The 71380-nt window shown below is 45.1% G+C and overlaps 4 protein-coding genes across 6 annotated transcripts in view; 3 read left to right on the top strand and 1 right to left on the bottom strand.

Annotated features, from left to right (window-relative positions):
* The first annotated feature begins 1693 nt into the window (after positions 1–1693).
* KCNE1 (potassium voltage-gated channel subfamily E regulatory subunit 1) lies at positions 1694–2246 on the top strand. The gene has a single exon (XM_023548178.2). It carries the CDS (start codon positions 1782–1784, stop codon positions 2169–2171), a length of 390 nt encoding a protein of 129 aa, XP_023403946.1. The 5' UTR covers positions 1694–1781; the 3' UTR covers positions 2172–2246.
* A 38030-nt stretch (positions 2247–40276) lies between these two features.
* Positions 40277–46197, top strand: SMIM34 (small integral membrane protein 34). The gene is made up of 2 exons (XM_064272982.1): positions 40277–40343; positions 44860–46197. The coding sequence occupies exons 1-2, from the start codon at positions 40277–40279 to the stop codon at positions 45333–45335; spliced, it is 543 nt and encodes a 180-aa protein (XP_064129052.1). The 3' UTR covers positions 45336–46197.
* Positions 46198–52374: 6177 nt separating this feature from the next.
* On the top strand, positions 52375–53130 carry C20H21orf140 (chromosome 20 C21orf140 homolog). The gene has a single exon (XM_010590295.3). The coding sequence runs from the start codon at positions 52375–52377 to the stop codon at positions 53128–53130; it is 756 nt and encodes a 251-aa protein (XP_010588597.1).
* A 10630-nt stretch (positions 53131–63760) lies between these two features.
* Positions 63761–71380, bottom strand: part of SMIM11 (small integral membrane protein 11) — a 15424-nt gene continuing 7804 nt past the window's right edge. For all 3 annotated transcript variants that reach the window (XM_003410291.3, XM_064273226.1, XM_064273225.1), the window contains exons 3-4: positions 65748–65926; positions 63761–64800 (exon numbers count right to left, since the gene is read on the bottom strand). In XM_003410291.3, the coding sequence (XP_003410339.1) occupies positions 65762–65926 (165 nt within the window). In that variant the 3' untranslated portion in view covers positions 63761–64800; positions 65748–65761. The remainder of the gene's footprint in view (positions 64801–65747; positions 65927–71380) is intronic.

Below are 71380 nucleotides of genomic sequence, written 5' to 3'. Positions count from 1 at the left end.
AGGAACCCAGGGTAGAAGCCAGCATTCGCCAAAAGAGAGAGAGAGAGCTTATCAGTGATCTCAAGGCAGTCTAGATGTAGTTTTTAGAGCTCATGGAAACCACTGACGGAATTCTGGAACAAAGCTTACAATTCCCAGGCCTACTCCAGGTGTCCAGGACCAGTGACAGTAAAGTAATGGGGAAATGGTCACTTTCTACAAGGTTTGTGTGAGCCATTCCAGAGAGGGCAGCAGGCAGAGCGAGGCAAAGCTGTTCCTTGGCCCCTTAGAGGGGCTCTGGGTGAAATGATGCCAGAATAGTCAGCCAAACGCTGCCATGTAACAGGATAGGTTTCCCATTCAAACATGCGCACATGCCCCCAGAGGGATGCCCAGGGTAAAATAGACCACCCGTCACATATTACCTCCTATGTATGGACAGCCATGTAGGCCACAGCATTAGTTGTGTGAAATGTGTGATTTTGGGGAGGCTTGTAAAAGGACACAGGTAGGGTGTCTGTCACTCCTTTGTTTATGGATTTAGTGGCCACAGCAGTGTCCATCTCTGAGAGAGCGGGCAGAGAACGGACGTGGGTGCCTGCCATGGGTGCCTGCCATGGTTGCCCACCGTGGGTGCTCGCTGTGGGTGCTTGCCATGGGTGCTCACCGTGGGAGCTTGCCACGGGTGCTACTCAGCAGTTAGAAGTAAGGGAATGCGAGCACCCAGTGCAAGAAGAGTGGACCCCACACCAAATCATTGCCGTCAAGTCGATTCTGACTCGTAGGGACCCTGTAAGTCAGGGTAGAACTGCCCCATAGGGTTTCCGAGGCTGTAAATCTTTACAGAAGCAGACTGGCACATCCTTCTCCCGTGGAGCAGCTGGTGGGTTCCAACCACAGACCTTTCGGTTAGCAGTCCAGCACTTAACCACTGCACCACCAGGGCTCCCGCATGAAAATCACAGTGGTGAGCAAAAAAGGAAAAAGACAGAGTGAGCTACATAACCTGATACCATTTACCTAAACTAAGACACTCGCAGACAACACAGTGCCCACACTAAAGGAGATCCTGTGGTCCCCTTATGGAGGTGGCCGTGAAAGTCGCGAATGGAAATCAAAGGAATCAATGTATCAATCGACCAATCAAGAGAGGGCGGTGTGCAGACCAAAGATGACACGGTGTGTAAGCTCGTGCCTCTCACCTGAGATTTTAAAAAATGGTTGCATGTGTGTCTAGGCCTGTGAGTGGCACAAACAGTTTGCTCTTGGCTCCTGACCAAAAGGTTGGAGGTTTGACCCACCCAATAGTACTGCAGAAGAAAGGCCTGGTGATCTGCTCCAATGAAGATTGTTGTTGGGTGCCATCCGGTTGATTTTTGACTCTTAGTGACCACATGTGACAGAGTAGAACTGCCCCAATAAGGTTTCCTAGGATGTAGTCTTTAGGGGAGAAGATCTCCAGGTCTTTCCCCCAAGGAGCCACTGGGTGAGTTTGAGCTGTCAGCCTTATCCATTAACAGCTGAGTGCTTAATCGTTGGGCACCAGGGCTCCTTTCTGTAAAGATTACAGCCAGGAAAACTGTGTGAAGCTCGGTTCTGTGTTGTAACACACGAGGTCACCGTGAGTAGGAATCAACTCAATGGCAATGGGTTTGCTTTGTTTTTTTTTTTTTTTTTGGTGTGTGTGTGCACAGAAATGTGCATATTGGCCAATGTGTGCTCTTTGATTTCAGGTTGCATTTTTCTTGTGGAAAGTTTGGCTGGAAAGTTCACTGTCCCTTAGTGAACCCTTGACGCCCAGGATGACCCTGTCTAACACCACGGCCGTAATGCCCTTTCTGACCAGGCTGTGGCAGGAGGTGGTTCCACAGGGCAGCAACGCGTCTAGCCTAGCCCGTCGGTCTACCAGTGGTCACAACAGGGAGCTGGAGGCGCTGTACATTCTCATTGTGCTCGGCTTCTTCGGCTTCTTCACCCTGGGCATCATGCTGAGCTACATCCGCTCCAAGAAGCTGGAGCACTCCCATGACCCTTTCAATGTGTACATCGAGTCAGACACCTGGCAGGAGAAGGACAAGGCGTACTTCCAGGCCCGGATTCTGGAGAGCTACAAAGCGTGTTATGTCATTGAGAACCAGCTGACCGTAGAAGAACCCAATACCTACCTTCCTGAGACGAAGCCTTCCTCCTGAGCCCCACAGCTGCTCACACTGGACAAATCCTACTTGACAATCTGATTTTTCTAATCACATGCCTCTCAGCCTTTATCATACGGGTCCATTTTTTTTGTTTGTTTTGGTTTTTGGGGTTTTTTTGGCTATTATAAGAGGTGAAGGGTGGACTAATGACACTAATTTTCTAAAATCATTTTCCTTCTATTGTAGACTGAAGTTGCTCTCCAATATCTATCCTTGCTTGGTGAATTTTTGCAGAATTCCAAGATCATGGCCTCTGAGAAGAGGAGCTACGTTTCCTAGACTCCCTTGCAGCTAGGAAAGTCATGTGACCAGTTCTGGCCAGTAGAAAAGTGATGAGTTCAACTTCCAAGTAACCCTTGAAAAGGAAAGGACATGCCCTCCACTTCCCTTTGTCCCCTTCCCAGTGGCTGGGACGTGAATAAGGTGGTGGTCCAGCTTTGACCCTGGGAAAGGACAGCACCCTCACAGATGACAAAGCGATAAGAGTCTGTGTCACTGGGTGATGTACCAAAGCAGGGTCTCTCCCACCTTCCTGTACCACCCACTAGCTCAGACTTTATTGTTGTTGTTAGGTGCCATCTAGTTGGTTCCAACTCATAGAGACCCTATGTACAACAGAAGTAAACACTGCCCAGTCGTGTACCATCCTCACAATTGTTGCTATTCAGGCTTTATAAGTGAGAAAAATTAACTTCAGTCTTGTTAAAAAATAAAACCAAACCCATTGCCATCGAGTTGATTCCGACTCATAGTGACCCAATAGGACAAAGTAGAACTGCTCCATAGGGTTTCCAAGGAGCATCTGGTGGATTCGAACTGCCGACATTTTGGTTAGCAGCTGAACTCTTTAACCACTGAGCCACCAGGGCTCTTCAACCTTGTTAAGCTGCTATGGTTTGGTCTCTGTTAAAGTAACAGAATCAATATCCTAACTAATACCAAAAATCAAGCCAGTTGCCGTCATCTCGGTTCTGACTCATGGACACCCCATGTGTGTCAGAGCGGAACTGCACTCCCTAGGGTTTTCAGTGGCTGTGATCTTTCAGAAGTAGATCCCCAGGTAATACACCTACGTTACAGGACTGATATTAAAGGTGTGACGTCTGTCACAAGCACACTGCTCCTCTTGTTACAGGACAAGACCATTTTGCCTTTGTCACCTCAGCCCTACCTGTGGCTCTGCCTCCTTCTGCCCTCCTGCCTCCTGCTCTTCCCCCCTTCTCCCACACTTCACGCGTGCACACACACACACATGCATATGCAGGCACACATATACACATGCACACTCACACACGTGCACATACATACACATATGCACACACATGCAATGCACACACACATGCACATACAGGCACACGCAGACACACATGCAAACACCCACACATACACACATATATGCACACACAAACACATGCGCACACACACATGCACATAGAGGCACACACACGCATGCTCAGATACACATGCACACGTGCACACGCATGCATATACAGGCACACACGCATGCACACACACAGGTGCGCACACACACATACACGTATACACATGCACACAAACATACATGCACACACATGCATATACAAGCACACAGATGCACACTCACATACACATGTACACGTGCACACACGGGCACATGCACGCACACACACGTACACACATACACACATGCACGCACACACACACATACACTTCCCACTCACGCGTCTCAACCTAGAAAGGACTTGCTTCCTACAGGACTGAGATGGAGGAGAAAGAACTTCCCCTTCAGCCTGCACATCAAGAAGGAGGAGCTCAGGTCACGGCAGGAGGGACGCAGCTGTGGGCAACACCTGGACTCCAGGGGGCAGGGCCTGTTGAGGTGGGGCCTCTCACCCCAGCCTGGGACAGACCCGCTTTTCCTCGGGGCACACACGATTGCCTGGAACCTTCCCTGACAGAGGGGAGATGGAAAGGAGTTGGGGGTAGAGGTGTTTCCACAGGGGGCTGCTCAGCGAAGGTAGAAGGAAGCGTCTGCCAGAGAGAATCACAGAGTGTGCTCCTGAGCGCCCACCTCCTTTGCCAGCTGCCAGCTGCCGCTTCAGTGGCATTTGCAACGTCCTGAAAGCTCGCCTGCTGGCTTGTTCTCAGAGCGTTGAACATTCATTGTTTTGTTAGGTACCCTCAGTCAGTTCTGACTCATGGCAACCCTGTGCACCACGGAACGAACCACTGCCCAGTCCTGCGCCATCCTCACAATCGTTGCTATGCTTGAGCCCGTTGTTGCAGCCACTGTGTCAATGTATCTTGAACATTTAAGTAAAACATAATTTAAAAACAACCTGCACTTAACCTAAATGAAAAGCAATCCATAAGCATTGTTGTCCGTCCTCAAACAGGACACGTTTGGCCAAGCCCGGCTCCAGCCCTCATCTCGTGTAATAAAAGGTAGTCCCTCTGTATGTTTGGGAGTGGCCTTCTGGTTAGGGCGTTTCTGGGGCAGGGCTCTGTATTCCTATAGTCCTGGCATCAGTGGTTCTCTGAGCCACAGATACTTTGAAAACCTAGTGAAAGCTGTGGACTCTCCTCCCAAAATGTATGATCTATAGACAACACAAGGTCCCTGAGTTGCATGAAGTGCTAAGCACTGTTACTAACCTAAAGGTTGTTTGTTCAAATCTGCCCAGCGGCACTGTGGAAGAAAGGCCTGGCAATCTGCTTCTGTAAAGATTACAGTGAAGAAAATGTTGCGGAGCTTGGTTCTACCCTGTAACATATGATGCTGTCATGAGTTGGAATTGACTCAATGGCAACTTTTTTTTTAATATACACAACATTTTGCCCAGTGTTTTGGGGGTTCAGGGCTGCTGCAAGCCCAGTTGCAACAGCTGGCATCCCTGGGTCCCCGTGTCAGCACTCTGCTTCAGGCAGACATGCGTCACCCATCTCAAGGGAGAGGGAATCGTGGGAGTGTGGGCCTGGGGAGGGACACAGACGTGTATGAGCCACAACGTGGTCTGCAGGGCGGACTGAAGCTGATGTTCCAGGCCCACAGATGGGCTCCCCATCACCGGTTCACCTTCCCCCACTCAGGTTCCTGAGACTTTTAAAGCAGAGGGAGACCTATGAGCTTTCGTTCATGCCATCTTTGAAGGACGAGGTGCTCAGCTCACTGCCCCTTACTCCTCAGACCACTTATCTCCTCTTCCCTTGCACTGCTTTAAAAGGTGTGGAAAAAAAAAAAAAAATGTGAGAGGGAGGCGAATTGAACCACAGAATTTCAAATGCTGATTTCTGTATTTTAGAATTTGATTCAACAAACACAGAATGTTTACTATGTGCCAGGCACTTTAAAAATATAAACTCAGTATTCCACATGGGATATTTTATGGTCATTGTATGGGACAGTACATCTTTTTTTTTTTATTAAAACATTTTATCGTGAGCTGTGGTGTATAGTCTCTGAACATCACTCTGAGGCTTTTGGATGGTAGACGTCAGTTCTTTCAGGGCTGGGGGCGTCGCAGTCAGACTTCTCCAGGGACATGGAACCCGTAAGCTTCCAACTCACAGCCACCTCATCTGACAGAGCAGAACTACCCCATAGGGTTTTCTCGGTTGCAATCTTTATGGGAGCAGATGGCCAGGTCTTTCTTCCTCAGAGTGTTGGCTGCTTTTGGTTGGCAGCTGAGTGCTTAACCATTGCACCACCAGGGCTCCATGGTAGGTAGGTAGGTAGATAAATGTTTTGTTTTGTTCGTTTAAGGAATTGGCTCAAGTGGTTGTGGAGGCTGGCAGGTCCGAAGTCTATAGTCAGATTGTTGTTGTTGTTGTTAGGTGCCGTGGAGTCGTTTCCGACTCATAGCGACCCCATGCACAACAGAACGAAACACTGCCCGGTCCTGAGCCATCCTTACAATCGTTATGCTTCAGCTCATTGTTGCAGCCACTGTGTCAATCCACCTCGTTGAGGGTCTTCCTCTTTTCTGCTGACCCTGTCCTCTGCCAAGCATGATGTCCTTCTCCAGGGACTGATCCCTCCTGACAACATGTCCAAAGTATGTAAGACGCAGTCTCGCCATCCTTGCTTCTAAGGAGCATTCTGGTTGTACTTCTTCCAAGACAGATTTGTTCTTCCTTTTGACAGTCCATGGTATATCCGATATTCTTCGCCAACACTACAATTCAAAGGCGTCAACTCTTCTTCTGTCTTCCTTATTCATTGTCCAGCTTTCACACGCACGCGATATGATTGAAAATACCATGGCTTGGGTCACGCGCACCTTAGTCTTCAGGGTGACATCCCTGCTCTTCAACACTTTGAAGAGGTCCTTTGCAGCAGATTTGCCCAATGCAATGAGTCTTTTGATTTCTTGACTGCTGCTTCCATGGCTGTTGATCGTGGATCCAAGCAAAATGAAATCCTTGACAACTTCAATCTTTTCTCCGTTTATCATGATGTTGCTCATTGGTCCAGTTGTGAGGATTTTTGTTTTCTTTATGTTGAGGTGTAATCCATACTGAAGGCTGTGGTCTTTGATCTTCATTAGTGCTTGAGGTCCTCTTCACTTTCAGCAAGCAAGGTTGTCTCATCTGCATAACGCAGGTTGTTAATGAGTCTTCCTCCAATCCTGATGCCCCGTTCTTCTTCATATAGTCCAGCTTCTCGGATTATTTGTTCAGCATACAGATTAAATAGGTATGGTGAAAGAATACAACCCTGACGCACACCTTTCCTGACTTTAAACCAATCAGTATCCCCTTGTTCTGTCCGAACAACTGCCTCTTGATCTATGTAAAGGTTCCTCATGAACAGAATTAAGTGTTCTGGAATTCCCATTCTTCGCAATGTTATCCATAATTTGTTATGATCCACACAGTCCAATGCCTTTGCATAGTCAATAAAACACAGGTAAACATCCTTCCGGTATTCTCAGCCAGGATCTATGTGACATCAACAGTGATATCCCTGGTTCCATGTCCTCTTCTGAAACTGGCCTGAATTTCTGGCAGTTCCCTGTCGATATACTGCTGCAGCCGTTTTTGAATGATCTTCAGCAAAATTTTGCTTGCATGTGATATTAATGATATTGTTCTATAATTTCCACATTCGGTTGGATCACCTTTCTTGGGAATAGGCATAAATATGGATCTCTTCCAGTCAGTTGGCCAGGAAGCTGTCTTCCATATTTCTTGGCATAGATGAGTGAGCACCTCCAGCACTACGTCTGTTTGTTGAAACATCTCACTTGATATTTCATCAATTCCTGGAGCCTTGTTTTTCGCCAGTGCCTTCAGAGCAGCTTGGACTTCTTCCTTCAGTACCATCTGTTCCTGATCACATGCCACCTCTTGAAATGGTTGAATATCGACTAACTCTTTTTGGTATAATGACTCTGTGTATTCCTTCCATCTTCTTTTGATGCTTCCTGCGTCGTTTAATATTTTCCCCATGGAATCCTTCACTATTGCAACTCAAGGCTTGAATTTTTTCTTCAGTTCTTTCAGCTTGAGAAATGCCGAGCGTGTTCTTCCCTTTTGGTTTTCCATCTCCAGCTCTTTGCACACGTCATTATAATACTTTACTTTGTCTTCTCGAGAGGCCCTTTGAAATCTTCTCTTCAGTTCTTTTACTTCATCAATTCTTCCTTTTGCTTTAGCTGCTCGATGCTCGAGAGCAAGTTTCAGAGTCTCCTCTGACATCCATCTTGGTCTTTTCTTTCTTTCCTGTCTTTTCAGTGACCGTTTGCTTTCTTCATGGATGATGTCCTTGATGTCATTCCACAACTCGTCTGGTCTTCGGCCACTAGTGTTCAATGTGCCAAATCTATTCTTGAGATGGTCTCTAAATTCAGGTGGGATATACTCAAGGTCATATTTTGGCTCTTGTGGACTTGCTCTAATTTTCTTCAGTTTCAGCTCGAACTTGCACATGAGCAATTGATGGTCTGTTCCACAGTCAGCCCCTGGCCTTGTTCTGACTGATGATAATGAGCTTTTCTATTGTCTCTCTCCACAGATGTAGTCAATTTGATTTGTGTGTGCTCCATCTGGAGAGGTCCATGTGTATAGTCGCCGTTTATGTTGGTGAAAGAAGGTATTTGCAATGAAGAAGTCGTTGGTCTTGCAAAATTCTATCATTCGATCTCCAGCATTGTTTCTATCACCAAGGCCATGTTTTCCAACTACTCATCCTTCATCTTTGTTTCCAGCTTTCACATTCCAATCACCAGTAATTATCAATGCATCTTGATTGCATGGTCTATCAATTTCAGACTGCAGCAATTGATAAAAATCTTCTATTTCTTCATCTTTGGCCCTAGTGGTTAGTGCGTAAATTTGAATAATAGTTGTATTAACTGGTCTTCCTTGTAGGCGTATGGATATTATCCTAACACTGACAGCATTGTACTTCAGGATAGATCGTGACATGTTCTTTTTGACGATGAATGCAACACCATTCCTCTTCGAGTTGTCATTCCCAGCATAGTAGACTATATGATTGTCTGATTCAAAATGGCCAATACCAGTCCATCTCAGCTCACTAATGCCTATGATATTGATGTTTATGCTTCATACATTCCAGATTCCAAATATTAATGGATGTTTGCAGCTGTTTCTTCTCATTTTGAGTCGTGCCACATCAGCAAATGAAGGTCCCGAAAGCTTTACTCCATCCACGTCATTAAGGCCAACTCTACTTTGAGGAGGCAGCTCTTCCCCAGTCATCTTTTGAGTGCCTTCCAACCTGGGGGGCTCATCTTCCAGCAGTATATCAGACAGTGTTCCGCTGCTATTCATAAGGTTTTCACTGGCTAATGCTTTTCAGAAATAGACTACCGGGTCCGTCTTCCTAGTCTGTCTTAGTCTATGAGCTCAGCTGAAAGCTGTCCTCCATGGGTGACCCTGCTGGTGTCTGAATACTGGTGGCATAGCTTCCAGCATCACAGCAACACACAAGCGCCCACAGTACGACAAACCGACAGACACATGGAGGTATAGTCAGATAGCAGCTGGAAACTCCAGCGGTCTTGAGTACAAAATCTGCAATGTAGGCTGGCAGGCTGGAAGCTTGGGCAGGATTTCTATGTTCCGGCCTTGAAACAGAATTTTTTTCTTCTCTTCAAAACCTCAGTTTTTCTTAAAGCCTTCAATTGATTGGATGAGGGTAATTTCCTTTAAAGGGGTCCCTGGGTGGGGAAAACGGTTAAGCCTACAGCTACTGGCTGAAAGGTTGGCGGTTCAAATCCATCCAGAGGTGCCTCAGAAAACAGGCCTCATGATCTGCTTCTGACAGGTCACAGCCTTGAAAACCCTGTGGAGCAGTTCTACTCTGCACACATGAGGTTGCCACGAATTGGAATCAACTCAGTGGATGGCAACGAACAACAATCTCCTTTACTCAGAGTCATCGGCTATAGATGTTAACCACGCCTACAAAATACCTTCCAGGCAACACCTAAGTTAGTGTCTGTCCAAACACCTGGGCACCACAGCCTAGCCGACTTGACACGGAAAATTAACCATTGCAGGGTCCCTGACCAGGCAGCCCCAGGGTCACGGGGATAAGAAAGCGAAGATTGGCTGCAGGTAGTTAAACTCTTCCATCAACACAGAGTAAGCAGAGATGTGGTCCCTTTGACGCCTATAGAGAGTAAGTCAGGAAGTGAAGTCCCAGATAGGGGTGCTGGCAGACTCCCTCCTGCCCCCCTTCTAAAGGGCCAGCAGCTGCTCAGCTCTGGGAGTTTGCTGCCATCAGGGAATGTGGACACAGCTTGATGGATTTCCGTTTTTTAATTTTTTGCTGTTGCTGAGAATATAAACACAGCAGAACATACATCAACTCAACAGTTTCTACATGTACAGTTCAGTGACACAGATGACATTCTTCAAATTGTGCAACCGTTTTCACCCTCCTTTTCCCAATTGTTCCTCCCCCATTAACATAAACTCACTGCCCCCTAAGGTTCCAATCTAATCTTCCAAGTTGCTATTGCCAATTTGATCCCATATAGACAGTTCTTAAAAGAGCACAATGCTCAAGGCAGGCACTCTTTACTAGTTATGCTAAACCATTGCTTGGTTTTAAGGAGGCTTCAGGGGGTATTTTTAGTTTGAGACGACTTCTGGGTTTTGGGGAGAAGCCAGAGATCTGGATATTTGCTTAAAATCTTCTGATTTGTAAATGTTGGCAACTAATTCAATTAAAAAAATTATGTGGGCCGAACAAAATACGACCTTGAGTTGAAGTCTACCCAAATGGTGGTGCAAGGCTAAAGTGCTTGGCTGCTAACTGAAAGGCTGGAGGTTTGAGTTCACCCAGAGGTGCCTTGGAAGAAAGCCCTGGTGATCAGCCACTGAGGACCACATGGAGCATAGTTCTGCTCTCACTCACAGGGGGCTGCCATGAGTCGGAGTCGATGTGACAGCAACTCACCTACTCTTGGGACTGGTTGGTGAGAGTCTGGCTGGAGAGATGGATCCGGTCTATGTGTGCGTGAATTTGGTTTCTTAGCCTCTTCCGAGAGCGAGGGCTGACCATGGACTAGGATAAATCAGCCAGCACAAAGAAGACTGTCCCCACCTCCCCTGGAGCCATGTGGCCTGGCTGGGGGATGACTGGATGGATGGCCTTAAGACTTAACAGAATAGGTCTAGTGTGCGTAATTCACCGGACAGCTGGCCTTGAAAAGCTCTGTGAGATTAACTAGACCAAAGCTGTCACTTAACTGCAGAGAAATTGAGGCTCGGCGGCATTAAGGACATACTTAAGGTCATCAGTTGCTTAAAGGAGAAAGCCATCAGGAATTCTGGCTCCCTAACTCTCCTCTCCAGCCCCCTCTCCTCCCTCTGCCTTGACATGCCAAGGGCTTCCCAAGGCCTGTGGGGCAAGGAAGAAATGACCACACTATGCCTGGAGGCGAAAGGTAATCACCATTGCTGTCTTAGTCATCTAGTGCTGCTGTAACAGAAATACCACAAACAGATGGTTTTAACAAACAAAAGTTTATTCTCTCACAGTCTAGTAGGCTAGGAGTCCGGTTCAGGCCATCACCTCCAGGGGAAGGCTTTCTCTCTGTGGGCTCTGGGGGAAGGTCCTTGCCATCAATCTTCCCCTGGACTAGGAGTTTCTCCCGTGGTCCAAAGGAGGATGCGCTGCTTTCTTGGTGGTATGAATCCTCCCACCCCGTCTTTCTTTTACATCTGAAAAGAGATTGGCTCAAGACACAACCCAATCTTGTAGTTTGAATCCTGCCTCATTAACATAACTGCCGCCTATCCCACCTCATTAACATCATAGAGGTAGGATTTACAACACATAGGAAAATCATGTTAGATGACAAAATGGTGGCCAATCACACAACACTGGGAATCATGGCTTAGCCAAATTGATACACATGTTTTGGGGGGACAAAATTCAATCCATGACAATTGGCAACCAGAGCAGGACCTACTGAACACTCAGGTGGGGGGTGCAGACTGTGAATTTAACACAACTTTTTGAGAGGCAGTGATGGCTCAGTGGTAGAATTCTCACCTTCCATGCAGGAGACCTGGGTTTGATTCCCAGCCAATGCACTTTGTGTGCAGCCAACACCCCTCTGCCAGCGGAGGCTCGTATGTTGTGATGCTGAACCAGAGCTTCCAGACTGAGACGGACTAGGAAGAGGGTCCTAACGGTCTACTTGTGAACATCAGCCAGTGAACACCCTGTGGATCACAAGGTCCGATCAGTAACCGATGGTGTGGATGGTGCCGGTCTGGGCGGCTTTTCACGCCAGTGTGCCTGGGGTCACCATGAGTCACGGCTGATTTGACAGCAGCTACCAACAGCAATTCAACTGGATGGTTTTCATAGGAAATTATTTAATAATACCAGACAATTTATTCTTGAAAAGGATCCTAAAACCATACTTTAAACACGGATGTCGGCTTAGGCATAAAGTAGTCCAGCATGTAGGGGCCATTAAAAGGAAAAAAAAAAAAAAAAAAAGCAGTCTGAGCCAAGAGAAAGCCAAACTGCGAATCATGAGAACACGAATGAAAATACTGCCTTTGCCCTGCCTCGTTGGAACCCCTTCAGGCTCCTCCAGGACACGACTGTAAATCAACAACCATGACTGAACCAGAAAATCAAACCTGTTGCTGTCGAGTTGACTCCGGCCCAAGATGGCTCCAAGTGTTATAGAGAGAACTGCTCCGTAGGGTTTCTTGGCTGTGATCTTTATGGACACAGATCATCAGGGCTTTCTTCTGTGGCTCTGCCGGGTGGGTGCAAACTGCCAACCTCTAGGTTAGTAGTCGAGAGCAAACCATTTGCCCCACCCAGGACCCTGTAACCATGACAAGAGTTAGAAATATGCGGACAGGCAGAGGAAGCTGTTGGGGATTCCATGATCTCTGCATCACCAAGCAAGGCTGCGTTGATGAGGAAGAGCTCGTGTGACTCTCTCTGGAAGATGCCCCCTCTTAAATCCATATCAGTAGGTGACTGCGTTATGGGCACAAAAACCCGCTGCCATCAAGTTGGTTCTGACTCATAGTGACCCTACAGGACAGAGCAGAACTACCCTACAGGGTTTCCGAGGCTATAATCTTTACAGAAGCAGACCACCACATCTTCCTCCTGAAGAGTGGCTTGTGGGTTCAAACCACTGGCCTTTCAGTTAGTAGCAAAGTGCTTTAACCACTGTACCACCAAGGCACCTTTTATGGACACAAGTGAGATGTAACCAGAATAAGTTAGATAATGAAAGGCTGTATGGGCTTCGGAACAAAAGAAACGTACATAAAAACCATGAATGGATTGATAAGGAACGCTTTCAAGAAGAAAGACTCGTTGGATACATACAAATCTAAATATGAAGAAGAGTCAAGAGAATTAGAGCAATTGGCTTCCCCGGTGAATTGGTGTGTTTGTCTCCCTGACATCAGTAAATCAGTAGCCAAGTATTGCAGATATTTCCAAGAATTACCACGGTTTTGACTGTGAGTCGCAAGGTGGGGTGGAAAGAACTCTTTGGGTGTGGCTGCCCCCTGGTGGCTACTTTGAGGATATATATTTTTTAATGGAACGCTGGTCAAGTGAGGGTCAGGGAAAGACAGGAAGACCCTCAGTCAGAAGGATTGACACAGTGGCTGCAACAGTGAGCTCAGGCATAGCAACAAATGTTAAGGATGGCACAGGACTGGGCAGTGTTTCTTTCTGTTGAACATGCGGTCGCTATGGGTCTCAACCGTCTTGAAGGCATCTAACAAGAACAACATGGAACCCTGAGCATGTGGGAGCCAGGTGGTGCTTGCCTGGGGCTATGTGAGGCAAGCAGTACTACCCTGAGTGGGCTTTCGACAACCTTGGGAGGTGAAACCTCTTCAGCTGTCAAGTTCAGAGAGAAAGGACCCACCGTGGGCGCTATAGTAATACGGGAGGATGGAAGTCTAGGAAGAGCACTCCCTGGGAAGTGCAGTGGGAGTTAGAGCTCAGAATTCCTGGCAAGTTCTTAGGCCCCTCCCCTTTCTCTGCACAGGAACCAGCTCATCCCCCTCCCTGCTTCCAGGAATAACTCTTTACTGTCCTTTCCAGCCTCCAACAGCAGTCTCTCATCCGGTCCTAAGTTCTTCTCAGTTCAAAGCCTGTGACAACTCACACTACATGTGGAGAAAGAATTCTACACCCAGATGACCTCAGAGTGCTGTAGGTGTTTTAATCACCTCCCCTTCACCCCGTTGGTGAGGGAGAAATTCCTGCCCTTGGGTTATGGAGATGGCTGAAAACATTACCCCAACATGGGACAGATGAGAGCTATGGCAATTTGTTAGTCACATGTACTTGTGACGGGGATTCTCTGGGTAGCACAAACTACTCAAATTGAGCACTTGACTACTATCCGAAAGCTTGGTGGTTCAAACCCACCCAGCACTCAGAAGCACCTCGGAAGAAAGATCTGGCTATCTGCTTCCAAAAGGTTACAACCTTGAAAACCCTATGGAGCACACAGCTCTTCTTTGCACACATGGAGTCGCCATGAGTTGGAATCAATGCGATGACAACTGGTTTGCTTTGGTTTTGGTACTCACAGCCTGGGGGAGGAGAAACCACAAGCCAGGACAAGACACACAAGGGCTGCCCTCAGGAACAGTGTGAACCAGCAGGGGATATGGGAGGCTGCTTTGTGGTAACAAGAAGGTGGGGTGACTCCAGCTCCCAAGGGAGGATGTGATTGACTTGTTTAAATAACTCACAGGCTGGCTGTTGTTGTTGTCAGGTGCCCTCAAGTCAGCTCCGACTCATAACAACCCTATGCACAACAGATCGAAACACTGCCCAGTCCTGCACCATGTTCGCAATCATTGTTATGCTTGAGCTCATTGTTGCAGCCACTGTGTCAGTCCATCTCATTGAGGGTCTTCCTTGTTTACACCGACCCTGTACTTTACCAAGCGTGATGTGCTTCTCTGGGGACTGGTCCCTCCTGATAACATGTCCAAAGCATGTGAGACACAGTCTCACCATCCTTGCTTCTAAGGAGCTTTCTGGTTGTACTTCTTCCAACACAGATTTGTTTGTTCTTTTGGCAGTCCATGGTATATTCAATATTCTTCAACACCATAATTCACAGGCATCAATTCTTCTTCAGTCTCCCTTATTCATCGTCCAGCTTTCACATGCATATGACACGATTGAAAATACCATGGCTTGGGTCGGGCACACCTTAGTCTTCAAGGTGACATCTTTGCTTTTCAACACTTTAAAGAGGTCTTTTCAGCTGATTTGCCCAATGCAACACATCTTTTGATTTCTTGACTGCTACTTCCATGGGTGTTGATTGTGGATCCAAGTAAAATGAAATCCTTGACAACCTCAATCTTTTCTCCATTTATCATGATGTTGCTCACTGGTCCAGTTGTGAGGATTTTTGTTTTCTTTATGTTGAGGTGTAATCCATACTGAAGGCTGTGATCTTTGGTCTTCATCAGTAAGTACTTCAAGTCCTCTTCACTTTCAGCAAGCAAGGTTGTGTCATCTACATAACGCAGTTTGTTAATGGGTCTTCCTCCAATCTTGATGCCCCACTCTTTTTCATATAGCCCAGCTTCTTGGATTATTTGCTCATCATACAGATTGAATAGGCATAGTGAAAGGATACAACCCTGACGCACACCTTTCCTGACTTTAAACCACTCACTAAACCCTTGTCGTGTCTGAACAACTGCCTCTTGATCTATGTAAAGGCTCCTCATGAGCACAATTAAGTGTTCTGGAATTCCCATTCTCCACAGTGTTATCCATAATTTGCTATCATCCACACACAGTCGAATACCTTTGCATATCCAATAAACCACAGGGAAACATCTTTCTGGTATTCTCTGCTTTCAACCAGGATCCATCTGACATCAGCAATGATATCCCTGGTTCATGTCCTGTTTTAAACCCAGCTTGAATTACTGGACATTCCCTGTCGATATACTGCTGCAGCTGTTTTTGAATGATCTTCAGCAAAATTTTGCTTTTGTGTGATATTAATGATATTGTTCTATAATTCCCATATTCGGCTGGATCACCTTTCTTGGGAATAGGCATAAATATGGATCTCTTCCAGTCAGTTGGCCAGGAAGCTGTCTTCAAAATTTCTTGGCATAGATGAGTGAGCACTTCCAGTACTGTATTTATTTGTTGAAATATCTCAATTGGTATTCCGTCAGTTCCTGGAGCCTTGTTTTTCGCCAATGCCTGCAGAGCAGCTTGGGCTTCTTCCTTCAGTACCATCGGTTCCTGATCATATGCTGCCTCCTGAAATGGCTGAATGCCGACCGATTCTTCTTGGTATAATGACTCTGTGTATTCCTTCCATCTTCTTTTGATGCTTCCTGTGTTGTTTAATATTCTTCCCATAGAATCCTTCAATATTCCAAGTCAAGTCTTGAATTTTTTCTTCAGTTCTTTCAGCTTAAGAAGTGCCGAGCACGTTCTTCCCTTTTGGTTTTCTATCTCCAGCTCTTTGCACATGTCATTATAATACTTTATTTTGTCTTCTTGAGCGGCCCTTCTGTTCAGTTCTTTTACTTCATCATTTCTTCCTTTTGCTTTAGCTACTCAACTTTCAAGAGCAAGTTTCAGAGTCTCTTCTGACATCCATTTTGGTCTTTTCTTTTTTTCCTGCGTTTTTAACGACCTCTTGCTTTCGTCATGTGTGATGTCCTTGATATCATTCCACAACTTGTCTGGCCTTCAGTCATTAGTGTTCAACGAGTCAAATCTATTCTTGAGATGGTCTCTAAATTAAGGTAGAATATACTCAAGGCCGTGCTTTGGCTTTCATGAACTTGTTCTAACTTTCTTCAGTTTCAACTTGAACTTGCATTTGAGCAGTTGATGGTCTGTTCCGCAGTCAGCCCCTGGCCTTGTTCTGACTGATGATTTTGAGCTTTTCCATCATCTCTTTCCACAGATGTAGTCGATTTGATTCCTGTGTATTCCATGGACTGGCAGGGGACTGAAACCTACCACTCCAAGGATAGACAGGAACCGTACCTGGCTCATTTGGTGAGGAGTGCCGTTTGGCTAGAGGACGTTACTCACAGGAGCAGAGTGGGGAGGGAAATTTTGGTTGGGCCATTGGAGGCCCTCTTGAATTTACCACATATCAAGACAGCACATGATATTAAGCTTTAATTTTTTTTGAAAAATAAACCAGTTTTATTATTCAGTAATGGAGCTCTGGTGATGAAGTGGTTAAAGCACTCAGCTGTTAACCGAAAGCTTGGCAGTTCGAACTTGCCAGCTGCTCTGCAAGAGAAAGATGTGGCAGCCTGCTTCCATTAAGGTTGACAGCCTTGGGAACCCTGTGGGGCAGTTCTATTCTGGCCTATAGGGTCTCTGTGAGTCAGAATTGACTGACAATGGGTTTGGTTTTGGTTTTATTGAATAAGCACTAACCCAGAATGTGATGTGCGTCACAGGCAGTCTGCTAATGAGATTGCAAAGACAGAAAGGAATTTTATCCTTTTTTTTTTTTCCTCTTTTAAAAAAATGTGGTAAAAATATATAGGCCAAAACAATTTTTACATGTATTGTTCAGTGACATGAAATACACTTTTCTTGTTGTACAACCATTACCATCATCCTTTCTGAATTGTTCCACCACAGTCAACAGAAACCCAGGGCCCCCTAAGCTGACTCCCTCTCCCCCTCACCCTTTTACCCCTGGTAACCACTAATAAGCTTTGGTCTATATACATTTGGCCATTTCATATAAATGGGATTGTACAATATCTGTCCTTTTGTGTCTGGCTTATTCCACTCAGCATAACGTTTTCAAGGTTCACCCGTGTGGTAGCATGTATCATGAGCCCGAATTTTAGGTCTTATATCATAGCTGGAAGGAGCCGTGGTGGCACAGAGGTTAAAGAGCTCAACTGCTAACCAGAAGGTCAGCGGTTCAAACCCACTAGCTGCTCCGCAGGAGAAAAATGTGGCAGTCTGCTTCCATAAAGATTTATAGTTTTGGAAATTCTATGGGGCAGTTCAGCTCTGTCCTGTCAGGTCGCTGTGGGTCAGATGAAATCCAGCCCCTGCTTGCCCAGCCAAACCCTGGCCCTGGAGTGGGCTGTGGCTGCCGGCAGAAAAGGTCTTTCTCCAATTTGCTCAAAGGACTCATTCAGGCTTTGTCACCAGAATTGCTCCTGTCTGCCTTGCGCCTTCCACACCTACCATGGAGCGTGTTCCACACTCAGCAACCTCGTCAACAAACAGAAGGCCTGTCCTCCAAGCATGTCGCCCTGGGGCCTCCCAGGAGGTGGGAAAAAGGGGCACATAAGGAAATTCAGGGCAGCAGTTTCTGGAGGCTTCCGACGGCTCTGCAGAATCATCAAATTGGCATAAATAAGGCAGTCACAGGTCTGTCTTGGTTATCTCCTGCTGCTACAACAGAAATACCACAAATGGCGGCTGTAAAGAACTGAAATTTGTCTTCTCACAGTGCAAGAGGCTGGGAGTCCACATTCAGGGCGCCATCTCCAGGGGAGGGCTTTCTCTGTCAGCTCTGGGGAAAATCTTTGTCTCAGCCTCTCCAGTTTCTACATTCCTGGGTCCCTTGGAAATCTCCACATGGCATTTACCTTTCCCCCGTGATGGTTAAGATTGTGTGTCACCTTGCCTGGGCCATGATTCCTGGTGTTTATATGTGATCACTGCTGTGATGGAATCTGCTGTGAGGAGCCAATCAGTTGAAAGGGTGTTTCCTTGGGGGTGTGGCCTACATCAGAATATAAGTGGACGTTCTGCCTTTTTGCTTGCTCTGGTAGGACTTGAAACATCAGCTTATCTGCAGATCTTGGGATTTGTCGTTCTTCACAGCCTGAGAGTGGAAGCCCTGCTCGCCAACCTACTGATCTTGGGTTTGCCAGCCCCTGAGCCTATGTGAATTGAGAGAAGCCTGTGTCCTGATCCGAGGACTTGGATGTTCCAGCCTCTATAATTGTGTGAGCCATTTCCTTGATATAAATCTCTCTCTGTATATATTTATATGCTTTACTGGTTTTGCTTCTCTAGAGAACCCAGCCTAAGACACCCCCCCTTTCGGGCTTGCTTGCTTCTGTGCCTAATCTGTTCCTTTTATACCTCAAGAGTGATTGGTTGAAGACACACCCTACACTGCTATGATCTCATTAACGTAACAAAGAAAACTCTATTCCCAAATGGGATTACATCCATAGGTATATTGTTGTGCATGGGTGCATCAAAGATAAAACGCAGCTGGGGTGGGGGGTGTGCATGGAGGCAGGGCTGGGCTCTGGAGGGCTTCCCCTACACTAAGGAGGGGACTGAGGTAAGGGCAGTGAAAGGCCCAGGGTGGCGTGAAGCACAGGAGATGTACCCAAAAGAACCCAGGTTGCCAGACTGCTTTTTAAACAGACAGCTTTTATATGAGAATTAAGTAAGCAATTATATTCATTTCCTGGGGCCTCTTCAGCAAATTACACAAAACTGATGGTTTAAGACAACAGAAATGTAATCTGTCACAGCTCAAGGTGTCAGCAGGCCGCGCTCCCTCCCAAGGCTCCAGGATAGGATCCTTCCCTGTCTCTGCCGGCTACTGGTGGCTCCTGGCATTCTCTAATCTCTGACTACCTCTGTTCCCGTGACCTTCTTCTCTTCCGTCTTTGTGTGTTGTTTCTATCTCTTATAAAACCCGTTGCTGTTGGGTCGATTCCGACTCAGACTCTTCTCTGACCCCAGGTGTGTCAGAGTAGAACTGCCCCACAGGGTTTCAAAGGAGTGGCTAGTGGATTAGAACTGCTGACAATTTGGTTAGCAACCAACATCTTAACCACCGTGTCACCAGGGCTCCAACTCTTATAAGGATGCCTCACTGTATTTAGGGCCCCCCCTAATCCAGTAAGGTCCCCAGGTCTTGCATATGATTTGCACTTGGCTACCAAATGAAAGGTTGGTGGTTGGAATCCACCCATCAGCACCTCAGAAGAAAGACCTGGCTATCTACTTCCAAGATTACAGTCATTGAAAACCCAATGGAGCAGTTCTACTCTGACACACCTGGTGTTGCCACGAGTTGGAGTCTTCTCAAGAGCTGTGCCTTTGTTTTATTTCTAATCCAGTATGAGCTCATCTCAGTCCTTACCTTAATTGCATCTGTTAAGACCCTATTTCCAGATAAGATCAGAACCCGAGGTGCTGGGTGGACGTGAATATTTGGGAGTTTCTACTTGGGGTCAGAATAGACTCTAAGTCAATGGGTTTATTCAACCTACTGCAGTGATTGTAGGCCAAGGGTTTAGACAGTGCCAGGTACATAACAAACACTTAATAGATGGTCAGGATTCTTTGTTCTCATCTAAAGAAAGTCACTATTATGGAAACAATTGTGATTTTTCTCAAGTGATGATTTCACTGCGTGTTTCCATTTCCAACTCAAATGCGCCCTATTACTTTTTAATAACACTACTAAAATGTATTATTATTTTTTATTGTGGTAAATACATCTATGACAAAACATTTGCCACTTCAACATTCTTCACGTGTACAAATCAGTGACAAGAATTACGTGCATCACGTTGTTCAGGCATCACCACGGTCCATTTCCGAGTTTTTCTGTCACAGGCGACAGAAGTTCCCTGTCCTCTAAACAAAGAGTCTGCCTTTTCCCCTCCCTCTCACCCGCCCCTGGTAACCACTAGTAAACTTTGGTCTCTATACACTTGCCTATTCTACATAATTCATGTAACTGAGATCGTGCAATATTTGTCCTTATCACTTATTTTGTAGACGAGCAGTCAGGGTCCAGTCCAGAGAACAGAAACCCCACTAGTTATTTTAACAGAAATTAAAATGAAGAATTGGTTACACAGGCATTGAAGAACTGAAGATGCTGAAGGGGAAGGCCGAGAAAACACAGTCATGCTAACTGTAGGAAGCAGCCAGCAAACAGCAGGAAAGGAACCAGCCAGTGGTGGGGGTGGGGGTGGCTCATGACCTGTGGGTTGTCTGCAGCTGATGGTCCTGGGAATCCTTACACAGATGGCCTGAAAAGGGAGCTGGAAGCAAACTTAACTTTTCCAGGGCTGAGCTGCAAAACTAACCCCTGTGAGCTGTTCCTTAGAACTTAGAGGCTCCCCCTCTTGGGCTGTATGCTGCACACACACTAGATCAAAGTTTTCTGCTTGACTTACCCTACAGGGCAGACTTTCTGATATTTGGGGGGAAAAAAAAAAAAAAAACTTAAGTTTTAATTCTTAAGCAAGTACCCAAGACTGAACTCCTTCCAGGCAGGAATTTATGAATTTATGGAGGTCATCCACTCAAGGTCTGGGCCCGCATTCAAAGAGAAAAGGGAAGGAGGAGGGGGAGGCTTGGCTACCCAACAACAGCCAATAACAGGTTACATTATGGAAGATATTCTCCTCTACCCAAGGCCAGCTGACTTAATCACACCCACCTAATCCATGACAGCAACTAGACTAGTGTCAGGTCAAACTGGGGACCATAGCCTAGCCGAGTTGACACAAAAAATTAACCAACACACTGAGCAGCCATTGACTCTGTGCCTGTCCCACTGCTGAACTGCCTTGAGCCCAGGGGAACAGAAAATGCCAAAAAGGTACATTATGACTGGAATTTCGAGACACAGATGAACACACTAAACAGGGTTGGGCCAACTATGGTCTACAGGCCAGATCTGGCCCACTACCTGTTTTTATAAATAAAGTTTTATTGGAACATATCCACATGCATTCACTTACATATTGTCTGAGGCTGCTTTCAACAGCAAAGTTGTCATTACGGCAGAGATCATGGGCCCACAAAGCTTGCTGACACCTGTTCCAGAACCATCCTGACACTATCAACTATGTGTCCAGGCTAGACAGCGTTGGTCCCACATGGCCCTAAAGGAATCACAGGTGAGAGGCACCATGGGAACCCCTGATGTCAGAACTGAGGCAAACATATGCCATAGCCCTTTGCAGAAGTTTTGTCTGTTAAGTACAGAATACCAGAATTTTTATTTTTTGTGAAAACGAATCAATAACTAGCTTAAGGCTCAGATTTACACCCTTTACAATTTTTTGGAGTGGTTTTGTGTGTAAGTGGAAAACCTCTGTATCTGACCATTGTTATGCTAGAAAGCACCCAGAGGCCAGCGGAAAACCTGGCTGTCTGATCAGGTGCCCTCCCCTGAAAACTCTGGGGCCTGGTGCCTGGCCTCCCACGTCATCTGTCATGGCAGCCTCTCACCACAAGAGGGCAGAGCAGCCATGGGCACCACTTAGCCTTTCGGTATGAGAATCCCCAACCTCAGCCCAGAGGTTCTGCCTGCAGGGGGCTCCCAGAACCTGCTTCCAGAAACTTGGTCTAGTGGCGTTAGCACCAGGGCAGGCCACATCTGCCAAGCAGGCAACACTGAACCAGAGGCAGACTGAATTACTGAATTTCAAAGAGCCTTTTTTGGTTAAAGTCAGGGCCACCTGCAATTGCAGTTTACCAAGGGCCTTTGATTTGCCCGTCTCATTTGATTCTTCCTTGTGAGGCAGGTTATTTCTCTATAGAGATGCCAGTCAGGGGCATAGGCTGAAGTCTGGGCGAGGAGATTTTCAGTGTTTGAAAGTGAGAACGTCAAACACACTCGCATAGAAACAAGCTGATTCCACGCAAAGAATTAGTATGTTCATTTCAAAGTCTCTACTCTTAAAAAAAAAAAAGGGAGGTTTACCTTTTCAGTAGGTAATATACACATGGTAAAATTAAACAGATACATCATTTTAAAAGGGTACTACTGTCCCAGAAGCAATATGCAGATTCTATGTTTCTGTTCAGAGGTATTCGGTGTGTTTACGGGAATATCAGTTGTTGTTCTAAGGTGCCATCGAGTCAGTTCCAACTCATAGCAACCTTATGTACAACAGAAAGAAACATTGCCCAGTCCTGCGTCATCCTCACAGTCGTTGCTGTGTTTGATCCCATCGTTTCAGCCACTGTGTCAACCCATCTTGTTGAGGATCTTCCTCTTTTTTGCTGACCCTCTACTTTCCAAACATGATGTCCTTCCCCAGGGACTGGTCCCTCCTATAACACGCCCACAGTACTTAAGACAAAGCCTCACTATCCTATGTCTAGCTTTTATGTATACTAAAATGGTAGCAAAATACACACCAATATGCACTATGGCTTTTTCTCCCCCTACCTAGCAGTATATCAAAGATTGTTCCACAACAGTGCACAGGTATCTGCTTCATTCTTTCTAATGCCTGCATCAAAAAATGAAAAAAAAAAAAATCCCAAACCCATGAGTGGACTTTGACTCATGGTAACCCCATGTGTGCCTGCACAGAAATCTACTCTATGGGTTTCCTTACTCTCCTTAACCAGTCCCCTCTTGATGGATTTTTGTTGTTGTTGTTGGGTGTCATTCCAACTCATAGCGACTCCATGTAACAGAGTAGAACTGCCCCGTAAGGTTTTTTGGCTGTAATCTTTATGGAAGCAGATTGCTAGGTCTTCCTCCTGAAGAGCCATTGGGTGAGTCTGAACCACCTGCCATTGGGTTAGCTTCAACATGCTGCCCTCAGGGCTCCTTTTAGACATTTAGGTGGTTCCCAATCTTTTGCCATTACAAATAATGGAGCAATGACTAGCCCTGCACCTATGTCCCGGAAACTCACACCTAACTCCCCAACATTCCTAAAAGATGAACGACCGGATCAGAAGGTATGTACATTATAAATCTTAATAATGCCAAGTGGTTCTAAATAATGATAATAATAATAGCTGACTTCTTTTCAGCTATTACTGTGAGCTAGTCAACTCTGGGTATCGTCCCAGTGTACAGATGTCTTCAATGTCTACTGGCGGTAAAATGGGACCTTTCTATAATTTTAATTTGTGCTCCTATTATTATGAGTGAAGATGAGCATTTTTTTAAAAATCTGTTTAAAAAGCACCTGTACTTCCTTTGGAAACCCTGGTGGCGTAGTGGTTAAGTGCTACAGCTGCTAACCAAAAGGTCAGCAGTTTGAGTTCGCCAGGCGCTCCTCAGAAACACTACGGGGCAGTTCTACTCTGTCCTGTAGGGTCGCTATGAGTCGGAATAGACTCGACGACAATGGGTTTGGTTTTTTTTTAGTGATACTTTCTTTGTTTTGAACTTTGTTCATGTCCTTTGCCCATCTTTCTGTTGAGTTGTTGGTCAGTTTTGTTACCCTAAAAACTTCAAATATTAACAAAGTTAACCTGTTGTTGTATGTGCTGCGGATACTTCCCTCCAGTTTATTATTTGTCTCTTGTCTCTTTGATAATATACATATATATTTTTTTTACTATGAAGAAACGATTCATTTGTACATAGTTGGATTTATCAGTGTTTCCTTTGTGATTTCTAATTTTTGGACCATGCTTGAAAAGACTGCCACAATCAGAAATTGTAAAAACAAGTCCTCCATGTTTTGTTCTAGTTAATTTATGGCTTTATTTAAAAAAAAAAAAAAAAAAAAAAAAAACTTTGCCCCACCTAGAGTTTATTTTAGTGTGATTATTAAAGCAGAGCTCCAAGTTTCCTCTGCCCAGATGTCTACTCACGCACTTTGGACATGTTCTCAGGAGGGACCAGTCCCTGGAGAAGGATATCATGCTTGGTAAAGTATAAAAAGGGTCAGCAAAAAAGAGGAAAACCCTCAACAAGATGGATTGACACAGTGGCCGCAACAGTGGGCTCCAGCATGACAATAGTTGTAAAGATGGTGCAGGACTTGGCAGTGTTTCGTTCTGTTGTACGCATGGTTGCTATGGGTCGGAACCGACTGATGGCACCTAACAACAACAGATGTCTATCCAATTGTCCCATCCACTTTTCTCCACTGAGCTGAAATGTCACCTTTATTTTATACTAATTTCCTGACGTCTTTGAGTCTATCTCCAGACTTTATTCTGTTCCATTGATCAGTCAGCCTGTTTGCATGCCAGGATTAAGCTTTTTAAAATTCCTGTGGCCCTGCTGACACCCCGAATTTGGATTTGTAGCCTCCGGAACTGTGAGATAATAAATTTCTGTTGTTATAAGTCACCCGTTTGTGGTATCTTGTTACAGCAGCCCTAAAACTAAGACACACAGAGTCAGACTGTCTGAAAACAATGATCAGCTTTTGCACCGCCTGCTTTCCAGCTTATGCACCTCTCCCCTGCTCTTATCTGACGGAACTGAGCGATTTCGCCAGGACAATATTGAATGTCAGTGGTGATAAGGGATCCTGTTCCTGACTGTAATGGGGTGTTTCAGCAGTACTGTATTTTTATTCAAATAACTCATACCTTCTGCATTTGTTTGCCAACCACTCCATCCACGAGGTATTTCCGTAAGCACCGCTAGGCTAATTTTTTTAGTGTTACTGTTTTTCTGGTTTCTAAATTTCTGCCCTTATCCTTACTAACCTTTTTTCTTCCCCTGCTTTCATTAGGTTTATTTTGTTATTCTTTTTCTTAATTTAATTTTTTTAAGGCAGCTTTATGAAGGTATAATTTACATACGATAAAATTCACCCATTGTAAGGGTGTTTTGATGATTTTTGGTAATTTTATATAATTTTGATCCATCACCAATATCCAGGTTCAGAATACCCCTGTTAGTCCCAAATCTGTGGTGCTCGTTCATTAACGTCTGCTCCCCACCTAGCCCCAGGACCTCTTTCTGTCTCTAGAGTTTTGACTTCTCTAGAAATTTCACACAAATGGAATCATACAACATACAGTCTTTTGTGTGTTGCTTCTTTCGCTTGGCAGAATATTTCTGAGGTTCATCCATGATACTGCTGAGTAGTATCCCATTGTAGGAATATACAGCATTTGGTTGATTTACTCAACAAATTGATGGATGTTTAGGGAGCCTTGGTTGTGCAGCGGTTAAGCACTCTGCTGCTAAGTAAAAGGTTGACGGTTGGAGCCCACCAGCTGCTCTGCCGGAAAAAGATGTGGCAGTCTACTCCATAAAGATTTTGTTGTTAGGTGCTGTCAGCTTGGTTCCAACTCACAGCCACCCCGTGTGCAACAGAACAAAACACCGCCCTGTCCTGCACCATCCTCACAATTGGTATGCTTGAGCCCAGTGTTTCAACACTGTGCCAGTCCATCTCATTGCGGGTCGTCCTCTTTTTCGCTACTTTACCAAGCATGATGTCCTTCTCCAGGGACTGGTCCCTCCTGATAACATGTCCAAAGTATGTGAGATGAAGTCTCACCATCCTCATTTCTAAGCATTCTGGCTGTACTTCTTCCAAGACAGATTTGTTCCTTCTTCTGGCAGCCCGTGATATATTCAGTATTTCTTCACCAACATCATAATTCAAAGGCATCAATTCGTCTTATTCATTGTCCACCTTTCACATGCATATGAGGTGACTGAAAACACAACAGCTTCAGTCAGGCACACCTTAGTCCTTAAAGTGACATCTTTGCTTTTCAACACTTGAAAGAGATCTTTTGCAGCAGATTTTCCCACTATGCAGTGTGTCATCTGATTTCTCTGGTTTCTTGCTGCTTCCATGGGCATTGATTGTGGATGCAAGTAAAATGAAATCCTTGATGACTTCAATATTTCCACTTTCAGCAACTGTAAAAATGGTGGTGTGGGGGCATCATCTGACCTGCCCTAACAACACGATGGGGAGAGAGAATCACCATCTGCGTCATCCCCAGGCTGATCCCTGTGAGGTGGAGGCAGATGTACCTCCTCTCTACAACCTTTTTACCAATTCTGACACCAGCTGCCCCTCCCACGGCCCTCTCTACTCCTCTGCTGGTCCAATAACTTGTTGCAATGGCCACACAGAACACACAGACCACACTCACAGTTATGGGGTTTACTAGAGAAGGAACAGGGTACAAAAGACTCAGGATACAGTTCTTTGATCAGGATGGCCTCTTTTTAGCCACACCCGTAGGCAGGCTTCTCTCTGGCCCCTGGCTAGGTCTTTGAACTAGCCTCTGCCCTGCTCGAGCAGTGTTACAAAGCTCTTTAGCTCTGCCAATAAGTGCCCGGGGCCACTCCACTCTGCCAGCAAACTTCTTGCCCTAAGGTGCCAATCTTTCTCGCTCACTGTGCTCTCTTGCTGGTCTGTTTCAGCTGCCTCTGCTCCTGCTGTTTCTCTGCAGATTCTTGGTGATCTCATCGGGTCTTGCCATCTCTGGTGCTACAGCCCTCTGTCTATGTCTCCTGGGTCCAGGAGATTCCATGTGTTGTCATGATGTTGCTTATTGGTCCAGTTGTGAGGATTTTTGTTTTCTTTATGTTAAGGTGTAATCCATACTGAAGGCTGTGGTCTTTGATCTTCACCAGTAAGTGCTTCAGGTCCTCTTCAGTTTCAGCAAGCAAGGTTGTGTCATCTGCGTGTCACATATTGTAAACAGTCTTCCTCCAATCCTGATGCCCCATCCTTCTTCATATAGTTCAGCTTCTTGGATTATTTGCTCTGCATACAGATTGAATAGGTATGGTGAAAGGTTACAGCCCTGACGTATACCTCTCCTGGCTTTAAACCACGCAGTATTCCTTTGTTCTATTCAAACAGCTGCCTCTTGATGTAGGTACAGGTTCCTCATGAGCACAATTAAGTGTTCTGGAATTCCCATTCTTTGAAATGTTGTCCATATTTTGTTATGATCCACACAGCCGAATGCCTTTGCATAGTCAATAAAACACAGGTAAACATCTTTCTGCTCTTAGCCAAGATCCATCTGACATCAGCAATAATATCCCTGGTTCCATGTCCTCTTCTGAATCTAGCCTGAATTTCTGGCAGTTCCCTGTTGATATAGTGCTGCAGCCATTTTTGAATGGTCAAAAAAAAAAAAATTTTTTTTTCAGCAAAATTTTGCTTGCATGTGATATTAATGATATTATTCAATAATTTCTGCATTTGGTTGGATCACCTTTCTTTGGAATGGGCACACATATGGATCTCTTCCAGTCGGTTGACCAGGCAGCTGCCTCCAAATTTCTTGGCATAGATGAGTGAGCACTTCCAGTGCTGCAACCATTTGTTGAAACATGTCAATTGGTATTCCATCAATTCCCAGAGCCTTGTTTATCGCCAATGCCTTCGGTGCGTCTTGGACTTCTTCCTTCAGTACCATCAGTTCTTCATCATATGCTACCTCCTGAAATGGTTGAATGTCAACTAATTCTTTTTGGTACAGTGACTCTGTGTATTCCTTCCATCTTTTTTTTGGTGTGTGTGTGTGCTTTAGATGAAAGTTTAAAACTTATTAATTTCTCATACAAAAAACTTATACACATACTGTTATGTGACATTAGTTACAATTCCTACAACGTGACAGCACACTACCCCTATCCACCTCAGGTTTCTTGTGTCTGTTCAGCTAATCCCTGTCCCTTCCCATCTTCTCATTCCAGCTCCAGGCAGGAGCCATCCATTTAGTCTCTGATTGACCTAAGCAGCACACTCCTCATGGGTATTATTTTTTGTTTTATAGTCCGTCTAATCTTTGCCTAAAGAATGGGCTTCAGGAATGGTTTTAGATCGGGGTTAACAGAGAATCCGGGAGCCATAGTTCTGGGGGCTTCTCCAGTTTTTGTCAGACCATTAAGTCATATCTTATTACATGAATTTGAGTTCTGCTCTGCATTTTCTCCCGCTCCGTCCAGCACTGTCTGTTTTGTTCCCTGTCAGGGCAGTCATTGGTGGTAGATGGGCACCATCTAGTTCTTCTGGTCTCAGGGTGATGGAGTCTTTGGTTTATGTGGACCTTTTGTCTCTTGGGCTGATATTTCCCTTGTGTCTTTGATATTCTCCTTTGCTCCAGGTGGGTTGAGACCAATTGATGCATCTTAGATGGCCACTCACAAGCTTTTAAGACCCCAGATGCCACCCACGAAAGCGGGATGCAGAACATTTTCTTAATGAACTTTGTTATGCCAATTGACCTAGATGTCACCCAAAACTATGGTCCCCAGGCCCCAGCCCCAGCTATGCTGACCCTCAAAGTGTTTGGTTGTGTTCAGGAAACTTCTTAGCTTTTGCTTTGGTCCAGTCATGTTAACTTCCCCTGTATTGTGTGTTGTCTTTCCCGTCACCTAAGATGATTCTTGTCTACTATCTAGTTAGTGAATTCTCCTCTCCCTCCCTCCGCACCCTCATAACATCAAAGAATGTTTTCTTTTGTGTTTAAACCTTTTCTTGCGTTCTTATAATAGTGGTCTCATACAATATTTGTCCTTTTGCGACTAATTTCACTCAGCAATATGTCCTCCAGATTTATCCATGTTGCGAGATGTTTAGCAGATTCATCATTATTCTTTATCATTGTATAGTATTCCATTCTGTACACGTACCATGATTTGTTTATCCACTAGTCTGTTGATGGGCACCTAGGTTGTTTCCATCTTTTTGCTATTGTGAATAATGCTCCAGTGTACATGGGTATGCATATGTCTATTCTTGTGACCGCTCTTACTTCTCTAGGATATATTCCAAGGAGTAGGATTGCTGGATTGTATACTATTTCTATTTCTAGCTTTTTAAGGAAGAGTCAAATCATTTTCCAAAGTGGTTGTACCATTTTACATTCCCACCAGCAGTGCATAAGTATTCCAGTCTCTCCACAACCTCTCCAATATTTATTATTTCCTTCTATCTTTTTTTGATCTTTCCTGCATCATTCAACAATTTGTCCATAGAATCCGTCAATATTGCAATTTGAGGCTTGAATTTTTCTCAGCGCTTTCAGCTTAAGAAGTGCTGAGTGTGTTTTTCCCTTTTGGTTTTCTAACTCCAGGTCTTTGCACATTTTATTAAAATACTTTATTTTGTCTTCTTGAGCAGCCCTTTGAAATCTTCCATTCAGCTCTTTTGTTTCATCATTTTTTCCTGTTCATTTTAGCTACTCTATGCTCAAGATCCAGTTCCAGAGTCTCCTCTGAAACCCATTTTGGTCTTTTTTTTCTTTCCAATTTTTTTAATGACCCTTTGCTTTCTTTGTGTATGATGCCCTTGATGTTGTTCCACAACTTGTCTGGTCTTCAGTCATTAGTGTTCAATGTGTCAAATCTATTCTTGAGATGGTCTCTAAATTCAGGTGGGACTCAAGATTGTATTTTGGCTCTCGTGGACTTGTTCCAATTTTCTTCAGCTTCAACTTGAACTTGTATGTGAGCAATTGATGGTCCGTTCTGCAGTCTACCTATGGCCTTGTTCTAACGGATGATATTGAGCTTCTCCATCATCTCTTTCCACAGATGTAGTTGATATGATTCCTGTGTATTCCTTTTTTTATTCCAGTTGGCTTGTTTTTCTTCTTCTAATTGACTTGTAAAATTTTTTGTAGATTATGGATACAAGTCCTTTGTCAGATATATGATTTGAAAATGTTGTCTCCCAGTCTGTGGCTTGTCTTTTCGTTTTCTTGAAGGTATCTCTTGAAGAGCAAACATTTTACTCTATGTTGAAGTCTCATTTTTCAGTGTTTTTTTTCTTTTTATAGATTGTGCTTTTGATTGTTATATCTAGGAAATCTTTCCTTAACCCAAGGTCGCAAAGATTTTCTTTTATGTTTTCTTCTGCAAGTTTTATAGTGTTAACTCTTGCATTTATGTTGATTATCCATTTGAATTTATGCTTCTAAATTGTATGAGGTAGAGGTCTTGGTTTATTTTTTTGCACATGAATATACAGAGGTTCTTGTACAATTTTTTGAAAAGACTATTCTTCCTCCATTACTATTTTTTGTAAATCTATTCTTATTTTTTCTTGTTTGTTAATACTAACCATATCTTCTGGATTCAGACATGTACACTTAAAAATTGTTGTTATTTTCTATATACTTCTCATTCTTAGTTGTGATTTTCTTCATGTACACTTAAAAATTGTTGTTATTTTCTATATACATCTCATTCTTAGTTGTGATTTTCTTTTTGACTCAAGAATTTTTTTTTTAATGAAACTTAATTTCCATGTGGCAAGCCGTACGTTTTTCAATTTTTAAATTAATTTCTATTATTCTTTTTTTTAATAATTTTTATTGTGTTTTAAGTGAAAGTTTACAAATCAAGTCAGTCTGTCACATATAAGCTTATATACACCTTACTCCATACTCCCACTTACTCTCCCCTAATGAGGCAGCCCGCTCCCTCCTTCCAGTCTCTCCTTTCATGACGATTTTGCCAGTTTCTAACCCCCTCTACCCTCCTATCTCCCCTCCAGACAGGAGATGCCAACACAGTCTCAAGTGTCCACCTGATACAAGTAGCTCACTCTTCGTCAGCATCTCTCTCCAATCCATTGGAGAGACTCTTCCATGCCTGAAGAGTTGTCTTCAGGAATGGTTCCTGTCCTGGGCCAACAGAAGGTTTGGGGACCCTGACCGCCGGGATTCCTCTAGTCTCAGTCAGACCATTAAGTCTGGTCTTTTTATGAGAATTTGGGGCCTGCATCCTACTGCTCTCCCGCTCCCTCAGGGGTTCTCTGTTGTGCTCCCTGTCAGGGCAGTCATCGGTTGTGGCCGGGCACCAACTAGTTCTTCTGGTCTCCGGATGATGTAAGTCTCTGGTTCATGTGGCTCTTTCTGTCTCTTGGGCTCATAGTTATCGTGTGACCTTGGTGTTCTTCATTCTCCTTTGATCCAGGTGGGTTGAGACCCATTGATGCATCTTAGACGACTGCTTGTTAGCATTTAAGACCCCAGACGCCACATTTCAAAGTGGGATGCAGAATGTTTTCATAATAGAATTATTTTGCCAATTGACTCAGAAGTCCTCTTAAGCCATAGTCCCCAAACCCCCTCCCTTGCTCCGCTGACCTTTGAAGCATTCAGTTTATCCCGGAAACTTCTTTGCTTTTGGTCCAGTCCAGTTGAGTTGACCTTCCCTGTATTGAGTATTGTCCTTCCCTTCACCTAAAGTAGTTCTTATCTACTAACTAATCAGTAAATAACACTGTCCCACCCTCCCCTCCCTCCACCCCCCAGTAACCACAAAAGTATGCGTTCTTCTCAGTTTATACTATTTCTCAAGATCTTATAATAGTGGTCTTATACAATATTTGTCCTTTTGCCTCTGACTAATTTCACTCAGCATAATGCCTTCCAGGTTCCTCCATGTTATGAAATGTTTCACAGATTCGTCACTGTTCTTTATCAATGTGTAGTATTCCATTGTGTGAATATACCATAATTTATTTAACCATTCATCCGTTGATGGACACCTTGGTTGCTTCCAGCTTTTTGCTATTGTAAACAGAGCTGCAATAAACATGGATGTGCATATATCTGTTCGTGTAAAGGCTCTTATTTCTCTAGGGTATATTCGAGGAGTGAGATTTCTGGATTGTATGGCAGTTCTATTTCTAACTTTTTAAGAAAACGCCAGATAGATTTCCAAAGTGGTTGTACCATTTTACATTCCCACCAGCAGTGTATAAGAGTTCCAATCTCTCCGCAGCCTCTCCAACATTTATTATTTTGTGTTTTTTGGATTAATGCCAGCCTTGTTGGAGTGAGATGGAATCTCATCGTAGTTTTAATTTGCATTTCTCTAATGGCTAACGATCGAGAGCATTTTCTCATGTGTCTGTTAGCTGCCTGAATATCTTCTTTAGTGAAGTGCGTGTTCATATCCTTTGCCCACTTCTTGATTGGGTTGTTTGTCTTTTTGTGGTTGAGTTTTAACAGAATCATATAGATTTTAGAGATCAGGTGCTGGTCGGAGATGTCATAGCTGAAAATTCTTTCCCAATCTTTAGGTGGTCTTTTTACTCTTTTGGTGAAGTCTTTAGATGAGCATAGGTGTTTGATTTTTAGGAGCTCCCAGTTATCTGGTTTCTCTTCGTCATTTTTGGTAATGTTTGTATTCTGTTTATGCCTTGTATTAGGGCTCCTAACATTGTCCCTATTTTTTCTTCCATGATCTTTATCGTTTTAGTCTTTATGTTTAGGTCTTTGATCCACTTAGAGTTAGTTTTTGTGCATGGTGTGAGGTATGGGTCCTGTTTCATTTTTTTGCAAATGAATATCCAGGTATGCCAGCACCATTTGTTAAAAAGACTATCTTTTCCCCAATTAACTGACACTGGGCCTTTGTCAAATATCAGCTGCTCATATGTGGATGGATTTATATCTGGGTTCTCAATTAATTTCTATTATTCTTAATTGCTAAATGGAGAATATTTCTACTTTTTAAAAGGTTTTGAGGCCTTTTGGGGGTGTGTAAATGCCATGGTTCTTGAAAAGAAAGTGTACCCCGCGTTTTCAGGACACGTTGCTGTTGTTGGGTGCTGTTGAGTTGATTTCTACTCATAGCAATCCCATGTAACAGAGTAGAACTGTCCCGTGCGGTTTTCTGGGCTATAATCTTTATGGAAGCAGGTTGCCAAGCCTTTCTTCTGTGGAACCACTAGGTTTGAACTTCTCATATTCAGTTATCAGCCAAGTGATTTACCATTAATATTTATCAAGTCAGATCTGCCTTATTAAATATATCAGTTGTACAGCTTGAGTCCTATATGTCACTTTTAAAATTTTGTCTATTGGTTCTATCATGAACTGAGAGGTAAATTAAAATTTCCTACTTCTTATTTCCTGTAAATTTTGCTTTACGAATTTTGATGCTGTGTTAGTCATGGTGTCAGATGGTCAGGGTGGATTATGAAGTTCTGTCTTCTATCTCATTTAATACCTCCTTTATTGAGTTCAACCTACATGACATTGAGAATGGGACTCCAGCTCTCTCTGTGTTCATGTTTGCTTTGTGTCTGTGCTCATTCTTTTACTTTCAATCTAATTAAACAATTTTAATAAGTTAACAATTCATAAACGACTTGGAACTTGTCTGGCATTGGTGAGTGTGCTATTTAAGTGTTTGCTAAAATAAATAAATAAAATTCTTTTTTTTTTTTTTATACAGCATATAGTTGGCTTTTGTTTGTGATTTTTTTTTTTTCCATTTGCAATGTATTGATTGGACAGATACATTTAATGTCGTTCTGTCATATGGTTTTAGATCATGTTTTGTATTTTTAAAGTTTTTTTCTCCACCATGCCCACCACAATGATTGATATTATTTTGTAGAGTTATTATCCTTTTTTTAAATTGTCATTGAAAATGTACACTGCAAAACCTACACCAGTCGAGCACTTTCTGCATGTACATCACAGTGACTGTGACCACTTACTATCACCCTCCTTTTCTGGTTTGTTCCTCCCGTGTTGACAAAAACTCATTCCCCCTAAGCTTCCTAGCTATCCTTTCAAGTTGCTGTTGTCAATTTGATCCATATAATTAGTTCTTTAAAAGAGTACAGTGTTCATGACAGACATTCTTTACTAGTTAAGCTAGACTATTGTTTGGCTTAAAGAAGGCTTCGGGGATATTTTTGATTTATGGTTTCAGGGTTAAGGAGTATCTCAGGGCAATAGTCTTGGGGGTTCATCCAGCCTCAGTGGCTCCAGAAAGACTTGATTTCATAAGAATTTGAAATTCTGTTCTACATTTTCTCCCTCTTGATCAGGGTTCTGCTACAGAATGTTTGATCAAGACTTACCGTAACGGTAGCTGGGCACCATCTAATACTTCTGGTCTCAAGGCAAAGGAGACAGTTGTTCATGGAAGCAATTAGCCACACATTCCATTTCCTCCTCCAATTCCTGACTCTCTTTCTTCTGCTGCTGCTCCAGGTGGATAGAGATCAACTGTTGCAACTTGGATGCCTGCTTGCAAATTTTAAAGAGCCCAGACACTATGCAATAAATTAAGAGAGAGCAGAAATACTGAAAACAGTATTAGGCCAATTGACTGGGTTGTCCTGTGAAACCATATTCCTAAACCTCTAAACTGAGAAAACAAATCCCATGAGGTGTTTGGTTGTATAAAAGCAGTATCAGCAGCAGTTGTTCTCTTTTTTTGTAAAAATTTACATAACACTACCTTTGCCAATTCAACCTTTTTCAGGCGTACAGCTTAGTAAGATGAAAAGAATCTTTATAATGTCCTCTGGAAGGTTATTCACCTAAAGGTTATTCACCTAACAGAGATGGAAATACCCAGAATCTGTGTTCTTGGCAATGACAGGCTGTGGTGGGGGGCTTGGCTGATGGATCAGGGCAAGGAAGAAGCTTGGTTGCTCTTTCCAGGACAAAGTCGCCATCATCTTTCATGTCTTTTTTCATGCAAGGTGTCAGAACTGGCTGCTAAGGTCTGCCACACCTAGAAAACTCTGCTCAGAAAGAATGCAAGTGTGGGTATGAGCATTTACTCATCAAGGTTTTTAAAAATGCCAGTTCTGACACCTTGAAACGCAAAAGCACTGTTCCTTTTGTTTTTGTTCCACCCCTTTCTTTCTTTGTTTTTCATTGTGTTTTAGGTGAAAGTTTACAGAGCAGATTAGTTTCTCATTAAACTATTAATACACATATTGTTTTGTGACATTGGTTACCAACCCTGCAAAGTGCTAACACCCTCACCTTCTCAACCTTGGGCTCCCCATTTCCATTCATCCAGTTTTCCTGTCCCCTCCTGCCTTCTTGCCCTTGCCCCGGGCTGGTGTGCCCATTGAGTCTCCTATACATGGTTGAACTAGATGTATTATTGCTTGTATTATGGGCCTGTCTAATCTTTGGCTGGAAGGTGAGCCTCAGGAGTGACTTCAGTACTGAGTTAAAAGGGTGTGCGGGGGCCATACTCTTGGGGTTTCTCCAGTCTCTGTCAGACCAGTAAGTCTGGTCTTTTTCTGTGGATTAGAATTTTGTTCTACATTTTTCTCCAGTACTGTCTGGGTCTCTCTATTGTGGTCCCTGTCAGAGCAGTCAGTGGTGGTAGCCAGGCACTGTCTAGTTGTGCTGGACTCAGTCTGGTGGAGGCCATGGAAGTTGTGGTCCCTTAGTCCTTTGGACTAATCTTTCCCTTGTGTCCTAGGTTTTTGTCACTCTTCCTTGCTTCAGACAGGGTGGGACCGGTAGATGTATCTCAGATGGCCACTCACAAGCTTTTAAAACCCCAGACACTACTCACCAAAATAGAATGTAGAACATTTTCTTTATAAACTATGTTACGTCAATTGAGCTAGATGTCCCCTGAGATCGTGGTTTCCAGCCCTCAGCCCAGTAACGCAGTCCTTCAGGGAGTTTGGATGTGTCTATGATGTGTCTACTGGTCAAATTGTGCTGACTTCCCCAATATTGCTGTCTTACCCTTCACCAAGGTTACCATTTATCTATTGTCTAGTTAGTGTTTTCCCTCCCCACTCATCCCTACCCTTGTAACCACCAAAGATTGTTTCTTTCTGAGTGTAACTATTTTCATGAGTTTTTATAATAGTGGTCTCATACAGTATTTGTCCTTTGTGATTGACTTATTTCACTCAGCATAATGTCTTCCAGATTCATCCATGTCGTGAGATGTTTCATGGATTGATCGTTGTACTTTATCATTGCATAGAACTCCACTATGTATATGTACCATAGTTTATTTATCCCTTCATCTGTCAATTGACACTTAGGTTGTTTTCACCTTTTTGCTGTTGTGAATAATGCTGCAATGAACGTGGGTGTGCATATGTCTATTCGTGTGACGGCTCTTATTTCTCTAGGATGTATTCCTAGGAGTGGGATTGCTGGATTGTATGATATTTCTATTTCTAGGTTTTTAAGGAAGTGCCATAACATTTTCCAAAATGGCTGTACCGTTTTGCATTCCCACCAGCAGGGCATAAGCGTTCCAATCTCCCCACAGCTTCTCCAACATTTGTTATCTTCTGGTTTTTTTGATTCGTGCTAGTAATGTCAGGTGAGATGGTATCTCATTGTAGATTTGATTTGCATTTCTCTGATGGCTAGTGATCCTTAGCATTTTCTCATGTGTCCGTTAGCTGCTTGAATGTTTTTGGTAAAGTGTCTGTTTATACCCTTTGCCCATTTTTTAGTTGGATTATTTGTCTTTTTGTTGTAGAGGTATTGAATTTTCCTATAGATTTTAGAGATTAGACCTTTGTCGGATATGTCATAGCCAAAAAAATTTTCCCAGTCTGTAGGTACTGTTTTGGTGAACCTTTTTGATGAGCCTAAGTGTTTAATTTTTAGGAGATCCCAGTTATCTAACTTATCTCCTGGTGTTTGTGTATTGTTAGTTATGTGGTTTGTATACTATTTATGCTGTATCTTAGGGCACCTAGCATTGACCCTATTTTTTCTTCCATGATTTTTATAGTTTCTGGTTTTATATTTAGGTCTTTGATCCATTTTGAATTAGTTTTTGTGTACGGTGTGAGGTATGGGTCCTGTTTCTTTCTTTTTTGCAGAAGGACATCCAGTTTTGCCAGCATCATTTGTTAAAAACACTCTCTTTTCCTTTTCTTTTCTTTGGAGAGTCAAGTTCACATCATCCTTTGCTCCAAATTTAGAAGCTCTCTAATGTGACTGGCTCTTGAGTGGGCAAAAGTAGCCATGGCTCTCTGAGAATCAGGTCTTCAATGTCAAAGGTCAAATGTCAATGACAAAGGCTATAAGAGTCATTTCTCTCACAACTGTAGCTCAGGCAAATATTTATGGCTGAGCAGCTTTGCTTGACTGTGTTTAGGTGGAACAAGAAGGCCTGAGGAGACAGGAGCAATGCAGGAACACAGTCGGGAGAAAATTCCTGGCCCTCTTGGTAGTACAGGTTGTTCCATTTCACTGTTGTGTAAGCATTCAGGAATGACAAGAGGTGACGTCATCCACACTGATTAAGAGGAAGGCAGGCAGCTGCCTGGTCCTGTAGTGACTGAGACCTTGACACCACCCCCTCCTCCAGGGACAAGGCACTTTTCATCAGATAATATCTTGTGGCCACAGTTGTGGGAAAATACAGACCCTTTCTTTTAAAACTGCATTTACATTTTTCCTTACAAACCGTAAACTTTATTTTCTCACTGCCTATTGGGGCTTCCTGTGTTAAGGAAACGACAGGGAGAGGTTTTAGAAAGGCCGGGTGATCTGCTTTCAAAAGGTAACAGACATTGAAAACCCTATGGGGCACAGTTCTACTCTGAGACACATGGGGTCACCATGCATCGGAATCAACTTGATGGCAACTGCTTTGGTTTTTTTGGAACATGCATACAGAAAAGTGCATGCAAAATAAGTGTACAGCTCTATAAATTTGTGTGAACTGAACAAACATGTGAAATGGAACATAACCAACACCCCAGAGTCCTCTTGTGCCCCCTTCCAATCACTTCCCCTCACCTGAAGAGTATCCATTATCCTAACTTTTAACACCATAGATTAGTTTCTCCCAAGAGTTTGAAGGTCAAGGACATGCATCAGCTGTAACAGGGACGGCTCCATCGCTCTGTAATTCAACCTGTAGGATGAGTGATCTGGAGCACTCACAACACCAAACATTATGGACTAAATTGTGTCCCCAAAAATATGAGTTGGAATCCTGACCCCAACACCTGTAGACGTAAGTCCATTTGGGAATAGGGTTTTCTCTGTCATGTTCATGTGGACACGTCAATGTAATCATTTATGCATTAGAAAAAGGTCAGATTAGACACTGAAGAGGCACAAACCAGGGAAGATAGATACCATGGGAAGATCACCCAGGAACCGAGGAACGCCAGGGCTACAGAAGCTGAAATAAAAAAAAAAAAAAAACTTGTTGTCGAGTTGATTCTGACTCATGGCAAACCTATAGGACAGAATAGAACTGCCACGTAGAGTTTCCAGGGAGCACCTGGTGGATTCAAACTGCCAACCTTTTGGTTGGAGACAGGATACTCCCCCAGTCAATAAAGAAGAAAGGGCAGACTAGCCAGTAAGCACAGTATGCCCAGTTTACAATAAGCAGGTAAGTGCACTGCAGATTAGTAAGTAAGCACAAAGAAGCCCGTGCCTACCTTGCTTATTGGTACTCCATCCCTGAGAGAGAGAGCCTTCCCCTAGAGGTGGTTCCCTGAATTCAGACTTCCAGGCTTTTGAAACACGAGAAGATAAATTTCATTCTTTAAAGCCACCCACTTGTGGCATTTCTGTGAGAGCAGCGCAAGGTAATTAAGACAGCAGACTCTAGGTCTAGCATGAAGGTGATGGTCAGGTAGTGGAAGGATGATGACCTTGATGCCAGACATCCCCTCCTCTTTAAATGGGAACAACACTCCTTCCCTGTAGAGGTTCTAGGGGGGAGAACCCAGACAGCATGAAAAGAACCTGTCCTAGAGTGGTTCCATACAGTTTTCCAGTTGCTGTCGGGTCTATTCCAACTCATGCAATCCCATGTGTGTCAGAGTAAAATTGTGCTCCATAGGGTTTTCAATGTCTCATTTTTTTGGAAGTGGATAACCAGATCTTTATTTCTTTTGGAAGCAGATCCCGAGGCCTGTCTTCCAAGGAGTCTCTAGGTAGATTTGAACCAGCAACCTTTTAGCTAGTAGTCAAGCGCTTAACCATTTCCACCATCCTGGAATTCCCATTCCATACTGTTAAAACAAAACAACAAAAAAACAAACCCATTGCCCTCGAGTCAATTCTGACTCATAGAGACCCTGTAAGTGTAGGGGCTCTTCTTACATCTTGGCCTGGACTGTCCTGTCTTTGGGCAGAATGGCTTCCGCATTGTACTGGGGCTTATCATTTCCCACATCCCATGCCAACATCCTGCTGGAACTGAATGCTAAAACCTGCTGACCTCCCAGATGCCACACCCCCCAAAGCTTCCCTCTCTACATGCCAGCTGCCCGGCTTGGCCTCCCTCTCCGAGGCGGGCCAGTGTTGGCAGGCACACAAAGCAATCTGCCCAAGTCAGACACCTCCACCAAGGAGTGGCTCTTCCCCTAGGCTTCCTTCAGTCCTTGGGAACAAAGAGTAGCAGATGGTACTAATCCTCCCTGCCCGTATTTTACAGGGTCACAGAGTGAGGCTGGGATCAGAGCCCTGGCTCCTGTCCTGGTGACTTTTGGCTATGATGAGTAATTCCGCTATGAACAATTTAGGTACAAGTTTTTGTGTGGATATATGTTTTCATTTCTCTTTAGTATATACCTAGGAGTGAAATTGCTGAATCGTATGGCCTATATTATAATTTATTTAACCAGTTCCCTATTGATGGGGGAGCCCTGGTGGAGCAGTGATTAAGAACGTCACTGCTAACCAGAAGGTCAGCAGTTTGAATCCACCAGCCACTCCTTGGAAACCCTGTGGGTCAGTTCTACTCTGTCCTATCGGGTTGCTATGAGTTGGAATCGACTCGATGACAACAGGTTTGTTTTTTGGTTTTCTGCTGATGGAAATTTGATCAGATTAGTTCCTAACACTGACAACCCTCACGAGGCTGGCAGGTCATGGTCATATTAGCCAGGACCCAGGAGAAACGGGGTTGGGAAGGATGGTTGCATTAGGGAACCTGCAGTCTTCTGATCTTTCCTCTCCTGTTTTCCTCATTCCAGCACTTTGCAATCTACCCCGGTTCCTACGTGGCCTGTGACTCGGGGCTTTGGGCAAGAGGAGCCCACTGCCCACTGAGCCCTGAGGAGGAAGCGACGGCCACATCCCTCGGGTGTGCCCTCAGGGCCTGCTCCTTCCTGCTGGGTTTCCTCATTTAGGAGACAGCCTGAGAGGAAGCCGGTGACTCTTGACCATGGAGTTTCCTGGCCCTGTGATGATGAGGCTCTTCCACACCTGGCCCTCTGCTACACCTGTGACAGGTGCAGAACAGGGGACTTCAGGAACCATCCGGGTTATAAGCTGGAGAGCCAGCATCGAGGAGAGCCTTCCACCACCTCAGGCTTGGATGGGACCTGGCAGGGCGGGAGGCTTGCTGGCCCAGTACACCAAAAAAAAAAAAAAAATTATTCTACTAATGACCTTCCTAACAAGCCAAAGTCAGAAGTTTTTTTCTAAAACTCTGGGCCAGTAGAAGACAAAATGACTTGGATCGTCGGATTAATTGAATGAGATAATCCATCCACTTTTTCTCAGCTAAGTTTCTGTTTGGCACTGCCCTAAAATTCTTGGGGAATCTTATTACTTCCTGCACTAACAACTTAGTGCAGCCCCATTGCAGCGCAGCTCTGGTCACCTGCAAGGAGAAAGGGGCTGTCCTTTTATCGTCTCTGCTTTCCTGGCCAGTGGATTAAACTTGCCTCCCCAAGGGAAACCAGTCAAGGAAAAGACCACCTCACGGCGTGTAAGTATCTGAGACGGTGCAAGGATGGACGGTTCTGGGATTACTGATAGATTTCACATCGTTAAGTTACAAGTTCACAATGGTGCTGACGAAAAGCCTTAGCCCTTCGGCACCCTGTTTATCCATTAAGATACCACCTAACTTACTCTTACCTTTTTAAAGAGAAAGGTGAAGCACAACATATTGCAGTCATTGATAGGTGGGTTCTTTCTTATAGAAAAAATGACCAGCCTTAAAATATAAGTCAATGTTCTGTAGTTATTATTTGGGTATGTTTTATATGTATTTGAACACGTTACGTTATTCTGTGACAATTCACAGGAACTTCTATGAGTTTTTACATGTGTCCCAAGTTTAAATAAGTTCTCTCATCCTAATCAAGATTCATGGTGTTCTTGTCAGGTTGGTTTGTTTTTTAATAATTATGGGAGGTTTTCCTCCCTTGGGGTTCCTGGGTGGTACAAATGGCTAATGTGATGGACTACTAATGGAAAGGTTGGAAGTTTGAGTTCACCCAGAGGCACCTCGGAAGAAAGGCCTGGAGATCTTCATTGAAAGCCCTATGGAGCACAGTTCTGACACACATGGGATCACGTCAGTTGGAATCAACTCAGTGAAACAGGTTTCCTCCCTTACTTTAAGGTCTCAAACCGTTCCACTGAGAGCGATATGAAATGAATGGTTATTTTATTGTTCTTATGACTGATTGATTTCATGTAATTTAGTCTGTTCATTACCCTGGACTTTGTCACATGTAGTTTGTAGAGTTATTAAATGGTTCCCCCTTCCTCTAAAAGTAGTGAGATTATTCACTCCTTTATGTGCCTAAATATGACAACAATGCTGGCCTCTCTGAGTCCTGCATTAGTAAAATAAATTAGCAAAAAAACACACAAATATCAGATAGGAAGCACTTACGAAGCACATTTGGCCCACCCTCGGGCTATGGAGTTTATCCCATGGCATATCTGAGTATATCTGTGTTTACACAGAGCAAGTCATAGGGATTTGAACCAGTAAAGCTGGCTCAAAGACTGGAAAGTCTCTATAGACATTTTGGTTTTCATTGTTTTGCTTTTTTCATGGGCTCCTCAACTAGGAAAACAGTTTTGAATTAAACAGCAATTGAGATCTTAATCTTCTGGTCTTGGAAGGGCACACAAGGTCTTTACCCAGAGGCGCTTCGCCGAGGAGACCAAAAAAGTCACAACTTACACTCTTTCATTTTAAAGTTATTTTTGAGAATAAATATACACGGTGCCAAAGGTACAAAAGGGCCTACGGTGGGCAGGACGTCTCCTTCCAGTCCTCTTCCCCAGGGGAAATCACAGTCACTAGTTTCTTATGCACCCTCCCGAATATATTCTATACATATGTGAGCTATGAGCAAATAACGTATATTTTTAAAAAAAACATTGGCCGTCAAGTCGATTCCAACTCCTGATGACCCATGTGGGTCAGAGTAGAACTGTGCTCCAGAAGGTTTTCAACGGCTCATTTTTCAGAAGTAGGTCAGCAGGCCTCGCTTCTGAGGTGCCTCTGGGTGGATGCAAAGTGACAAGCTTTTAGTCAGCAGCCAAGTGCTTAACCGTTTGTGACACTCAGGGACTCTCAATGGTATATACTCCCCTTCCCCTTTTACAGCCACGATGGCCCAGTGGTTAAGAGCTACAGCTGCTAACCAAAAGGCTGGAGTTTGAATCCACCAGCTGCTCCTTGGAAACCCTATGGGGCAGTTCTACTCTGTCCTGTAGGGTTGCTATGAGTCAGAATTGACTCAACGGCAATAGGTTTTGTTTTGTTTGCTTATTAACATTTAGGACCTATAAAACACTCATTACTTTTTAGAGTTGTATCGTGTTCCACTGTGTGGCCCTTCCAAAATGTACCCAGCCATCTCCCGGTACATGCTATTCAGACCGTTCCCAAGCTACGCTGCAGTGACTAACCTTTAGCAGGACTAACCTTTAGTCCAGACATGTTCTAGTGTATCTTTAGGGTAAATTCCTAGAGGTAGAAGTGCTGGGTGAAAAGTAAAACCAGTTGCCACTGAGTCTCTTCCAACTCATGGTGACCCCACGTGTGTCGGAGTAAACTGTGCTCCACAGGGTTTTCAATAGCTGAGTTTTCAGAAGTAGATCAACAGGCTTTTCTTCCAAGGCACCTATGGGTGGACTTGAACTTCCAAACTTTTGGTTAACAGCGGAGCAGAGTTAACAGTTTGCACCACCCAGGGACCTCCAGGTCAAAGGTAAGTGTATTTGTTACGTTGATAAAAAAAAACTTGTTGCTATCAAGTAGATTCTGACTCATATAGGACAGAGTGGAACTGCCCCATAGGGTTTCCAAGAAATAGCTGGTGGATTTGAACCGTCGACCTTTGGGTTAGCAGCTGAGCTCTTAACAACTGCGGTAATGTTGATAGATCTTGTCAATGTGAATTCACACTCTCATAGCAATTAGGCAGTGCCCTGATTACCACCCCACAGACAGAGCCACACGGTGTGTTCTGAAACACTGAGAGTTTGTAAACATGACAGATAACAAATTGCTATCTTGTTGGAGTTTTAATTTACGTTTTTCTTGTTGTTGTTGTTAGGTGCCCTTGAGTCTGTTTCGACTCATGGAGACCCCAGGACGCAGAGTAGAACTGCTGTAATATTTACGGAAGCAGATTGCCAGGCCTTCTCCCTCAGAACCACTGGGGGGTTCGAATCCCCAACCTTTTGGTTAGCAGCCAGTACTTAAATATTTGCACCACCAGGGCTTTTCTCTTAGTCTCAGTGAAATTGAAAAGTTTTTTTTTTTAATGTTCGAGGTCCAATTCTTTTTCCATGGCCTATTTGTTCTTATCCTTTGCACATTTCTTTACTGGGTTTTTAGGCTTTTTCTTACAGAGCTAAAGGCTATTAAGAAAATTCATAACATAAATTGTGATATTTTCCAGTTTGTCATTTGTCTTTTGGTTTTATAGTATTTTTTTAATCATGCAGTATCTTTAATTTTTTTTTTTATGTACTTGAATTTAACAATGTGATTTTTATGGGCTTTTGTTTTGTTTCTGCTTTTGGATTTTTGTGTTATGCTTAGAAAGCATTTCCCAATCTGAAATAATAAAGAAAAAAAATCCACCATCCATTTTTTTCCTAGTACTTTTAGAAGGTTTAATTTTCTGTATTAAAATGTTATTTATCTGGGCTTTGGGGAGCATAAGGTGGGAGATGTGGACCCAACAGTGTATTGTTCCAATGTTATTTATTGAAGACTACATCTTTTCCACAATGATCGGAAGTGCCCCTTCGTATCTACCAAATTCCAATTCCTGGCCTGTTGATGGAGCCCTGGCAGCGCAATGGTTAAGAACTACTGCTGCTAACCAAAAGGTCGGCCGTTGGAACCCACCAGGCGCCCCTTGGAAACCCTATGGAGCAGCTCTACTCTGTCCTGCAGGGTCGCTGTGGGTCAGAATCTACCCGACAGCAGCACGTTTGGCCTGCTGATGATGCTTTTATTCTGTTCCATTGATCTGCCTGTCTAGGCAGCAGTACCACATGGTTTTAGCTATTTTAGTTCTATTGGGAGAGTTTTTTAGTAAGAGTTATAGCTGGTTCTGAGGTCCCTGGGTGGCACAAACAGTTAAGCTCTTGGCTGCTAACCAAAAGGTCGGCAGTTGGAACCCACCAGAGGTTCCGAGGGAGACGGACGTGGCAATCTCCTCCCATAAAGATTACAGCCTAGAAAACCCTAGGGGCAGTTCTACTCTGTCACATGGGGTTGCTATGAGTCAGAATCAACTCGACGACACCCACTAACAACATGACGTTGCTTCTCCTATCAAGAACTTGGTGTTTTGAACTCTTCTGATTTTTTAAAATATATTGGCATGCATGTTGTTAGGCTCTTGGGATGCCACCAAGGAAGCCCCTGTTCAGCCCCCTTTTTCCCACTCGTATGAGGACCATACTCCCCTGGGTGTGGCCAGGCAGCCCTCCGCCCGGGATGAAGGGTCTCATCTGGGGTTCTTTGTTTCTCAGTGACCAGGTGGACTCCTCAGGGCCCAGCCAGACCTGGCCAGTGCCCTGTTGTGGCACCTGCTGAGGGACCAGACGGACTCCTCAGGGAGCCCCAGCCGGACCCGGCCAGCGCCCTGCCGTGGAACCTACTGAGGGACCACATGCAGGGGAAGAACACCACCAACTCCACCCGGGCCTTGAAGCTCCCGGATGGGACAAGCGCCGCCTGGTACATCCTGACCATCATCGGCATCTACGGGGTCATCTTCCTCTTCCGGCTGGCCAGCAATATCCTCGGAAAGAATGATAAGCCCTTGGAAGATATTTATTACTCAAATTTGACCTCCAAACTAAAAAACAAAGAGCTCCAGAGCAAGGCAGCCCAACGCTCTGCACCAACTGTTGACAACAGAGCCACCCCGGAGCCCAACCAGGCCAGCACAGGGCCAACGCATGGAGACAGTGGGCCCCAGGCTGGAACGCAGGGGATCCCCTGAAAGTCAAGACAAGCTGGCTCCACAGGGAAAGCCCCAACCTTCTTGCCGTGAGCTGCTTTGGGTTTATCTGGGACCTGGAGAGAAGAGTTGACCCCTTGATGGGGCTAATGCAGCATCCCTGAGCTGTGGGCACTGATGATGAGGGATCACTGGAAGCCAACCCCTGTTTCCTTCTGAGGCTTCTGGTGCTTCAAGGGCAGAGAGCAGGGGCAGCAGCTTCCAGCCATGCTCGCTCTTTCCTGGGAAAGCCCATGTGTCTGCAGCAGACCAGGCTGGATTCCAAAATCCAGACCCAAGGGTCTCAGGAGAACCCAGGAGACTCCCGGGGGTATACATGGAGGCAACCTCCCTTCCCGATTGCCCTCTCCCATATAACCACTAATAATCTTCAGTTTCTTTATATCCGCTTATGTCATGTAAGTGAGATCATACAGTATTTGTCCTTTTGCGACTAACTTATTTCACTCAGCATAATACTATCAAGCTTTATCCATGTTGTGGCCTGCTCCAGAACTTCGTATCTCTTTATGGCTGTGTAATATTCTATTGTAGGTTATGTACTGCATTTTGTTTATCCCACTCATCTGTTGATGGACATTTTGGTTCTTTCACCTTCGGTCTGTTGTGTATAGTTCTGCAGTGAACATTGGTATACAGGTTTCCGTTTGCATTTCTGCCTTCACTTCTTCTGTATACACACCTAGGATTGGAATTACTGGGTCATATGGTTTATGGTAACTCTATATTGTTCAACTTTTTGAGGAACCACCAAGCTGCTTTCCACAGTGGCTGCACCATTTTACATTCCCACCAGCAATGGATAAGGGTTCCACTTTCTCCACGACCTTGCCAACACTTGTTTTTCTTTCTTTCTTTTTTAATAATTGCCATTCTAATGGGGGTGAGGTGGTGTCTAATTGCGCTTTGGATATGCATCACTTTTAAAAGAGTTCTGTGTAGCCTGTAGCATGTAAACACCCAACACAAACTAGACCACTCCTCCAAGACCTGGTAGGGGGCAGGGGCAGCCACATCAGCATGTGACAGAAGGAAATTCATCCTTGTGAACTCTTTGTAAGAAAACTACAATGAAATACTGGTGACTCGGGACAATACATTACAATAGAACTGAAAATTTGCTTGGTAAACCTCACAACAGGTCAGAGAAAGACATTTATGCCATCAACCATTAGCAGTAGAGACATAATTAGACACACTGGAAATTTAATGAAGTGAAACCAACCAGTAGGGCGATGTTGTTGAGTCTCCAATATCACTCATAAATGTCAAATTAAGCCACAGCGTTTCCATCACACGGATTTCTGTGTTGCCTTCATGTGTGAACACATCCTAAACGTCTTTGAAGCATAGTATTATTATCACTGTAATTATTATTTTCCAGGGAGGTGCTGAGAGATCTGCCCCCCAGCCGTGTCCTTCCTGGCTCATTTGAAAACCTGACCATCATGTGCTGTCTGTACCAAGCTGCCACGCTGGCCCAGACCAGCACGTTCACACACACACATCTCTGCTAGTACACAGAACAGAAGGAAGCTGCTCTCTCTCTAAGCCCAACAGGCCTTTTCTCCCACACCCCTGCCTTGCAAACATGCTTAGCATGGAGTTATATTAAGAAGTTTAATTAGCAGAAAACAAATAAAGCAGGGTTCCCAGCTTGAGCCCAGTCCGTGTCTCCTGCTGGGGCCAGACGTGTCTGAGCCTGTGTTGGTGAGGCTTTGTGCACGAAGGACTGAGGGGAGATCTGGAACAAGAAGAATGCGGGAAATAAGCTTGGCCGCCTCAGGGCCCGAGTGCCCCAGAAGTCCAAGGAAGAATCCTGAGGTTGCCTGCGGCCTCACAGGTCACGTGCACACCCTGAGCCATGGTGATGGCCAGTTGGCTTAAGCCTGGAAACAGGGGTTGGCCTGGCTTCCTGCAAAAGGACCTGAGCTGTGTGGACAGCTGCTTGGAGTATTGTTGAGAAGAACAGGGGGGATGGAAGCAGGGTAGGCAATCGTGGCCCGCTAATGGAAAAAAACTAACGTTTAATGAGCTAAATGAACCAAGAACTAGGAGTCCCTGGGAGGTGCAAACAGCTAAACATATTCAGCTGTTAACCAAAAGCTGGAGGTTCAAGTCCACACAGAGGCACCTCATAACAAAGTCTTGGTGATCTAATCCCCAAAACTCACCCATTGGAAACGCTGTGGAGCACAGTTCTACTCTGACACACAGGGGGTCACCATGAGTCTGGATCGACTCGGTGGCAACTGGTGCTGGTACCAAGTACTAGGTGTTTTGACACCTGCTAGCCTAGGTAAATCCTCTTATAACGCCACCAAACAAAAAAAAACCATTACCATCAAGTCGATTCTGACTCATAGGGACTGTATGGGACAGAGGGTTCCCAAGGCTGAAAAATCTTTATGAAAGCAGACTGCCACATCTTTTTCCTGTGAAAACTCCACCAGGTGGGAATTATTAGGGAACTGAGACTCAGAGAGGTTAAGAAACTTGTATATTATCACACGGCTAGCAAGGGGTTCAAAACTATCAGATCCAAAGCCCATGTGATGCCTCCATTTAGCCTCTGTGCAGAATACACTCTTATTTCTATTAAGGTGAGGAGCGGAGGCCTGCCATCCTGGAGACGTGGTATGCTGGCAGCTGCAGCTCTGTGCTGCACTGAAGTTAGAGACCAAGGTCTGAGTCCCATCTTGGCCACTTCCTGGCTGTGTGGCCACTGGATACTTATGTGGACAGGTGACCAAGGTGTCACTGAGGGCCTGGAGTCCTGACTTCTTGAACAATTGTATGGGGTGTGGCGAACCCCTCCCTCCATTTATTCCCTACACATAGTTAGACTAACAGTTTGTTGAGGAGCCCTCATGGCGCAGTGGTTGAGCACTCAGCTGCTAACGGAAAGATTCAAACCCATCCAGCAACTCCTGGTGAGAAAGACCTGGAGATCTGCTCCCGTAAACATTGAACCAAGAAAAACCCCAAATCCATTGTTGTCGAGTTGATTCCAACCTACACATCCTGGCCACCCTATAGCACGAGTTATAACTGCCCCATAGGGCTTCCAAGGCTGAATCTTTATGGAAGGCGACTGCCCCAACTTTCTCCGGGGGAGTAGCTGGGGGGGTTCGAACTGCTGGCCTTACGATTAGCAGCCGAGCACTTAACCACTGCACCACCAGGGCTCCTTTTATAATGATTACAGCCTGGAAAACCCTATGGGGTAGTTCTACTAATAGTCGGAATTGACTTGATGGCACCTAACACCACCACCACCACCAGTCTGTTAGAACAGAGGGACCTGGAGCCTCGTGTATAAAATGCGGGTCTTTGTGTAAGTCAGGGTGGGCCACAACAGCAGCAGACACACCAACCGCCCCCAAACCTCAGCGGTGAAACAACCAGGGTTTTCTCTCACAGCACATGCGCATAGCAGGCCAGCGAGGGCACCTGCTCTGCACCGGCACAGCCCTCACCGTGGGACCCAAGCTGCAGGGCAGCCCAGCGCGGACCACCGCAGCCCCGGGGCGGAGGGAAGAGCTCCGGACGGTCTCCTCCATCCAGCCTGGAAGGACTCACCCCGCTCCCGCCCGCCACGCATGACTCCTCCCAGCCACTAGGGGGCAGGGAAGCGTGATCAACCGCGTGCCTGGAACTGGGGGACCCGCAGCAATGGCTGCCGCAGGGTTGAAACAAACCGTGCCCGTGGGGTTCACGGGGCCACCATGGGCAGCAAAGGGAAGCTCAATCCCATTTCCTGCTTCGAATCTGTTTGCATTTATTGGGGGTCTAAATATACCTTTCCATGCAGAAAAGAAATACCTCCTCCGAGGCGCCTGCTAGCCAGAGGCACACTTAGGAAAATAGCGCCCCTGCAGGGGCCCCGCGGGGTAACAGCCCCCAGGGCAATCTCTACGATGCGCCCCTGTCCCCCCAACTTCAAGATGAAGAGACACTGATGATAGCAGCAACGTATCAGCAGAAACATCTGCCCCGCTCTTGGCTGGCTGCCGCAGTCAGGTGCCTTTCATATTTGTGGCGCCTCGGAATGTCATTCCACGCCTCGTCTGGCACCCCCTTGGACTTCGGCCTGAGGGCAGGCGCTCCCCTCTGGTGCCCCTCGCTCTGTCTATCGTTCTTGAGGAAGGCCCTCGGGCCTTACAGGGTTAATAGAAACTGCTCAGTGACCCCCCACTCCAGGCCTCAAGTGGCCCCCAGGGCACTGCCGCACCTGCTACACCTGAGACAGCCTCTGCTGCCCACCCTGAGGCCTGCACCTAGCTCTCCGTCAGGCCGAGGGAGCCTCTCTAAGGCGGTGGTTCTAATCTTGGCTTCACCTTGGAGCCATCGGGAAGCTTGTAAAAATCGTGATGCCCAGACCTCACCCCAGACCACTTCAATCAGAACCTCGGAGCCTGGGGCTCAGACATAGGCAATTTTGTAAAGCTCCAGATGGCTCCTGGATGTGCCAGGTTGGGGATGGCTGTTCCCAGCAGTCGTGAACAAGCTTTAAGCTCCGCGGGGTGGCTTTCTGTTCTCCCAGGCAAGGGCCTAGAAGAAGCCGGAGATGGGAGTTGTGCCTCCACCAAAAGAGGCAAGAAGTGAGGTGAGGAAACCTGGAGATAACCGGGTAATTCCCCTGACAGTTGTGTAATTGACTAATTCCTCGCAGCGAGGGCTGGGAAGAACGTGGGCACTGGCGCCCGGCCCAGAAGGAAGTGGTGTGGCTCTGCCGGGACTGAGGAAGACTTCTCTGTAAGTGCTGCTCTCAGTGCTGAGAAACCAGGAAGCCCTTACAGAACACAAACAGATCCAGGCATTTTAAAATTCACACGTGTGTGTGTGCATGTGCACACAAAGTCACACACGCAACACAGGCCCCACCACACACTCACTCATAGACACGTGTACATACACAAGTTCACATACACCTTTGCACACTCCCTACAAACATACGGAGTCCCTGGGTGGTGGTGCAATGGGTAATGCATTTGGCTGCTAGCTGAAAGGTTGGAGGTTCAAGTCCATCCAGAGGTGCCTTGGAAGAAAGGCCTGGTGATCTACTTCTCAAAACAATCAGCCATTGAAAACCCTGTGGAGCACAGTTCTACTCTGACACACATGGGGTTCCCATGAGTTGGAGTCGAATTAACTGCAGCTAGTTTGGGTTGGGTTGGGTTGGTTAGTCCTCTGGAACCAACATAGGCTGCATGTTTCTTGCAGCCTGTGTAGCTCAGTCTTTCCTCAGCTCCCATATTACATTCCCCACGTCATCTTGAGGGAGGTCAGGAACCCCTAGAAGCTTTATCTCAGCTGTAATGCAAGCTCCTCCCCACTGCCAGCCCATCTCCATTCATGCTGGGATCCACTCCATTTCCTTCTCCCGGAGGCTGCCATCACACAGTGTCATGGATTGAATTATGTCTCCCAAAAATGTGTGTATCAACTTGGTTAGGCCATGATTTCCGGTATTGTGTGGTTGTCCTCCATTTTGTAATTGTAATTTTATGTCGAGAGTATTAGGGTGGGATTGTACCACCACCCTGACTCGGGTCACCTCCCTGATCCAAGGTAAAGGCAGTTTCCCTGGGATGTGGCCTGCACCTCCTTTTACCTCTCAGGAGAGAAAAGGAAATGGAAGCAAACAGAGTTGGGGACCCCACACCACCAAGAAAGCAGCACCAGGAGCAGAGCACGTCCTTTCAACCTGGGGTCCCTGCGCCTGAGAAGCTCCTCAACCTTGGGAAAGTTGAGGACAAGGACCTTTTTCCAGAGCTGACAGAGAGAGGAAGCTGTCCCCTGGAGCTGACAAACTGAATTTGGACTTGTAACCTACTAAAAAAAAAACAAAAAAAACCTACTAGACTGTAAGAAAATCAAATTCTCTTTGTTAAAGCCATTTACCTGTGGTATTTCTGTTATGGCAGCACTAGATGACTAAAACACATGGTCTGTCATGGGCCCACATCTAGGGCTTCCCTACACCCTACCGTCCTACCCGCTCATATTGAGACCACTCCCTGACTCTTCTCACCCACAAGATAGTGCCTTCCTTGAGGGTATGAACTCTTTCAAAGATTTACACAGACCAGGACCTGGGAGACACTCAATATTTATCGATGAAATAGAGACAGATTAAAGAGAAACAGAGGAAAGGAGAGAAGGGAGGGAAGGGACGTTTTCCATTTTTGCCACAATGAGGACAATTGATTTCATTTCGACGTTGGTCCCATCTTGACTTTTTTGTTCTCCCCTCCCATCACGTTTCCTTTTCTCCCCAGTGCAGTGCCAGACTCTCGGAGTATCTGCCCTCCCAGCCCGCCTCTCTCAGTGATAGCAGCCATTTACTAAGCTCTGTACCAGCAGATTATGTAAGCTGCCTCATTTGTCCTTACTGTGGTACTCGCACACAGGTATTCACCCCACTGTACAGACAAGGAAACTGAGGCTGATGAGGGTTGGAGCTGAGATTTGACCCTCCTTCTAACATCTGGAAAACCCTCTGCTAATAGGAAAAGTGGGCAGGCAGCTGGCACAAATTTGGTGCATACACAGACACACACCACACACATGTCCTGACCTACCTGGACCCGTCACGACTGTGCCCTTGGTGCGTGGCACAATGCCTGATGCATAAAAAATATATATATAGTAGGTGCTTAATAAATATTTTTTAATGGGTGAATGAATGTAATCTTCCTCCCCATCTTAATGAACTGAATGGAATGGGGTCAGAAACAACTCATCACTCCTCGAAGACTGCCAACCTCTGTCCCAGACCTACTGCAGAAGTGACATCCAAGTAACAACAGTGTTTAGGGATAGAATTGCCTGTCCTAGTCTCACAGGGGCCAGAAAAGAGTTGTTCTGAACTTGTGTTCCATGATGCTGTGAAATCCGAGTGGAACTATGGGGCTGGCACAGCTGTAAGAAAGCCCTTTATGAGGTCAGCATCCCCCCCCTTGCCAATCTCTGCAGATGTAGATGCGCAAGCCTTGAAAAACACTTAGGAGCCATCATGCTCCACTTTGCAAACCCTCTTTTGAGAAACATTATTATCAGGAATCAATTTGATAGCATCAAGAGGAAGCAATGTCTCCAGTATTTGAAGACCCTGAGAACCCTGCAATATGATGGGTTTAAGACTGTATTTTTGGGGGAAACTGATATCCCGGAAAGTCTTGTAACTGGGGAGGATTTTGGTGATAGATATTTCATGCAAAATCCAACTTGGTGTATTGTGCATGCTGGTGGTAGTCAAGGATGGGTGCCCTGGAAATACCGGATGTTCCTTCGAGATGAGTTATGCATCAGGCAAGAAGACAGCCTCTTCTTTGAGTTCTGTGATGTAGTAAAGAAGGCCTACGGGAAGTGTGCCATCGTGGTCAAAGAGAAAAGACAGTACGGTGAGATGAGGCCCGAGGAAGACAAAGAGCCTGAGGACCAGTCCTGTGCCCCATCAGTCATTAACTTAACAAGCATCGTGTGTTGCCCCGAAGTGGCCAAGTCCTGTGGCCATGAGCTGCTCTCTCTGCCTTTCCCGTACAATTACCTGAACCCTTTAGACTCAGCCTGGTCTTCCCTGAAATGGTTTATCATCAATAACAGAAAACAGTTTTGTCTGCAGTCCATTGACAGCATCTGTTCTTACCAGTGTATACTTTTCAGTGACTTGATTAGCAAAGGGATTGAAAGGATAAGCCCAGGCAAGTGGAAAACAATAACTAACAAAGTGAGAAGATGGGAAAACTACTATCTTGGTAAATTTTCTTAAGGGTGATTCCTCCAACCAATAGTGAGACTCTGCTATGTGTCCAGTCTTTGTCAACTCTGTTGAGCTACAATCCAGACCACTTCAGCCAAAGATACTTCAATGACAACCTCACGGGGATGTTGTGGGGATTAAGAGGTTTTGAAGATGTTAGCAAAGTGCTTTGAGTTTACTGGAGGAATCATTAAAGCTTGTCAGTAAATGAGGGGTCGGGACTCTCCTTAAACCACTTTGAGGGCTATGTCAATGGTAAATTAGGGTTAATCTAGCTCAAATGAGGATGGTGGTGGGGTGGGTTGAAGAGCACATTATGTACCCCCAAAATATGTGTTGAAATCCTAACCCCCATATCTATAAATAATGACCCTTTTTTGAAACAGTATTTTGTTATGTTAATGGGGTCATACCAGAGTAGGGTGGGTCCCAAACCTAATCATTTCTGAGTTACAAAAAGAGTAGAATAACCTTCAGCCCAGTAATTTGGCCCCTCAGGGAGTTTGGATGTATCTATAGAGCTTTCATGACCTTGCCTTGTGCAGGTTGTGCTGGCTTCCCCAGTATTGTGTACTGTCTTACCCTTCACCAAAGTTACCACTTATCTATTGTCTATTAAGTGTTTTTCCATCCCCACCTCTCCCCCTCCCTGGTAACCATAAAAGATTGTTTCTTTTTGTGTGTAAACCTTTTCGTGAGTTTTTACTACCCTGCAGCCCTCCTTGCTATTTTCATAAGTCAAGTTGTACATTATATGTGTGGGCATGAAAACAAATCAAACTTGCTATCAAGAAAAATGTCAGAGTACCAACCAGTTTCAGCCCACCAAAATCATCCACAGGAGCCAGCTTGCCATTGGTAATAGTCATTGTCCAGACTGTGGCGAAATGAGGCTCTTTCCTTCCCGGGGCTTATAAGCAAGGTGGTGAGGGTAAGAGAGAGGCGTTTGAGAAGGCAGTATCCCATCCAGACCCTCCAAGGTCAGCTGGTGGTCCCAAAGATGAACTTGAAATGATATGATGATTATTGGCTCAAGACCCCTCTTTGGTAGGTGAATAGGCAGAACAAAGGAAGCGGGGGGGATCTGTAGAACCCACTCATTCAATCTTTTCCCATCCTGACTCCAAGAATCCCAATAGGAGGGCATTAGGCTTTGCCATAGCACTGAATCTCGGGGCCCTGAGATAGCCCAGCTGCATGGAGCTGGTAAAATAGCACCACATTCAAGCTTGGGGATGCTGCTAATAATGGGTTGTAAAGATTTTATAAAAAAGGCCTGGTTCCCATTAAACATATCGGAAACCCACTGTCATTTATATATGTTCTGGCAGTAATTTTACAATAGGAGTCATCATTCTGGGGTGTATAAAAATTAACTCAGGAAAATTTCTACCCAACTCCCAACAGACTTAACTATTTAAGGGTTGTGAGGCCAGGCTCTCTATACCCGTGTACAGAAAGCATCATAGTCGTAGGTGGTCTCTGCTGGTCCTCCTGCCATTTCCCTCCTGAGCCCCTCTGTATTACTCAGGAGTACTTTGTCAGATGAAAATAGATGCGGAATGCTTTTCAGCAACAGAGCAGTGGATTTCTGCAGCACTTTTGTTGTTGTTGTTGTTAACAAAGGAATCCTGGTGTGCGTTTTATCTGGGGATGAAATGCATCCAAAACACAGAGCCAAAGCCACAGGGCCTCAGTCATTGTCAATCCCACTTTACAGCCCAGGGGGCTGTACCAGTCACCTGTGGCTGCTGTAACAAATCACCACACACTGGACGGCTTAGAACAGCAGGAATTTAGTCTCACGGTTCTGGAGACCAGAAGTCCGTAATCAGCATCACTGGGCTGAAATCTAGGTGTTGGCAGAGTCACACTCCCTCTGGAGGCTCAACGGGAGGACCTGCCCTTGCCTCTCCCAGCTTCTGGTGGCCGCCAGCATTCATTCCTTGGCTTGTGGCCGCATCACTCTAGGATCTGCTGTGGTCATGTTACTTTCTCCTCTTCTGTGTCAAATCTCCCTCAACTTCCCTTTTATAAGGACCCTTGTGATTGTGTTTAGGGCCCACCTGGGAAATCCAGGTTCCTTTCCCCCGTTCAGATTATTAACTTCATCACATTTACAAAGTCCCTTTTGTCATGTAAGGTGACAGTCACAGGTTCCAGGGACTAGGACCTGGATGTCTTTGAGGACCCTTATTCAGCCTGCCATAGGTGCTAGAGAAAGTCTTGTTCTACTGTGGAAATAGCACATTCCCCAGTGGGAATTATTTTGGTGAAACAACTCTCAGGTGTATAATGTATTTGTGTGATCTTTCTTGCTACCTGTCTCGTTTGTTTTAGGATTTAATTTCCTTGGGAGCAGGTGATAGGACTCCAACTCCTTGGTCACTCCAGGGCGCTGGCACTGTGCAGGTCCAAGTATAGGTGGCCTGAGTTTTGGGATATAAGGGGCTTTGTCTCCATGTCACATCTATCACTCATCTATCAAGAGTCCTGTAGTGACAAGTGCTAAGAGCCATAATGTGTGACAGACATCCGTGCCAGCACTTCACGTGCTTAGCTCACTTAATCCTCACAACAGCCCATGTCGTAGAAACTACATCTCCATTTTACAGATGAGGAAACCGAGGCACAAAGAGGTTACATAGCTTGCTTCTGTGTGGAGGAGCTAAGATGCAGATCCAGAGTTCGGGCTGCATCTCTATAGTCAGCGTCTCATCCAATCCTCATTACAGCCTGGTCAGGTAGATTCTGGCATTTGTCCACAGATGGGGAACCTGAGGCATAGAGAGGCCAGTCGGGCCAGCCAGATACTAAGATCCATGTTCCTAATCACAGTGACAGGCTTGGTCATCGAAGCTCGATGTCTCTTTTTCACTCCCATAATTCACACGGTCTAAGGCCCGTGCCCAACATCCAACCAGACATCAGCTGGCAAAAAGGCCACCTGCAACCGGATGCCACAACTGAAGGGTCTTTCAGTACAAAACTGAGTCAGAGAAGAATATGCTTCAAAGACATTACTTTACAGTGAAAAACAATTTAACATTTTTTAGGTTATTAAACAAGATAAACCAACAAGAGCTACTTTTGTTAGAAAATCAAAACTATTAAAGGGGATTTGGGGGCCTATCCCTTTGAGGCCTGGCTTAGTTATTAGAAAAGTCAGTAGGGGAATGAGGGCTCAAAAGGGCCACCTTTAATTGGCTATTTAGTTACAGAAGATTGTATTCATAATGAAGTAGAGAGTGACAGAAAGTGCGCTGGGCTCTGGGAAGGGGTTGGGCCTATCTGGAATTTTAATTTTCCAGCTTATTAGCTATGAGACTTTGGGCAAGTTACTTCCCTGAGGCTCAATTAACTCATTAGTAAAATAGGGCTGAGGGCTTTAAAGGCCTTGTATGGCCCCTACACCCTGTCTGGCATCTAGTAAGTGTCCAGTAAACTGAAGCTCATAGACCAGGCTCGGACGACACAAATGTGTCCACAATTAGACCTAATACTGCTCACTTGTTTTCTTTTCACCCTTGGAGGGAAATGTTTTTCTTTTTATCACTGGGATATAATAAGAGTAGACACAGCTTAAGATACTTTGATCAAAGGAGACTTTGTTCTCTGGCATTTCTTTTAAGACCATCTGCAATAAGTTAGGGAAGAATTAACGATGATAAGAGGCTTCTTCCGGTGGGGGTGGGACAGGGTGGATGGTGAGAACAGCCCAGGATCTCTTTGGGAACAGCCACATTTTGCAAGCCGTATGAAATAAATTGTGGGTGACAGTACACAGCAACACAGGGCTGAGCTACACTTCTGTAGGCAAGCCCCCTGGAAGGCAGCTCATGACGGTGGTGGCACAGTTCTGCTGCTGCGCGGCTGTGCTGAGGGAGCAACACCCCACATCCCTGGCCCTCACCATCACCAGCAGCCACATCCCCACGTTTCTGTAGACCAGGGGACTCCTGAGGGGTGGTGCATTAGGAAATGGTGCCGCCCCTAGACTGTTCCACAGGGAAGCAAATAAATGGAGCCAGATGCCTGCTGGTTCTGGCCTCATGTACTGAGGAGGGTCCTGGCCCATTTGGTTTGGGTGGATGTGTGTTGGGCGAAGAGTGGGGAGAACAGTGAGGGATGTGGAGATAAGACCCTGCCTGGCCCACTGAGGGCTGGGTTGCCCACCTAGGTGACAAACACTCCTTCCATTTGTGATTGTTTTACCATAATCAATCTATTTTTACATACTTGACCTCATCAGTTGAGACAGCCGCCTTGCACGGTCATTAAGCTTATTTTGTAAATGAAGACAAGGCCGGGGCAGTAACTGCTCACTCCGTGTGTGCACAACTGTATGGACAGCAGTGTCAGGCCCAGAATCCAAGTCTTCCCATCACAAAGCCTCTCACACAGCTCTCGCTGGCTCCCTGTGCCAGTGGGGATTAGGTTGGACCGAGTAGTGGAGACTGCACCACAGTGATTTAAACAAAATAGAAGGTACCGAGTCATAACGTGGGCAGTTCAGGATGGTACGATGATCCAACAGGAGCTCAGAGTCCTTTTATTTTTACTTCATCGGTTAAGCATTGGGCTGCTAACCAAAAGGTTGGCAGTCCAATTCCACCAGCCACTGGCTCCTTGGAAACCCTATGGGGCAGTTCTACTCTGTCCCATATGGTCGCTATGAGTCGGAGTAGACTCAATGGCAATGGTTTGGTTGGTTTGTTTGTATCTAGCTGGACAATGAGTGAAGAATACTGAAGGAGGATTTGTGCCTTTGAATTATGGTGTTGGTGAATACTCTCGAATATACCATGGACTGCCAGAGAACAAACAAATCTGTCTTGGAAGAAGTATAGCCAGAATGCTCCTTAGAAGCAAGAATAGTGACACTTCCTCTCACGTATTTTGGATATGTTATCAGGAGTGACCAGTACCTGGGGAAGGACATTGTGCTTGGTAAAGTAGAGGGCCAGCAAAAAAGAGGAAGACCCTCAATGAGATGGCTTGACACAGTGGCTGCAACAAAGGGCTCAAGCATAACGGCGATTGTGAGGATGGTACAGGGCTGGGTGGTGTTTAGTTCTATTGTACGTGGGGTTGCTATGAGTTGGAACTGACTTGATGGCACCTAACAACAACAAACATCTTAGACTTGGTTCCATCCTCAAGGTCACCTCCTAGTCCAAAACAGTTGCTGAACAAGCCGTTGTATTAACATTCTAGGCAGCAAGGAGAAAGAAAGGGTGACAAAGAGCACATCCCCTCCTTCCTGAGGAGTCTTCTGGGAAGTGCCAGGCAATACTTCACTTAAATCTGATTGGCCAGACTTAGTCACAAAGGAAGCTGGGAAATGTAGTCTTTTATTTTGGGTGGCAACGTGACCAGGTAGAAACCAGGATTCTCCCACTAGGGAGGAGGAATGAGGGGAGGGGCAACTAGAAGTCTTGACCGCACTTGCTTCTCCCTTCCTTTTGGTGTTCCTAGTCATCCACTTAGCAAACACTTGAGCACCTTCTTGGTGGTGTCACCCAGTGGGATAACTCATGGTGTCACCTCCTCCATGGATATACCTGTAAGTTTATTATCAGTTTTAATCATAGAATAATATGTGACAAATATATTTATAAATTGGTTAAATGTAATTTTTCTTAATTATTTGAATACTAACAACAAAATTGTTTTGTAATATCTTTTTACATCGAAATACAACATTATTAGTTCAACAGTATTGGTAACTGAGAGGGAGCCCGTGATGGTTAAGATTGTGTATCAACTTGACTGTGCAATGATTCTCAGTGTTTTTATGTGATCACTCCTGTGATAGGATCTGCTGTGAGTAGACAACCAGTTGAAAGGGAGTTTCCTTGGGGGTATGGTCTGCACTTGAATATAAGCAGACGGACGTTCTGGCATTTTGCTTGCTCTGGATCCTGTGGCTGCCTCCGGTTCATCTGACCTCAGGTTCTTGGGACTTGAGATAGCAGCTTATCTGTGGACCTAGGGATTCATCAATTTTCACAGCCTGTGAGTAAAACCCTGGTCTCCAGCCTGCTGATCTCGGGGTCGCCAGCCCCTGCAGCTATGTGAATCAGAAAAAGCCTTGCAGTCTTGCCTGCCCATCTTGCTATTCGTCGATATTCATAGCCTGTGAGCAAGAACCCTGCTTTCTGACCAGCCGATCTTGGATTCCCTCCTTTGCAGCTATGTGAATCGGGAGAAGCCTCTATCCTTCCTAATCCACGGACTTGGGACCTTCCAGCCTCTAGAATCGTGTGAGCTGTTTCTTTGATATAAATCTCTCTATACATATATTTTACACTTTATTGGTTTTGCTTCTCTAGAGAAAAAAGAGAACCCAGCCTAAGATGGAGCCTTTTTACAAACTTTTCTCCTTCTTTTCCTTTAATTACTACTTTGTTCTCAAAAAAGTTATTGATACAGGTTCACAAATACTAATTGCCACAATATTGTAGCTAAAACACCAGAGAATGTGACAAAGTCAGGGACTATAAAAATACTGGCTACAACAAAAACAACAGCACATGCTTGTAGCGTGTGCAGACGAAACCACTGATTCGAAGCATCACTGTAATTGGGTAATAATGACAGCTCTGACTGGAGTGCTTTAGAAGGTTCAAAAAGTAAATCCAGCATAGAGTTTTAGCCTAGTAGGTATGCTGATACATGTAAGCTGGGCTTATGAAGAATGTTTTTGTTGTTATAACTACAGGGATATTTTTATAAAAAATAATAAATTTCTGCTGAAACACTGCACAAAAATGTTATAGACAGTCATTTTGGCATCATCCCCTCTGATAGTGTCAGCCGGTGTGGTCCATGCCCTTGCGCCCCCCTAGTGACACCCCTGCCTTCTGTGAGCCCAGCACTGAGGGGCCAGTCTCTGGCCCCAGGGAAGCTCCTCATGCCCTTCTCATCCCGTCTGTTCCTGGTGGTAGAGCATGAGCCCCTAAAGGTCAGGGCCCGAGAGGGACCCACTTTGTGCCCTTGGTGCCCCACACAGAGTGGGGTGCTACACAAAGCCCAACCAAAGTTAGTGTAATCAAATTAGGGTGAGACGAAGTCCCAGCAAAGCTCAGCCATCTGGAAACCTTCAGGCATAAGTTATTTAAATAGCTGTTTCCCATACAGAAATATGACAGTGTGAAGGCAGCCTAGGGGGATAACCCCCTTTAAAACACCCCAGGTTTTTGCTTGAACTATTTGGTTTCTGAAATACATTGTGTGTGCCTTTGCCTCGTTCAGCAGACCATATAAACAGTTTAACCTTGTCTGAATGAGGTAGAGTCATTATGAACATAACATCATAGTGTTCTTGGTATTCTCATGGTGGCACTGTTGGACCCAGCATGGTCTGGTGCTTGGTGATTCCACACTGAGGTCCCAGGCTGGTCTGTTTTATAAGGACCATCTCCCTGGCTCTGTGGTACTTCTGCTGCCAATGGCCTGTCTTCCTTTTTGTTTCTAATGTGCAATAGACTTGAAAACCAATAAACATGTTAGGAATAAGATTAAATAGGATCAGTGTGAGGGACCCTGAGGTTCTCTTGTGGGTAGAGAACATGGATGCTTTTTCCACTACTCGCCATGGTCTTACATGTTTGTTTCAATTATGGTCCAGATAGTTGCTGAATGGCCGTGGTCCAGTTGCTAGTTGTGGGCTTGACCAATCTATCAATCCACCTGCATCGATTGCCCAGGCGAGCATGCATCCAACCAATTATTTAAAATCAAACTACAGATTCGCTGACTTCCTGTAGATGGAGTGGAACGATATCAATAACTCCAATCAGTGATTCATCATCTCCTCCTAGTGGTACAACAGGATATTTGAAAAATAATTAACAAAACCAACACTACAGAGACCACTACATGGGCCATCAGTTTTGTCCATCTCTAAGTCATCCTCTGCCAAATTTTCCAAGAAGATAACAAGGCCAGTGTTCTACAGATTCTAAAACTGAGCTTTAAATCCCATAGGCTAAAAAACCCTATGTTTGAAATAAACATGGACATCTATTAGTTAGGAATATTTAGATTCTCCGTGAAAAGTCCTGTTGGATTTATAAAGTGTATGGTTGCTGTGTGTCTTCTTGGTGCTGCTATAGCAGAAATACCACACGTCGGTGCCCTGATGGACAGAAATCTATTTTCTCAGAGCTTAGAAGGCTTGAAGTCTGAAATCAGGAACCCGGCTCTAGAGGAAGTCCCTCTCTAAGGGAAAGGCCTTGTCTCAGCCTCTCTAGCCCGACACCCTTGGAGTTCCTGGGCTTGGAGACTGGTCTCCCTCGTTGTCTTCAGTAGTGTGGGTTTCCCCCAAGTCTGCTTTCTTCTGTGCCCAATCTACTCTTTTATATCCTAAAAGTGATTGGTTTAAGACACCACCTACACTGATAACGGCCTTATTAACATAAGAAAACGGTGTTCCCAAATGGGATTATACCTACAGGTATGTTGTTGTTGTATGCAGTCCAGTCCACAGGTATAACCAATACCCATTGCCGTTGAGTCGATTGATTCAGACTTATAGCGACCCCATAGAGTTTTCCAAGGCTGTAAATCTCTGTGGAAGCAGACTACCACATCTTTCTCCCAAGGAACCACAGGTGGTTTTGAACCACCAATCTTCTGGTTAGCAGTCAATTGCTTTAACCACTGAGCCACCAGGACTTCCCTTACAGGTATAAAACAAACAAACAAAAAAACCCATTGCCATCAAGTGGATTCCGAGTTAAGACAGTAGAGCTGCCCCCACAGGGTTTCAAAGGAGTGGGTGATGAATTCAAACTGCTGACCTTTTGGTTAAGCTAAACTCTTAACCACTTAACCACCATACCACCAGGGCAGGTTAAGATTTACAACACGTAATTTGGGAGACACAATTCAATCCCTAACAGTGTGCACATGGGAGAAAATGGTGCCCAGAGGTAGTGGGTTTGAAGCCAGGCCTGCTGGAAGCAGGTGATGCCCTAGTGCTGTGGAGTGAGAAGTAAACAGAGAAGCAGAGGCCAAGCCCCTGGAGCTCCAGTGCAGATCAGGTAGGGTGGGGTGGGGGGCGGGGGACAACCGCCAAGCTGCAGAGGGTGCTCTGACAAAGCAGTGGGGTAGGCCATGTCCCAGGGTCAGTTCTGGGTCCTATCTGGCAGGACAAGGGATAAAAGGAGGCCAGGTAGCAGCAATCCAAGGACCCTACACCTCTGCTCCTTCATATGCTCTGTAAGGCCCCAGCCCACGGGGGGGCAAGGGGTGTGCCAAGGCTCCCAGGCCAAGGTTCGAGCAGTGGTCCCACAGGGTGGGAGGCTGAAGTGGGCTGAAGTAAAGTTCCTCTTGACTATTTTGGGATTTGTAGCTTGTAGGGTCAGGGTCTATCTCGCATGTAAAACTTTGTTCCTATAAATTCTTTCCAGCTTTCTAAACTGTAGTTAAGAGCATCCAGGGGTCCCAGGAAAATGTAAGAAAGATATAATTCTTTTTATCCTCACACTGTTATTGTTGTTGGGTGCCGTGAAGTTAATTTTGATTCCTAGTGACCCCATGTGACAGAGCAGAACTGCTCCATAGGGTTTCGCCAGTGGAGCTGCTGGGTCAGTTCGAACTGCCAGTCTATGAGTTAGCAGCCAAGTGCTTAAGGGTTGCACCACCAGGGCCCCTAAGTTCTATCAAACTGGGCTGGGGTGGAACATCTATTAAATTTCATTTAATAAGCTTTGCAAGTTCTCCATGTGGCCCACCAGCAACAAGACCAAACACCCAACCATATTTTCTTTGGTTACTGCTTCCTCGTTCCTCATCCAGTCTGGAAACTTGAGAGAAGTGAGAACATTAACCTTTTTTAAGAGATCTCAACCTGTTAGGTGCTGATTAAAAAATCTTATTCCCACTTCTCAAATCTGAAACATTCTCCTATCCTTGACTCCCGTCATCTCTTCCTAGATTTGGGGTCAGCACAGCCCATCAAGCACACTGATGGGGAGAGGACAAACACACCCCAGAGCTCCTCTTATTCTTCCACAGCAGGCCACAACCAAGTGAGTTGAGCCTTAGAACTCACTGTTATGGATTGAATTGTGTCCCTCAAGATTTTAGGTTGAAGTTTCAATGTCTGGTACTTGTGAACATGACCTTGTTTGGAAATAGGGTCTTTGCAGTTGTTATCAGTTACCATGAGGTCACCCTGGACTGGCATGGGTCCTAACCCAGTGAGTGGTGTCCTTATAAAAGACACAGAGAGACAGAGGGAAGACAGCCATGTGATGACAGTGATGTTGCAGCCACAAGCCAAGGAATGCTTGGGGCTACCAGAAGCTGAGAGACACAAGGAAGGATCTTCCCCTAGAGCTTCTCAGAGAACACGGCCCTGCCGACAATCTGTGTGTGGACTTCTGGCCTCTAGAACCGTCAGAGAAAAAGTTTCCGTTCTTAGAAGCCACCTAGTTTACAGCACTTTGTTACGGCAGCCCTAGATTAACACACCCATCATGGCCAGCGGTCCTCAACAGTTTTCACCCTGTCATTCCTCCCTATAGGACTGCAGATCTGGGTAGGAGTCAACTCTCAGCAGTTGGCACCTCCAGCCTCCTGGACTAGAGCACAGCCACCCTCTACTCTCAAAAGGAAAGCATAGACACAAGGCCACAGTCACTATAATGGGGGGAAGGAGAAGAAATGGGGTACAGGAGGGCAGCATAGGAGATGCACAGTGTGGGTGAGGGCTAGGGGCAGAGGCTCTGACACCCAGGATCCCATGCCTGTTGGGGGCATGGTCTGTCCCTTCGCCTCCTATCCAGGCTGCCTAAGTAAAGGCCTTGGAGCCAGAACATTCTCTGATAAGGAGGCTGGGAATTGGGTCACCTTCTCCCTTGAAGTTCCTTGTACTTACTGGGGAAGCCTTCCCCCGGTTCTGGGCACACAGGAACTGTCTCTTGCATATGCCAGGCACCATGTGGCACCTGGCCAACCCCACTTCTATATCTGTTCCTGGTGGGGAGGGAACGAGGTCTCTCACACTACAGCAAAAGTGGGGGAGCGTGCCAGATTGTAAAAGCCGGCCTCGAGGGGTGAACTGAAGGGGAAACAGGCTTTGCGAGGCCAACCATAAGCACCCTCATGTGGTCCGCTGGTTCACTACAGTTTGCTACCATAAAAAAGAAACCTCATGTAAGTCCCTAGCATGTAGCCACCATTGTCCAGCACTGCTATAAAACCTCTGCCCTTCCGTGGGGTGTGGAGATCAGCTCTGTTCCTGCGGCAGCCCAGAACTTGGCCTCGTATGTAAGTCTCCCTAATAAACTCCTTTGCGGCCACACTGGAGTTGTCTGCTTCTTTCTTCAGTCTCTAGGCGCCCTCCATTTTTGGAGGCAAATTGCATGTTACTGGTCCATGCCTAGCCGATGCTCCACGGCCTCAGCTGCTGTCCGGTCCTCAGGGAAAGGCCTCTGCTCAGGTCCTACAACAAAGTCACTTTGGCTTCTCCAGAAACTAGAGACGCCCTTTTTACAAAGGCATTTTATTTTAGTAAACAAAATATTGGTTCTTTTAAAAGCATATAAAAATTCACATTATTTTATGGTAAAGGTTGGGAGTTTATCTTCTGATGCATCATTTGATAATTAAGTCTTCTTTCTTCTCAGCTGGAGTCCGCCAAAGCTGACATTTAAAATACAAAGTCTAGAAAGGAGGACCAAAGGGATAAGTAAGAAATGTTTAATAAAATAATACCTAATATTTTACTTACTCAACATTAACCCTTATGTTCAGCCATTTAGACTTAACAGAAAGGAACTACTCAAGTGTTATCTGTTAATAAACATGTATTTTTAGTGTCAAAAGTTTCCTTCCTTCTAGGCAAGCAGACTCACAAGCAAAGGCCAAATCAAACCCATTGAAGTCGAGTTGATTCCGACTCATAGCGACCCTATAGGACAGAGTACAACTTCCCCAAAGGGTTTCCAAGGAGCAGCTGGTGGATTCAACCTGCCAGTCTTTTGGTTAGCACCAAAATCTTAACCACTGCATCACCAGGGTGGTCAAGGAATGGTCTGCCTGAACATGGAAAGTGGGCAGAAGAGGTGGCAAAAGTGATCTGGGTTAGGACAGATTGGGAAGGAATTTATATGCCATACCAAAGAGTTGCACTTTACCTTGAAGATAACAGGGTTTCTTAATCTCGAGTGTAGGCAGGGACTTCAAATGCCCTGTGACTCTCCATCCCCTCCTAAAATTCTATGCACAACTGTACGTGTTTCTAGCATGTGCTTCTCTGGGTAGAAGGTCTATAGCTTTTATTAGATTCTCAGAAAAAGTCCTGTGACCCACACCTATTAAGAACCACTGCTCCCGATCATGGTGGACCACCGCAGGCTTTAGAGCAGAGGAGGGGGCTAACGGCGCGTGAGCCCTGGAAATGGCATTTTAGTAGAGGGGAGTAGGCTAGACTGGAGTCTCATCAGCAGACGGGGCACAAGGGTCAGGGTGTGCACACCTCGTGCAGAGCTGCTTTACGAGCCCTCACTCAGCCCTTCAGACCCAGGAATCTGCAGTTCTCTGAACACTCACAGCCGTTGACTGGCCTGCTCCAATGCCCTGTCTATTTCACATTCGCCCAGCCACGATACCTTTGGTTTCCCCCTTAGTTGTCTTTCTTGTCTGGCTGCTGCTTCTTTTCGGTCTCCAGTCTGCGTAGCTTTGCTTCCAGCCTTCTCCTCTGGTAAACTTTGACTCCAGCAAATGCCAGGCAGAGGATTAACGTTTTTGCTGCTAAGATATACAGCAGCAGTGGCACGTGATCAAGGACCTTAGAGAAGAAAACACCATTCTAAGTGTTCTATCCTTGGTAGAATGTTTCTTCATTCAGCAAATGTTTACTGAGCACCTGTCACGTAAGAGGCTCTGGGCTTGGTGCCAGGGCCACACTGCTGACCAAGACAGACAAGGTCCCTGACGCATGCGGCTGTCTAGATTCAGCTCAGCCCTTCATCACGCCCCGGATGCCGGCTTCACAGACAGCACCACGAGTCCACTACAGACATAGAAACTCTGGACTTTCACAATCTCACCAGCCAATTTGCCCATCACTTAGGCCTCTGCTTCTGAGGCTGCAGTGTGGTTCAATGAAAGGAACCAGGAGGCAGGAAAAGAAAAAACAAACAGTTGCCATGGAGTGGATTCCAACCCACGGCAACCCTGTGTGTGTCAGAGTGGAACTGTGCTCCACAGGGTTTCCAATGGCTGAGTTTTCAGAAGCAGATTGCCGGACTTTCTTGTGAGATGACTCTGGGTGGACTCAAACCTTCGATTTTTTGGTAAGCAGAGGGCCCGGGTTACAGCTTGGGTTGTACCACCGACTGACTGTGTGACTCAGGTCAGTCACCTGACCTCTCTGAGCTTCTGTTCATCTGCAAGGCCAAGCTGGACTAGACATTCCTCTTGGGCTCTCTCCAGATTTCTCGTACACTAACTATGATTTCCTCCTGGGCTCTCTCCAGCTTTAGTACACTAACTACGATTTCCTGCTAAGCTCTGTCCAGCTTTAGAACACCGACTAGGACTTCCTCTTGGGTTCTGTCCAGCTTTAGTACACTAATTCTGATTTCCTACTGGGCTCTGTCCAGCTTTAGAACACTAACTACGATTTCCTTGTGGGTTCTGTCCAGCTTTAGAACACTAACTACGATTTCCTCTTGGGCTCTGTCCAGCTTTAGAACACTAACTCTGATTTCCTACTGGGCTCTGTCCAGCTTTAGAACACTAACTCCGATTTCCTTGTGGGTTCTGTTCGGCTTTAGAACACTAACTACGATTTCCTTGTGGGTTCTGTTCGGCTTTAGTACACTAACTACGATTTCCTTGTGGATTCTGTTCGGCTTTAGTACACTAACTACGATTTCTTCTTGGGTTCTGTTCGGCTTTAGTACACTAACTACTATTTCTTCTTGGGTTCTGTTCGGCTTTAGTACACTAACTACTATTTCTTCTTGGGTTCTCTTCGGCTTTAGTACGCTAACTAGGATTTCCTCTTGGCCTCTGTCTAGCTTTAGTACACTGTGATTTCCTCTTGGGCTCTGTTCACCTTTAGTACATTAACTATGATTTCCTCTTGGTTCCAGCTACACATTAGCCCTGGCACTTAAAGGTAAAGTAAGTATTTAAAAAAAAAACGGTTGCCAATGAGTTGATTCCAACTCATAATGACCCTACAGGACAGAGTAGAACTGCCCCATAGAGTTTTCAAGGAGCGCCTGATAGATATGAACTGCTGACCTTTTGGTTAGCAGCTGTAGCATTTATCCGCTATGCCACCAGGGTTTCCAAAATAAGTATGATAAATAAAATAAGTGTAGTAAATAAAATACAATAAAGCTCAAAACATTAAACTTAGCTACTATTAACTGCTCCTGCAACATCCTAGTGGACAGAAAATTTAACCCACTCACTAAAATGAAGTCTGGGATTAACCACTGAATTTCAATTATTCAGTGTTTGCACTAGAAGGTTTTATTATGTAATTCTGTGTATCATGGTAGCATCTTAAGGCAAATACTGTATAAGTTTCATAAACATGATTAAATAAACAAAAAAAAAACCCTAAAAATCCACTGGTGTCGAGTTGAATCCAACTCATAGCGACTCTGTAGGGTAGAGTAGAACTGCCCCATAGGGTTTCCAAGGCTGAAATCTTTACAGAAGGAGGCTGCCGTATCTTCCTCCCACAGACCGGCTGCTGGTTCAGACCACCAACCTTTCAGTTAGCAGCCGAGCACTTAACCACCGCACCACCAGGGCTCCTTATAAATGTGATTAGTATGACCTAAGTGATAATTATGAGCCTTTTTTGTCATTTAAAAATTCCTTCACATATAAAATGAAATGGCATGCTTTTGTCGAACGAGCGTTATTTTAGAGGACTGGGTAAGATTCATCCCAGTGAAATCATCGGGTTGAACTGCCAAGCATCACTTATTACATGTACAATGAAATTCTGCCTTGGGTAGTAAATTCGTACCTCCCTGTAATAGGTTCCTAAACTAAAGTTGATCTGAAACTGGTTAGTGAGTACTTAGCTGATGACAAGACCCAGAGAACTAGAGGGATGGGAAGGGTTTTAAAGACTGCCTATTCTATCACCTTATTTTACAGACAAGGCAAGCGGAGTCCATGGAGGTTCAGACACCAACCCCGCCCGCAGAGCTAATTTGTGATGAGGCCTGAGCTGGAATGTAACATTCACTCTTCTTTCTGCTGATTTTCAATGAAATGGGCTTAATGAAATCACAGTTTATGTACAGTTCTGTTTCTATGATTTTATTTGAATTCTTTAAAGCAGACCTGGGTATAGGTTTCACGTTCTGATGCCACAGCAGCAGTCACCCCCTACTGGGAACTCACTGCTTGCTAAGTGCCTTACATAGATCATTCCCTTTAAGCCTCACGACGTCCCCATGAGGCAGGAGGTAGGCGTCTGTCTTGATTTTACGGGCTGAGAAAACATAAATTCGGGAAAAGCAGTAATTGGCGAGACGATACCTGAGGCAGCTGACTGCTCCAAAGCCTGAAGCTTTCAGGATTAGACTCTACATTGTGATCTATGTGCTGCTCCGCAGACACCACGGCTTGGCCAGTGAGTTTACCAAAGGCAACTGGGATCACTACAACCGGATTACTTATAGGTATCTGGTATTTGAGGAAGGTTGTAATGTGATATAACAGATATGGGGAGCGGGGACCCAAATATTTAAATTGTTTACACTTAGTTAAAACAATGAGAACACTAACTAGGTAGTCGTTTATTTTTTTTTTTCTAGTGCCATCGACTAGTAAATTGGTTTAACAGTAAATAATAAAGACAACACGTGCACCTACGAGAAACTAGTCTGGCAATGGTGTACAAGACTGAACAAGTCACAAAAGGGAAACTTACTCTTGATTATAAGAGTATAAGAAGCTTACAATATTGATTAGGTTTCCAGACTCTTCCTCACTCTGACCTATGGCTTACCAACCCTGCCCCTGCTCTCCCCAGATAACCCCCTAGTTTATCTACTTTCTTGAAGGTTTGCATCTTTAGGGAGGTGTAGACATGACTCCATGCACGCAAACCAACTGAGAAGGAATATTGAATGTTGTCATATCTTACCTCCTTAGAAGCCAAAGTCAACAGTTTGGAGATACAGACCTCTGTCTTATGTTCACTAGGATTTCTAGGTGAGTTGTTGAGCTTGGCTTATACTGAGAAAAGTTACTTTTCTTCCAATTTTCTAAGACTGTACAGAAGAGCCTCTGGAGTCATCTTACAAACGAGCTCAGGTTATAGCCATGGTTCCCTGTGATCTAAATCTGAAACTTAGCTTTAAAAACTACAGGAATGTATCACCTCAGCCAGAAGTTAAAAACCCATTGAAATGGAAACATGGACAAATGGATGCAGGTAAGTGGTCTCAGTATTTATGTTCCTTTTAAAGGTAGCAGGGAGGAGGAGGTAAGAGGAGAAGCTGCAAGCCTGGGAGGGAATGGGGCAGAGCAAGGCAGCAGAGGTCAAGGACACCAAGGGGTCAAAGCCAGAGCTTCAGGCCCCCCTCCTCGGGCACTAAGCTTCAGCTGTGTTAACTCTCTCCCGTGATTTCAGTCTAGCCAACCCCTTAGCCGGTTATCACCAGTTCCGACTCAGGGCGACCCGTGTGTGTCAGAGTAGAACTCTGCTTCACAGGGTTTTCAGTGGCTGGTTTTTCAGAAGTAGATTGCCAGGTCTTTCTTCTGAGTCACCCTCGGGTGGACTTCAACCACCGACCTTTCGGTTAGGAGCCGAGCGCCTTCACTGTTTGCACCACCAGGGACTCCTTACATCTCTGAAAACATGCAAACCTTTAAGGAGGTAAATTAGTAAAGATTGTTGGGGTGGACTAGAGCTTCACTGTTTTTTTTTTTTAACAAAACCCCAATAGCTGTGTAATGAGAATGGTTCACTTCTGAAATCATGAGTCCACATTCCGCTGATGCACAGGCAGCATCGTGACCTTCACTGGCAGCCGCACGCTACCGTGCCAGGGAGGGAAGGCCACGGGATGCACTGGGCCACACAGTCCCCTCCACTCACTGGGCCCCTACAGTCAGGGCATGAGGAGATGCCTTCCCTTCCTGACACTATGTGGAAGGCGCCTATTTTTGAACCCGAGGTTCCTCCCTGGGGCCCAGAGTGCTGCATCGACCTCAAGCTGGGAAGATCTATGCAGAGTTGTTTCCGATGCAGTAATGGACTCATTTATTGGTAACTGCCTCTCATCTCTGGAGCCCTGGCTGCTAATGAAAAGGTCAGCAGTTCGAATCCACCAGCAGCTCTATGGAAACTCTATGGGACAACTCTACTACCGCAATGGGTTTTTTTTTTCCCTCATCCCTACTGACTTTAGCTACGGCAGAGGGTAAAAGCCCTTCCTGGGATGTCACTGCCACACTGCTTTCTGCTTCCTCCTTCTTCCATCTTCTCCCTGCCCTCTCTTTTCCACTGTAAGCTCTGGAGCCCCAATGCATGGCAAACAAATTCTCCTACATTTTCAGCCTCTTCACGGAATATTTACTTTACCTCCTTAACTTAAAACCAGGCTCTTCCTGGAGAAAGTCCCCACAGCCCCCCTTCAAGGACTCCCGGGTGGGCACTCTCGTAGCTCCCTGGTCCTGCTCCCAGACTTTTTTCACCACTCCTTGCAATAGACAGGCAATGGATATTTTGGATAAGAAAAGCTTGTAATTGAAAAAATGCATACAGTAGGATCCCAAGTTTGAAAACACACACTTGTATTTTAAAAAATACTGGCAGAAAACAATATTTTAATAAATATTTAAAAAATTGTTAATAGTAATCATCTTTGGATGTTGAGACTGCAAAATTTTTATTTGGTTTTGTACTTTTCCAAAGTGCCTACGATAAACACCAAGTTTGAGGCTGTTCTATTCACCAACCTCTGCCTCATCCCACTGACCTCAAGGATTTAAAGGGGCGCTTTCCGGGCTGCAATAAAACCCTTTACAGGGGTTGGTTGTGTTTATTCCCCAACCAGTTTATTTAAGTTGTACTTGACACTATAATAATTTATTTAAACACAACAACACTTATGAAATATGACAGTGTAAAGAAAAGGTCGTTTCCATGAAAACTAAGTTGAAAAAAGAAATGTTGCTGGCAAGACAACTGTAGAAGGATAGGGAAAAATGCATAAAAATCTGGAAAGATTTTGTATGTAGATGGTGCTGTAAG

This window comes from Loxodonta africana, chromosome 20, assembly GCF_030014295.1.
Source record: "Loxodonta africana isolate mLoxAfr1 chromosome 20, mLoxAfr1.hap2, whole genome shotgun sequence".
In the NCBI taxonomy this organism is placed as follows: domain Eukaryota; kingdom Metazoa; phylum Chordata; class Mammalia; order Proboscidea; family Elephantidae; genus Loxodonta; species Loxodonta africana.
Note: the sequence above shows the minus strand (reverse complement) of the source record. Positions and strands in the feature narration are given on the sequence as shown.

Bases quoted from the DNA above. Each gene is read 5' to 3' on its own strand.
- C20H21orf140 (XM_010590295.3), top strand. From the start codon at position 52,375: ATGCTCCACTTTGCAAACCCTCTTTTGAGAAACATTATTATCAGGAAT.
- KCNE1 (XM_023548178.2), top strand. From the start codon at position 1,782: ATGACCCTGTCTAACACCACGGCCGTAATGCCCTTTCTGACCAGGCTG.
- SMIM34 (XM_064272982.1), top strand. From the start codon at position 40,277: ATGGAGTTTCCTGGCCCTGTGATGATGAGGCTCTTCCACACCTGGCCC. The intron at 40,344-44,859 runs GTGCAGAACAGG...TTTGTTTCTCAG, and splicing joins CTCTGCTACACCTGTGACAG to TGACCAGGTGGACTCCTCAG.